This window comes from Lathyrus oleraceus, chromosome 1 (assembly GCF_024323335.1).
Source record: "Lathyrus oleraceus cultivar Zhongwan6 chromosome 1, CAAS_Psat_ZW6_1.0, whole genome shotgun sequence".
In the NCBI taxonomy this organism is placed as follows: domain Eukaryota; kingdom Viridiplantae; phylum Streptophyta; class Magnoliopsida; order Fabales; family Fabaceae; genus Lathyrus; species Lathyrus oleraceus.
In genome coordinates, this window is record NC_066579.1 from 345,222,709 (window position 1) to 345,294,797 (window position 72,089).

The 72,089-nt window shown below is 35.3% G+C and overlaps 3 protein-coding genes and 1 long non-coding RNA gene across 6 annotated transcripts in view; 2 read left to right on the forward strand and 2 right to left on the reverse strand.

Annotated features, from left to right (window-relative positions):
- The window catches only part of LOC127135769 (uncharacterized), a 4,469-nt gene extending 1,475 nt beyond the window's left edge, over positions 1-2,994 (reverse strand). For both annotated transcript variants that reach the window (XR_007808658.1, XM_051062410.1), the window contains exons 1-8: positions 2,583-2,994; positions 2,230-2,488; positions 1,188-1,240; positions 827-863; positions 688-753; positions 454-558; positions 217-370; positions 72-148 (exon numbers count right to left, since the gene is read on the reverse strand). Coding sequence is in view for 1 of the 2 variants with exons in the window: in XM_051062410.1 (XP_050918367.1) it covers positions 72-148; positions 217-370; positions 454-558; positions 688-753; positions 827-863; positions 1,188-1,240; positions 2,230-2,488; positions 2,583-2,680 (849 nt within the window). In the remaining variant the exon portion in view is untranslated. The remainder of the gene's footprint in view (positions 1-71; positions 149-216; positions 371-453; positions 559-687; positions 754-826; positions 864-1,187; positions 1,241-2,229; positions 2,489-2,582) is intronic.
- A 9,039-nt stretch (positions 2,995-12,033) lies between these two features.
- LOC127135779 (uncharacterized) lies at positions 12,034-19,575 on the forward strand. The gene is made up of 15 exons (XM_051062417.1): positions 12,034-12,394; positions 12,491-12,751; positions 13,747-13,871; positions 13,963-14,179; positions 14,462-14,587; positions 14,712-14,968; positions 15,258-15,365; positions 15,720-15,861; positions 15,954-16,119; positions 17,689-17,846; positions 18,109-18,432; positions 18,519-18,593; positions 18,680-18,749; positions 18,876-19,033; positions 19,228-19,575. The coding sequence occupies exons 1-15, from the start codon at positions 12,110-12,112 to the stop codon at positions 19,375-19,377; spliced, it is 2,622 nt and encodes an 873-aa protein (XP_050918374.1). The 5' UTR covers positions 12,034-12,109; the 3' UTR covers positions 19,378-19,575.
- Positions 19,576-21,244: 1,669 nt separating this feature from the next.
- LOC127135786 (uncharacterized) lies at positions 21,245-22,837 on the forward strand. Its single transcript, XR_007808659.1, has 3 exons — positions 21,245-21,557; positions 21,631-22,103; positions 22,324-22,837. It is a non-coding gene; the product is annotated as an uncharacterized LOC127135786 (long non-coding RNA).
- Positions 22,838-29,257: 6,420 nt separating this feature from the next.
- LOC127135787 (protein FIP1) lies at positions 29,258-36,765 on the reverse strand. 2 transcript variants are annotated; one of them, XM_051062422.1, is made up of 14 exons: positions 36,532-36,765; positions 36,329-36,420; positions 35,678-35,782; positions 34,424-34,473; positions 34,091-34,157; positions 33,809-33,881; positions 33,036-33,091; positions 32,449-32,545; positions 31,959-32,040; positions 31,781-31,843; positions 30,714-30,773; positions 29,837-29,929; positions 29,674-29,736; positions 29,258-29,560 (listed from the first exon to the last, which is right to left on the reverse strand). In XM_051062422.1, the coding sequence occupies exons 1-14, from the start codon at positions 36,585-36,587 to the stop codon at positions 29,447-29,449; spliced, it is 1,071 nt and encodes a 356-aa protein (XP_050918379.1). In that variant the 5' UTR covers positions 36,588-36,765; the 3' UTR covers positions 29,258-29,446. The 2 variants fall into 2 exon arrangements, with proteins under 2 accessions (XP_050918379.1, XP_050918384.1); XM_051062427.1 differs by lacking the exon at positions 36,532-36,765 and having other exon boundaries at positions 36,333-36,420.
- Between the last annotated feature and the right edge of the window lie 35,324 nt (positions 36,766-72,089).

Below are 72,089 nucleotides of genomic sequence, written 5' to 3' on the forward strand. Positions count from 1 at the left end.
CATTGATTGCACAAGAAGCAACAATCTGTTGCAGAAATTGGAAATATAGATGAACCAACAAATTACATTACCTCAAAGCCCATCTTTTGGTACAATAATTGTCCAGGCATGTTATTTCTGTCAACATGCACATATACTTGCCTCACACCTGTTAAATGAATCCATGAATATATCGAACATAAACTAGAGTTACTCCAACTTAAATGTTTATACTACCATTAGATTTTGCAGATTCAAAAGCAAAAAACATCATGTTGCTTGCGATTCCTTGTCGGCGAGCCGATTTGGCAACACATAAGTTAGCAATGTAACCGTATCTACTTGGTGGTGTCCTGTTTGTGCTGCAAGAAAAAGGTGTCTTAACTCGTTCCTGCATAAATGATGACTAAATCATGAGAAACATAAACACCATCGGTCTAGACAGAATAGGAGATGAGAAAGAATGTGTAGTACCCCGGGAAAAGTCTCTCCTTGCAGCAAATACCGGATATTTAAATCAAGTGTTCCTACAACACTTTTTATTATCGAGCGCTTAACATTCTTCTGCTCCTTCCTCACCTGATAAACTTGACTCCAAACACCGTTAGTCGAAAATATACTCAAGAGCTCAACAGATAATGTTAAAGTAATACATTTTTCAACCAGGACTTTTCAACTACATCAGAATCTAAGATGAGATTGATTTACCGCGATAATGCAAGCACAGCTATCCCCATTTTGAGCCTTGCACCGCCTTTTTACCGCATTAAATTCCTAAACAATTCATGTTAAAATTTTCAAGACTATATGCAGTGCTCACTGAGGAAATTAATTTGTCAACTCGTACCTGCTCGGCGAATTTCCTTTTGTAGATATCAACATATCTGGAGAAAAAAAAAACATCATGCCAATTATTACCACCAAAATTTAGATCTATTGTGAGTCAAGCCAGATGAATTACACCCACCATTGGCAGGGTCATTCATACTTCTTCCTACATTCTACTGTTAATTAAATCGAAATTTTGACATTATGCATCTTGATCTGGTTCATCGTCTGTTCTCAATACAAGTGTTAAAATCTGCTCAATGCATATTTTGCACAACAATTAAATATGCTTCAATGAAAGGAACAAAGTGTTTCTATCCATTCTTCAGAATCCTTATTTATGAAAGAATATTTTCTTTCAGATATGTGCTGTATCATACCTTTCATATGTTCGATTCTCCCAATGACTTTCTGCCCTTAGCCAGGCTGCTGTCTACCACAGAATTCAAAAACATACAAATAAATAAAAGAAAATGCTATTTTTGTACAATTTAATCTCACAAAAGTACAAATGAATGGTAAAGGATTGGTTGAAGGTACATAAGAGGAGTAAGCACTTATAAAACAATTTTTCCTTTCACTCCAACATTTTGTTAAGCTTTTTTCTTTTCATCCTCAATTACTAAATATGATTACTTATCAATCTACCATTAAAAGACACACCAAGTGAATTGACATTTCAGTTCATGAAATTGTAGAAATGTAGCCATTGAAATTAACAATCAAACATCACATTAGTTCTTTCAGATTGGTCTATTTAATCTCTAATACTACCCTAAGAGAAGAGTAGTCAATCCCGAATAGCAGCATGGAGCGACCGACTCCAAAAATGGAATAGCAGGATAGCATATAGCGGGACGGCCGCTATTTGATCATTTTTTGGACAAATTACATGAATAATAATTATAAACACATGAAATGCACAGGGAAGAACAAAGTGCAAAGAGAGGTGAAGGAACTTGTGATTTTTCTTTGGAAAAGTGCAAAAAGTCGTGAAGTAAGGTTAGGGTTGAGTCTCAACTCAAATTTGATTGAAAAACCCAAAATGACTCTTTAAACGTTTTAAATTTAAGGCGTAGTTTCAGCTTTTTTCGTAAGGGAAAAGGATAGGAGGACAGAAACAGCTTCAGGCCGCGAACCGCTCCGCCCCGTTACCTGCTATTGACCCTATAGCGGCCGCTATGGTGTTATGCACTACTAAGGCTCTTTCCATAGTAGCTGGCCTCCACTCCGCTATAGCTGGATAGCAAGAGTATTAATATGATCGAAAATTTTCAATTTCAAACATCATTTTACTAAAATTTCCTTAATTTCAAGACTAAATTGATTAACCCTACAATTCCAGACACTAAATTATTATTAACTATAAACTAAACACACTCCTAATACTTTTTCATCTCCCCAACAGTTCATAAAACATACCCAATACTCTTCATCAAGCACAGCATCTCTAGCTACAAATTGCCCAAACTCAAACCTATTTTCTCGAATCAATTCATAATCCGACGGCTGCAACCGATCGAATCGAAGACCGTCGGAGTTCAAACTTTCTTCTACTTTAGGAACAGGCGAGATTGAAAGCTGCACCGAGACCGAGAGTTCATCCTTCTTCTTCTTATTCTTCATATCACTATTACTATTCACTGTTGGCGAAAATCTCGAATCCATAGACCTATTATTCCTATCCAATAACAATTAACAAACACAAAATTTCAAAAATTAATAAAAATCATTTAGGAAAAAACAAAAAACTAAGAAATTGAGATGAAACTTACATAGTCCATGAAGCGGTAATTTTGGTGCAATTGAAAATGCAAATACGAAATTCAGGTTTTTGAATTGAAAAAGTTGACATAGGAGACATGAATTTCATCTAGGTTAGTGAAAAATGGAAGAAAAAATAAAATAAAGGTTTAAATAAGGGATTTAATGGTGTTTGGTGAAAGTGAAAAAGTAGCATAAAGTATTGGGAAGAAGAACGTGGTTTTGCTTTAGACGGTGTTGTTATTCGCCGGCGCGGATTTGATGACATCACCGGCGGGGACGGTCAGAAAGTGAGAATTAATGGAATGGATAAATGTGTCTATCCATTTTATTTCAACTATATCTAACCACGTAGGCTTTCTGTTTTCAACACCGTACCTAATTTTTTTGACAATATATGAACCAATTTATTTATATCAAAATTAGGTGAATGGGTTTCTAAATTTGGTTGGATATGTAGATATGATGAATTTATGAATATTTAGTTTATAATAAAATTAATATAAAGATATATAGATATTAAAAATTGGATAAGGAATAGTACATATATAACTAAACTTCAATGAACAATATATGGACAGATATTTATGTTTGGTAAGAAATGGCACATGATAATAGATGAACTTGTTAACCGCGGATAAGATTAATGATTTTTTTTGACAAACTTTTGTAAATTTGATTTAGTAATATAAAATTACAAACATATATTTTTATTTTCTTTTTAATCAAATTTGAATCAATTCAGTCCAAAATAAATTGAGCTAATTTTTTAAAATAAAAATAATTGATTGTATTTCATAAATATATCAAAGAAATAAATAGTATACTAAAGTTCTGTTTTGTAAAAATAGTTGATGTGTGATAATTAATGACAAATAAATTAATTATAGTGTTTGATAAAGTAAGTTATAAGCTTGTGATGAAAATATATTATAAGAATTACACGATGAATGACGTTAAGATATGATAGAGATATAAAAGTTAGTAACACATAAGCTTACTTGATAATTATATATTGTTACATTTTTTTCCATATATATATATATATATATATATATATATATATATATATATATATATATATATATATATATATATATATATATATATATATATATATATATATATATATATATATATATATATATATATATATATATATATATATATATATATATATATATATATATATATATATATATATATATATATATATGGGGTAAAGTTTATAGGCAAACCAAGAATAAGTTGTATTGATATCTTTTTTAAAAGACACAATGAATAATTTTAAAAACTACATTTGTTGTACTATTCCAAATAATCTCATTTTATCTTGAATATAAAGGGAAATTTCGGATACACATACGAGTTAACGAATGACGATATGAAAATATGTCATTTTACTTCTCAATTTTTGAATAATCGATGGATAAAGTGGCAATAGTTATGGGTTCAATCTCCATCAACTGTTTTTTTGGATTTTTAAAATTATACTACTTTTTACCTTGAATTTAAAGAATAATCGAGGTAAAATCCTATTTACAAAATTTTAATTTTAATCTGCAAAATATCAAATTTATTGACAAAATCTATATTTTTCTCATAATCATCAAAACAAAAACAAAACCAATAAAATTCTTAAATATTAAATCTCAACAACAAACAATAACAACAACAACAAAATTTATAGAATCTTTAGACGTTAAATCTCAACCACACAACAACAAATAAACAAAATTAACAGAACCATTAAATATTAAATTTCAACAACAATAACAATATTAAACATTTTGCTTGATACAACTACAACTAACATTAATAAGTTAATTTCATATTTTTCTAACTAACATTAAATATTTTTAACAAGGAATTACTAGAGAGAATATTATATTAAGAAATCAACTTTGAAATATTTTCCTACTCTTGCTTTCATTATCATTGTTTTAACATATTAAGTTTAAATTTCAGCACTTTGCATCCAAAATGGACAGTTGTGAGCCTACAATGATATGTTCTCCATATATCAGGCTCTTCGTTAGCCTATGGTGATATGTTCTCCACATAACGTTCAAATCGTCATAAGTCTTCAGCTCAATATGGTGTATTTCACCCTTCCATCAATATCAATCCATGGTGTACAGAATTCGATCTTACTCACCTTTCTGTTCTCGATGTCGAGCAACATATTATTCAATTTGATCTTAGAAAAGCGAGACATATGGTGTCCTTCGGGAGTCAAAATCAACTGGTGGTTTCACCTTGTTGAAGTAACACATGTCATAACTGAATAGTGACGCATTTCAAGATGTTCATTTTAACAACACATGGTCCCTATTTATACATGTTTGGATTCATTATGGACCACACACAAGTGTAAGTGCCATCACATCCGTACAAAACTGTCGGCAAAGTCTCAACCGTTGAAATTACACTACCTGATTTTTTGCAGTTCCGCTAAAATTTCTTAAATGAATAAGGTTTTTAAAATAATCGGTGATTTAACACTACCATATTTTTTAAGGTTTTCTCAAAAACCCAGTACAACATGGTATTTTTTAAAAATCAGTAGGTTTTTCCACACCAATTTTTTTAAAAAAATCGGCATAAATGCCTACCATACTTTTGACATACACTATCGTTTTTTTTATTTGTACCATATATTTCATTTATTCTACCGGACTTTTCATTTGCGCTTTTTGCTAAAATTTTGTCAAAGGTAATGCGAGTATTATTGAAAAAGAGGGGTATGTCAGGTTAAATTTTTTGGGTGGCAGTAAAAAGGGAAATGCTCTTTCCATCAAACGAGGGGCCTCACACATCTGAAAACCCATAAATTATCTTCTTGTGTCCAGAGATGAATCTATAGACGCACCTAAAACCACACCAGCCCTCGTTATTCAGCCACACACCCAATTTTTGCTAAAATATGTCTCGAGATGCATCTCCGTAAAATTTATGTAGTGTATCCGAAGATGCATATATGGAAACCCCCTTGAATGCTTCCAAGGCAGAAACAATGTCCCAACTTATGTTTCTTAAGACCAACTTATATGTTAGGTCATTTTAGGCCATAAATTAGAAACAAATACAATAATTGATTCAAACATTTTATACATACGTTAAAAAAAGTCACACATTGATTAAAGTAAAATAAAAAATGTACCAACCATGCATAACTTGTTATGAAAATACAAAAAACAATACAACCTAACATAATGTCGTACAACCCCTACGTAGTATGTCTAACCGTCGGCTTATCCGCATGTACTAAGGCAATATGTGCCTCTGCAATAATGCATTCTATAAGGGCCAACTGGGAACTACCTACCTCAAAAAGTCCCACATATATGCCTGATACTGCCATATCCTCAATACACCGACAGATACTGCTTATGTCCTAGGTGTGGTCATCCCTAGCCTCAAGTACATCCTGATTAGATGGTTTATGTGGTATTCTAAGAGTGTATGGTGTCATGATAAGGTGTGAGACCTTATAGAACCATGTCATATAGCCATCAACATAAGCACCGTGTAAAGAAGCTGACACCCTGCGATACTTATCTAGTATCAAATGAATCTTAAAAACCTCAAGTATCGCATCAAGACTATGTGGTTGACTATGGGACGAACAAAGTCTCAGGGGTACCTGCAAATACTTAAATTGACGCATCACTCGCTCATGCATTTACTGATACATTAAACCCGACCTACTCTCAGCCATCCAGGGTAATGAAATGAGGTCCAATTAACGCGTTTGGAGGTGATCGTTATATGGGCAAAAGGAAATGTCATCTGCTACATGACGGTTAAGATACACTCGAAATGGCTCGGTCACCTGATTCTCTTGGAGCGAGGCAGAGTCGACAACATGTGGCCAATCCTCAGTATAGTCAGGCACAGGTTCCCCCGAGATGCAAGGAAAGTGGGAGACAATCCATCCATGAAAATGATTCAGATAAAATATTAACAATAAGTGTAACAAAATAGTTATGAAAATATTAGTACCCAAATTATCATAAGTAGTTTGCAGCTTTCAGACATCTGCTTTGTCTCCTAAGGATAACCCTCGCCCAACTTCGAGTACAAGTATACCAAACAAGTGTCCCCCCTAGTTATACTCATAAATCATCATCAAGTCGATGAAGTATTCGAGGTATACCACATTGAAGTAGGTTTTACTTTTGCCCATAAATACATACGTGCCAACCAGGAACAAGAGGTAACACCTCAATGCACAGTTTTTATGGTACTCAACCAACATATGATCACCCCAAGCATCCAAAGCCATTTGTTGGTGTCTTTATAAAGTTCTTTTTAAATCTAGCATGAGCACCTCTGGTGTCTGCTGTAACACTCGAGGCCGAAGAGGGCGGATAGTGGTTGCATGTAACACCTGAGTGCGAGGTAGTGGTTGTCACTGCATGAGGCATTACAATGAGACACTTCTAGCAGATTTTAGGAAAAAATCAAATTCACATCAGAATGAGAGGGATCCTGAGGTTGTGTAGGTATGAGACTGCATGGTTGAAGGAATACTTATATGAATTAATTGGTACCTATACCAACCACATGCATATTTTTTTGGTAGCCTAACAGATAAGAACTCCATAGTTAAGCGTGCTTGACTTGGGGTAATATTTGGATATGTAACCTTCTGGGAAGTTTTTCGAAAAACATGTGAGTGAGGACAAAGCATGCTGAAAAGGCCTGTGTTGGTTTGTGGGGTCAGTGGGTAATCCTAAAAATTGTTTGGAGTGTTACATCAGCTACCTCATTTGCGATGATAGTTAGGTCCGCCCCTAAATATGTAACCTACACCTCACTGGTTTGCTCTCGATCGAGCTTTCTATGGTTCAATAGTTCCCCCCTAATAAGAAGATACATGAGGGCATGAGAAGTTATCCAAGATGATGGTCATCTCTCAAATAGGAAGGTGGAAATATGACGTCTCTGAATGACATCTCTCTGCAAACATCGTTTGCATGCCATGGTTTATGGTAATGTACGCAACAACACAAAAACCGGAAAGACTAGATTAACATATAACATTCTTGAACCAATCAGCATAAGGTTGTTCCAAATCTAATATCTTCCTTTCGTGGTTTACAAATTTTAAACATAAGCGCTCATGTAAAAAAATCACCATTAGTCGCGATTAAATTAGTTTAAAAAAATATAATTTAGAGGTAAATAAATATACCTCTCCTTCCCATACATGTATAGCAGCATGTTCTCCATATAAATGAAGTAATAATGTGTAAAATGGGCCTCTTGGATAACTACCTACATGGGCATTAACAATAGGTTCCTTTTGGGTTTCAGGGGCTTCATGAGCTGACGACACGTGTTCCCGTGAAGTAGATGCCTGAGATAGACGTCTAAGGGAACTAGAACCAGCTGGTAATGTACCTCTACCTAGTGAACCATCAAACAATGTATCATCGACTTGTGGCCCGTCCATTGGCCCTCTCACACTGTATATACGCGTGTTGGGACACACGACCAAGCATAATTTTATTCTAGTTGTTTTCATTCATTGCACCTGTAATAAAACTATAAATTCACATAAAAAATCAACTAATATGCAGCTAGCACAATTTTGGAGATACATATACGAAAATAGAACAGAGAAAATCTGGAGATGGATCTCTAGATGAACTTGGAATTGTCAGCCATGGCAGAAAACCCATTGTTGCTCTAACCTCCCACCAAATGGCGATGCTTGTCAACATTAACTACCTATTTCAAATTTACTATTATCTAATGCAACTTAAACAACATATGTTACCTAAAATACGAAGTTGCGTGTCCCTAATACATTCAGGGGGAGAACCCCGATACAGTTTTCTTGTTTGTCTTGTCGCTTTCGCTTCGTTTATTATTGTTTATTGAGTCTCCTTCATGATTCCACATCTCTGAATCAAGTTTTAAAGTAATTCGTTTTTAGCATGCATAAATCAATTTTTATATTTGAGTTTGATCATTATGCTTTTAGTCAATTACTTAAGTTAGTGGAACAAGAACCATATATGTTATTGGTTCAAGTTAGGTGGAAAGAAAATCTCAAAGTCTTTCGAAAATTGTGAAAAATTGAGATTTTTTGTACTTGATTTGAATCATGTACATATACCGACTCAAATTAAGTTCAAGAGAGGCAAATCAAAGTTTTTCACACACTCTAACTTGAATTAGACTTTTAACTTGATTTGAATCATGCAACTTTGTGACTCAAATCACAAGATGCAATTGATTCGAATTAGACAGATCTGAGTCACCATTGCTTTGTTTCATTTGAATTAGACTTTACACCTGACTTGAATCAGACATCTCTTTTTCACATTTCCCAATTTGGCTCTGTTTAAATTGACTCAAATTAAGCTTTACACTTAATTCGAAGCAGAAGTCTTTGTGACTCGAATAAGGGTTATAAAATGATTCGAATCAGATGAGAAATGAGTCAAAATCTTTATGCTTTCTTATTCCACTTCACTTGCTCATTTGACTGAAATCGTGAAATGTTCTTTACTCAAATCTAACTTACTTTTTCCATTTATTTCTGTGCTTAATCTCAGGCACATAAATGCGTTTTGTCATCTCATTTAAACAAAAACTTTACAATAATTTCATAATCTACATTATGATTTTCTGAAATCAACACCCTCTCACTTTTGAAAACTAAAAAACTCTTACAACTGAAATTATTTCATATTTAACCTTTAGTTTGAAACTAATCGTTCTTAAAGGTCTGGTAAGGTTTTTCAGGAAACTTGTAAGATTGATGTTGTTGTCATCAATGCTGACAAATTCTAGTGAAAAGAAGGACTTCCTTATCTCCATATTACCTTGGTAGTCACCGTATGGAAGGCTATAAACAAGGTGGAGTTATTCGCAAATCTTCAGACAATTCATCATTAAAGAAATCAGTGGGATCAATGGGTGATTACCACACACGAAGGTTGTGAGCAAATTGGTGAAACTAGAAGATTCAAGAAGCGTGAATCTAATAAAGATTACACATATGAGTTTAGCATCAGGCTATATACAAGTTAAGATCCATATAGGAGATTTAATTTCTCGGCATTGTTGTAGATTAGTGACTGTATAAACTCTTGCAATATTTGTCAAAATAAAAAGGAACAAACTAGATTCCAATGGGAAACCATTGAAGAATGAAGTAAGCAAAGCGAGGACAGATGTCAAACCACTATACATTCCAGTGTATTCTCTCTCTCTCTCTCTCTCTCTCTCTCTCTCTCTCTCTCTCTATATATATATATATATATATATATATATATATATATATATATATATATATATATATATATATATATACACACACACTTTCATTTAATTTTCGTAGGATATTGCATGCTTAGGTTATCAATTCTTATCGTAGTTTATCATTTATTCAATTGGTAGCGATTTATTACGTAAGACTAGGTTTTGTTAGAATTGGTACCTAATTGAGTTTTAATTGTTATTACATTCTAGAAAATTAGTGTTGTTAGAATTCAATCATAATTGAAATATCGTATAGGACACATCCCGTGTGATATACAACCATTCAATTATTCATTGTCGAACAACCAATGAGTTTTGTGAATTGTGTATCTGTCGACGTGATTGAAATCCAATAAAAGTATAAATCTCCATTTTTGCTTTAAGACTTTTGTGCACAATTTTGAAAAACCTTTAATATTCTTTTTGGAAAATCATATATACTTTCGGTAAGGGTTTATTCATCCTCTTTATATTGTTTTTCTTCTCCATATTCTCACCCAACAAAATACCATTCAAAATAAAAATAAATAAATAAATGAGAAACTTATCAAATTTGAGTTGTGGATGAGAAACGTAAATGAAGTGAGTAACTTTAAATAAAATTAAGTTGAATGAAGTGAGTGAACTTAATAAAACTTGCTCAAATGGGACTTGGAAATAGTTTGCAGCAAAAAAGCGTAAACAGAGTTTTTTAAGTGATTTTTTAGAAAATGAAGGAGGAAAAGGGAACGGTCTGGCGGAAGTTTATGCATAAAATGCGTCTGAAGATACATCTTCGTAAAACTCATTGAATTTTTAATTAATGGTTTTTACGGAGATGCAACTCCGCATGTACCCTTATGTTATACAAAGACACAACAAATTAAATTTTCACAAAACAAGACTGACTCATTCATTTACGCTGAATGGTGTGTGAAAAAGGTGCGTCCGGACATGCATCTCCAGACGCTATGGGAATTTGTGAATTTTCACAGTGGCGAATAAGCACCATATGGGTTTAAAGAGCAGCAAAAATTATCAGAGGTTACTCTTTCTATCCTTAAGGGTGTTTCTCCGCCAAAGTGAAAAGTCCCAACTGCCTTTAGCGTCCGAAGATGCATCTCTTGACGCACCTTTTTTAGACACAACTCATTATAAATTGATAATACACCCTATTTTTGTCAAAATTTAATCCGGAGATGCATCTTCGTATGCATACAAGGTTAATTTGAAGATGCATCTTCGTAAAAACCGTTAATTTTAAATTTAAATAATAATCGAAATTATTTTGAGATGCATCTCCAGACGCTTTTATTTAATTTACTTGCGTCAGACCATTCCCTTCCTCTCCCACCTTCATTTTCTACAAAGTACTAAAAACACACCATTTGAGCTCTCACATCCATTCAAGCTTGTACCTTTGAAGCACTTTCTCATCCATTTAAGATTCACATCCATTCAAACTCTTGGAAGACCACGTAGACCTTATAATCAGGAGGTACTAAAGGCCAGAGATGACCACACCGAGGACGTCTCAGTGGTATGTTAGTGTATTGTGGAGGTGGAGAGATCAAACATATAGATATGACTTTTTGAGGAATGCAATCCCTAACTGATCCTCGTAGAAGGCATGATTGTTGAGACACGGAATGCGTTGCAGTACAAGCGGGGGAGAAGGCAGGAGGTTAGACATACCCAACTAGATTTTTGTTTGGTTGTATTATTTTATATTTTCGAAATAACTTGTATATTGTCAATACATTTTGATTATATGACTTTTTTTCTTCATAATTTTATATTGTGTTTGAATTACTTAATCTATTAGTTTTCCTTCTAATTCATCATCTAAAATGACTTAACATATGCTGAACTAAAATGACATAAAATATGTTGGTTTAAAAAATATCAAATCTAGTGAATAAAAACACCATTAAATACATATGATATTTCATAGATGTATCTTCTGATACACCAAATATCACACGGATATGCATCTACAGATAATATTTTGTTCAAAATAGGATAAATATCAAAAAGATGCTAATTTATATGATTTTAGGTGTATCCGAAAATACATTTTAGATTTTTCAAAAATGTGGAGGGCTAGTGGAAAAAACATTTCCCAGATTCTCGAGAAGTCCAATCCAAAAAGGCCCAGCCCAACTAGTTTACTCCACTCCACTGAGCTTCACTTCATTTCACAACCAGCAGTGCGTCACAGTGCATTGCATTGCACACACTGAAAACAAAAACAAAGCAAAGCAAAGCTTACAGAAAAATGGTAGCCATGGCAACCACTAAGAGAATCGAAACCTACGAAGACTTCGCTAAAGTTCATGCAATTTTACTCGCCGCCTCAGGGTTGCCGGAGCCACTTCACCGCAGTCTCTTCCAAAAACTCTCCACCGAGACATTTGACGGCGGCGAACACTTCCAGATCGAACCTTGCGAAGAAAACCGCAAGAGACGCCTCGTGTTAACTTCGGATTCTATGGCCAAAGACTCCAACGTCTTCCTCATTGATCACGCTTGGACTTTCAGACTCCCTGACGCTTACAGACAGGTCCTCACCTCTTTCACATTCTTCTTTTAACTCTAAATTCATCTTTCTAGGGTTTCATTTTGGTGTTTACTTTGTTAATTTGTCTGTTGTTTTTAGCTGCACGAAGTTCCGGGCTTAGCAGAGAGGATGAGTTCTTTGATGTGTGTGGATATCGACTCAAATTTAGATGGTGAAACTGAGGTGGATGACGTTGGTGATGAAGTTTCGAGAGACAAGCTTGATGTTGTGGAGGTAGTTGAGAGTGAGGTTCGAGAGGCAAAAGAGAAAGGTGATGGTACATTGAGATGGTTGGAGCTTGACGGTCTTGACATTGATGATGATACGCTTCTCTCACTGGACTTGCCTGCCAGATTTCCGGTTTGCAACTCTTTATTTTTTTAATTGATTGATATTTGATAGTGATACTTTATATAGGTTCTATCTATGAAGCACATACACCAAACCCAACATATTGACATGGATAATAATTTGAAAAAATGAATTAATTAATTACAAGTATTGCTCATGAACACACCTTTTTCCAAGTGTCGGTGCTACACAGAGTTATTAATTCCGGATAGCGGAGCGGAGTGGGCGACCCCAAAAATGGGATAGCGAATAGCTGGATAACTTTTTGGTTTGGACTAATTATATGAATAATCTACTTATATTATTATTTATCCCAAAATTAATATATTTTAAAAGAAAGAAAAAAAAAACAATGATATGAAAGAAAAAACAACCTGAAAGTGAACAGAAAAACAATGAATAAAGAAGAACAGGATAAAGAACAAAATAGAAAAGGAGAAAACAGAAGAAACACGATGGAGAAAGGTGAAAAAACACGAATGAGAGGAGAAAACACGGACAACTACAATAATTTTTCCAGTTTTAAAACTTTTTAAGTGTTAAAAGGTCTTTTCGCACTCCAAAGAAGCCCTGAAAGCAGAAAACCGCTCCAGGCCGGGAAGCCCTCCACTCCCGCAACCCGCTATCCCAGCTTTCCCGGCCGCTATCCAACAAAACTGTGATGCACGCCGCTCCTCCGTAGCGGCGGGTTGCCGCACCGCGAGAGAATCCCGGGATAGCGCCTGGGGCAGCCGCCATTAATAACTGTGGTGCTACATAAGGTACTATTATCTTGGTAGTGTGACATGATCAAATATAAATCATTTTTGTACCCGAAAAAAAAGAAAAGAAATTGTGCTTACTAAACTTAGGAATGTTATAATATGATATGAATTAAATCGGTAGCAAGATGGCTGGCGGGTATTATTATTATTTGATCATCCCTGGAGTATTTTGGTTTGTGTTATTTGTCATTTGTAATAAATTGAATAATTATGCACTATCCTCGATTTTCTTTGTTTTAGGATTTAGTTGTGCTTAGCCTATATGGAAACAAGCTTACAAGAGCTGACTTGATTGTTAAGGAAGTTATCAAATTTAAACATCTCAAAGGACTCTGGCTGAACAATAATCCGGTTCTTAAAAATCAGTATGTTTTCTCATCTTTTGAAAATTTCTTAAACCACGTAGCTTATTTGCAAGTCCTTTTGTTAAGGAGAACTAAATTACTTTACCTCTAGTGATGGTGAGCTTGCAGATATTATTCTTAAGGAATTATCAGAACTGGAGGTTTATAATTCAACTTTCACGAGCAATTTTGGGGAGTGGGCGTTGGGCTTTTGTGCAGAGATATACGGAAAGGATAGCCCAACAAATGCTGATCAAGCTGACAGTCCACTGCTGAGTGTATCTAATCTTGACCTTTCAGATAGAAACATTCACAATTTGATCAACAAGGTTGAACCTTTTGTTATGCTTATTTTCTATCTATTTAACTAGTGTTTTAAAAGTATTGATATACTAAAACATATTATTTTACTGGAATACATTTTGATTGCTGGAGTTCAAAATTCTGATAATTATGACTGTCTCATTGAGTCTATGCTCAAGAGATGCATAATGGTAAACAAATCATAATCAATAATTTTTTTTAACATAGAACATACCAAATCATTATTTCCAATACCATATCTGCATGTTTTCATCTAAAATATTTTGATGATTCCCTCATTTTGTCAGGAATTTTCACCCATTTGTTTGCCATCCCTTTCGGACTTGAACATTCGTGGAAATCCATTGGAGCAAAACTCAGTTGCCAACTTGTTAGGTCTGCTGAGGGGATTCCCTTGCTTACGTTCATTGGAGGTACTTTGATCTATACTATCACAATTTTTCTAGCCCCAAATTCCCTGTTATTTATTTAATTTTTTTTATGTCCATTCTCTGGTAACCAGTGTTTTGGCCTTTGGGAATTTGAGCAAATTTTTAGGTTGATATTCCTGGTCCTCTTGGAGGAAGTGCCATTGAAATTCTAGAATCTCTTCCAAACATTTCTGAACTAAATGGTATTAGTACATCCAAAATATTGGAATCTAGAAAGCATGTTATTGATTCAGTGCTTCTTCCTCGCCTCCCTGAATGGATCCCTGACGAGCCTATTCATGACCGTATTATAAGTGCAATGTGGCAATATCTAATGACATATAGACTTGCGGATGAAGAAAAGTTAGACGAAACCTCTGTGTGGTATGAAATGCATTTTACTTGTTTTTGCTTTTTTGGTTCTAAGGTAGCACTAGGTTTCTTTTGATCAGTATATGCTTTTAAGTTATGAGTTTTTGCATGTGTTGTTTAATTACACAATTTCGTCAAGGTTGTCTGATTTGTAATTTATTATTGTGATACTACTTGAATCAATGGGTCAATGTTGCACCATTCAAAATTTTGGGTTCAGTACGTTATATGAAACACACGATCAAATTGGATTTTCCCAACAATAAACAAACTAACATCATATTGTTTTGAATATCTTTAGGTATGTGATGGATGAATTCGGTTCTGCTTTGCGGCACAGTGATGAGCCAAATTTTAGAGTGGCGCCTTTTCTTTTTATGCCGGAGGGCAATCTAGCATCAGCCGTGAGGTTTTCTTCTATATTTTTCTTTTCAAATCTGTGCTATGATGTTGAAGTCACATTTTCGTGATCTAAGATTCTTTCTGCTTTACTATATGGTTGAGCTTGCATAATTTGTAATATTTTTCTTGATAATTTTTTATTATAAGTTTTGCTCATCAATTCATGCATGCTCATTAATAAATAACTTAAATGCTCATTAATAAATAACTTAAATACTCGCGTAGCTCATCTTAGTGACATGTAAGTGTGGAACTTTTTCCTGCTTCCTTTTAATGAATTATGTATCTTGTCCCATGACCTCTGGATTTGTGATAATTCAAAATTATGCACTGTACAAGTAATAACTCCCACTTTTCCCAGCTATTCTATTCTATGGCCAACACAGAATGTTTGGAAAGGTGATGAATGCACTCGTGACTTTCTTCTTGGTATTGGTGAAGATAAACAACGCTCTGCAAGACTTACTGCCTGGTTCCATACGCCAGAGAACTATTTTATCCAAGTATTTCTTCTATTACAATAATAGATTATGATAAAAATACATCATACAAAAGTATTAGGGAAGTTTGAAACTAATTAATTTACTACTTTCAGGAGTATGAGAAGCACAATCAGAAATTGCAATCCACAAGTTTATTACCACCCACTGTGCAGTCTTCTGAGAGTAAAAGTATCCGTCCGCATGATGGACGTCTCTTACGGGTTTACACAGATATACCTCACGTGGAGGAGTACTTGACACATCCTGATTTTGCAATCAGTAAGTGGACTGCATGCATCTGATAGATACTTGCTTAAATTATATTGCATATCCTCCTTAAAACTGTTTAAATATTTTATTTCTAACATTGGTTTTCGTGTGTACTTCTGTTTTTTTTACTTAACCCCAATGTCATTGGTTCTTGATCTTCAACCCTTAAACTTTAGTTTCGTCATCCGAATATTTCAGTCCCATATCCATATTGAAGGGTTCTTATCATGATTGGGTTGGAAATGCTGAAGTATCACCTTTCTCATAAGCTTTTCCAGGTTTCCTTAGGATTTAGGATTGCTAACACCCTATCACTTGTACCAACGTAAGGAGTAGAAATGTTCTTCCAGTGCTTCCACAACCATCATTTTATGTGTGTTGAACTGCTGCTCAGAATGGATCATCCACCCATACTCCTTTAAAATCTGCAATCCTTATCTGTTCCTCCTTGAATGCTTCCCATATGCTTGCAAATGTCCTCTGCAAAACTTCTTTAATTTACTTCTTGATCAGTCCACACACTGTTCCCCATTTCTTGGGAGCTTCAATGCTAGGTACTGGTTCAAAATATGGAGGCAAACGCAGAATATTAGGAAATTTTATTATAAATCCTCCACTAACTCCATTCTGGATCAATTGTTATCCAGGTCAAGAAGAGCAGGGTGACATAAAATGATGTCTTCCCTATGTATTTTAGCTGGTCTCTCCCAAGTCCCACAAAAACTAATTAGTCAACTAATCGACTTCCTCTAGCTTCTTTGCCTCTATTAAACACAGCCTAAGCTCTAACAGCTTTCCTATCAGAGACAGTGGTCGGATTTAGGAACCTTTCTTTTGGTATATGGAAAGAAATCACCCAAAACTGGACATAATTGAAGAAACAAGATGATGATTTTAACTAGAATAAAGATTGATCAGCAAAATTAAGATAAAAATAATTCTTTGAATATCTTGTTGCTATCAATTGAATGGGATTACTAGGATTGAAAGAGAAGATACAAAATGTATACAATGAAGATCATAACCCTGCACTAAGGCTCCCCCAACGGAGCACTCTCTAGTCACAATTTAATTACTCAAAGCTATCTTTCCCCTCTACCCATTGAAGGCTATTCAGAGACTTTTTAAGAATAATCAAAATAATTATTCTTAACAACCACCTTGCAAACTTATCAATTTACTTGGTAACTCATAGCTACTCTAATTATCCAACAGTCTATATCCTAACACGAGGTGCTTGGCTAACAGGGTTCCTTGACTTAACTGATGTAAGCTCTCCTACTTGGGTCTGCTCCTAACAGCATGCTTGAACTCTTATATGTTTGTTCTTTCATCAATTCATAGTTAACAATTAAACTATCTTTTAGCTTGGATCACTTTGAATATATGTCAATCTTCAAGTGAAGAGCCTAAATTGATTTTTCCTTCTTTCATTCGAACCTTTTCTCTTTCTGTGCAGAATTGCCATCTGATGTTTGTCATAAAATTCCCTTGGTTTTGATGTTATGGTTGTCTCCACTTTTAAACTTCGACATATTCTGACATTTTCCCTCTCGTTTTGAATGTGTTTGGCTACAGTAAAGGACCCAAAAGATGCAGATATAATATGGACATGTGTGCAGGTAGATGAGGAATTGAAGAAGGCCACAGGATTAACAGATCAGCAGTACATTAATCAATTTCCATTTGAGGCTTGTCTTGTCATGAAACATCATTTAGCAGAGACAATTCAGAAGGTGATATTATAGTTAACATTGTATACTGATGTAGATGAGATTACTGTAAATGTCAGACATGTTTCCATTATCCATTTCTATTGAAATGCCCTCACACCCTCGCAGAAATATGCATTATATTATACATGCTCATCCTAGCGAGATTTTAATTCTTTTTTTCAAGCCAGTTACAAATAAACCTAAGTGTTAGTCTCTCTTTTCTCCTTCGAGGCTTTTTAAATAATGAATCATTTTGGGGTTGGGGTGGCTTTCCTTGCTACAGGCACATGGATCTCCTCAATGGTTGCAGCCTACTTATAATCTTGAAACTCATCTGGGTCAACTTATTGGTGACTATAATGTACGCAAAAGAGAAGGACTAGACAACCTTTGGATCTTAAAACCCTGGAACATGGCCCGAACAATTGATACTACTGTAACTGATAATTTATCGGCCATAATCCGACTAATGGAAACTGGTCCAAAAATATGCCAGAAGTATATTGAACAACCTGCTTTGTTCCAAGGGAAAAAGTTTGATCTCCGTTACGTAGTACTAGTTCGGAGCATGCAGCCTTTGGAGATATTCCTGTCAGATTGTTTCTGGGTATACTGATTCTTCTTTCTTTATTTTATTCCTATGCTCTTAAAAGATTAAATTCTATGGGCAATAAGTTTTATGTTTTACTTCAGGTAAGGATAGCCAACAACCACTATTCTTTGGACAAAAGTAGTCTTTTTGAGTATGAAACTCATTTCACTGTTATGGTATGTTTGATTAAAATATTGAATATTCGAGTGCTTTCCTTTTTCTTATCAAGTTTTAATATACTCAATCAATGCATGGATCTCAGAATTATCGTGGAAGAATAAATCACAAGAATATTAAGGATTTTGTGAGGGAATTTGAGGAAGAACATCAAGGTAATTGGGACTACCACCTGTATATCATCTGCCAATTCTAAAGATGAAGTTTTAGAGGCTTCCAGAGCATATTATACATTTTGATTGAATTTTTTATACAAATTCATGTCCCTGTATCTCTTGCAGTTAAGTGGTTGGATATACATGCAAGAGTAAGGAATATGATTCGTTCAGTGTTTGAGGCAGCTGCGGTTGCACATCCTGAGATGCACAATCCAACATCAAGGGCAATTTACGGCGTAGATGTCATGTTAGACAGCTCTTTCCAACCTAAGTTACTAGAGGTTGGTAACTGAAACAGTGGTTCTCACTCGATGCTCCTTTCAGTATCAACAAGTTTTATATTTTACCCGAACTCCTTGATTTTAGGATACCGGTCTATAAATTGCTATTTGTCTAATGCAGCATTATTTGTTTAGGATGTATTTCTCTGTTCGGATTATTGAATTACATGTATAACTCGTATTTTCTGTTGCAGGTAACTTACTGCCCTGATTGTACGCGAGCTTGCAAATATGATATGGATATCGTAGTTGGAGAAGGAGGGGTTGCCAAAGGTGTTGATTTCTTCAACAACGTGTTCAAGTGTCTCTTTTTGAATGAAATTTCTCAGGTTAGTCAATTGTAATCTAGTCATCATATAGATTTGACACTTTTACCTAAAGCCTTCTTCCTCCGACAACGGCTAGAAGTGCCTTTAGCAATGCCTGCAATTACATGTATAACTTTGATTTCTTTGTAATTTGTATTCTAGTCATCTTGTGTGATGTATTTTTCCTCCTGTGCTGGACGGATGGTGACAGCGAGAATAAACAATTTTGAGCAATGTTTGATTGTTTGGCTGGAAACGATAAAATGGATATACTATCACTTCTATGTTTTTTACACAAAATATACTATCACCTGTTAAATCGTTTCTCCTTAAAATTAGTCCCAGATTTGGTCATAATAAATTTTGATGCATACGTCCCTCCTTGCCTTGCCTCAAGTTCTGTTTCCTTTATTTATTACGTAAATCAACGGTTTCATTTATTTATTGAGTAAATCAGTAAATTAATCCTTGACTCTATAGGATGCATAAGTTCCTCCTTGCTTTGCCTCAAGTTCTGTGTGCTTGCCAAATCAGTCGTTGAGGAAACAAATATTGTAAATATTTTAAGGTTCTATATAAAATTTACATTGCGAGATGTTATGCTAAAATAAGTTTGTGCTGAAGTTGCTAAGTTAGGTTTTGTCATAGAAAGTTAAAACGTGGATATTCAGATTATGTTGGTATCATATGTCTTCAAATGTTTGAAGTCTTTCTATTGTGTGTGATGTATTACTTGAATCAGAAGTTAGGAGGTCATCATCTTGCCATACATTAAAATGTTGAATAGAAGAAACTTGTTGAGATAACAGCGTACATGATTTTATTCAAAAATATTCTCATGATTCGAAAAGAAAGAGGTCCAACATTGTGGCTAATCTAACGCGAGCTTATAATGCGTGCCACATGACAAAGTTATAAGAGATCTAAGGACTGAAATACAATATATGTTAAATTGTTGAATGAACACAAATATATCTTCATATATGTGAAAGTAAACATAGTATTGAATCATTTATTGTTGGCCATAAAAAAACACACTTTTTTGGTATCATGTATGAGTCTAATTGTGCAATAATTGAGAAAGTCTATTAATATGGACGACGTAAAGTTCTGCTTCGGAACAACGTATTATATTGCTTTTGTGCTAGGAAAATTTATTTTCCCACCTCTATTGATTCTTCTAAACCCTTGGTGAAAATTTAAAAATGACATAGAATTACCATATAAAATAAGTGCAAAGGGTTGGGCTTTTGTCGCTTCAAAATTTAATTCAGAAATGTATCTCCGCATGTGTTTTAGAGTTGTTTTAGAGTTTGTCTGTAGAGGTATCTCTGAATTAACCTTTATTTTCAAATTCTGGTGTTTTTTCGGCGATGTAATTCCTAATGCGATTAATTTATATATAGCACGTGTGGGCAGACTCTCTTCTCCTTCATTATTTTAAACTTTTACAAATCTCCATTGAAACTTGTGAGCAACTTTCTTCTGGTCAATTTTTTAAGGAACAATAGTGCATCTATTTGAATAGTATTAATCCTAACTTACTCCATACTACATTTAATGTTTTTCATCCTCATCAACATTTTTTGAGTAAGTTTTTCATTTAATTCTTTTTAATTAGTGTATTAGGTTAAATAGTTAGTTTTAAATGCATTAGATAGTAGTTACATTCGAAATAGGTAGGTGTTATAGACATGCACGGTAGTTTGATTGCATTTTGGATTGTTAGGGCAAGACTTATTTTTCTGTCATTGTTGCAAACACGAGTTTTTTTCGGAGATGCATCTCCAAGTCGTATCCTTGTTAATTTTTAGAGATGTATATATGAAAATGTCCTAGATGCAAACTGATGTCTTTTCTTGTATTTTTTTTAAAAAAATGGCTGCAACAACGACGACAGAATGAGGCTCGGTCGTGAAACCCAACACGCGTTTGTTCGACGTGAGAGAACTAGACTTCAAAATAAGTTAGTCAGAGCTAGGCAGGAAACCGTCCCTATGCCTCTTGATGGAGAAACATCGACTTCTAAGAGCCGTCTGTCACAAGGGTCCTCATCCTAGAGATACGTCTCCTCTACTCACATTGACCGGGGGGAAGCTCCTACTGCACATGATGGTGTCCCTCCACTTGCAGACCCTTATCCAGGAGGACCCTCTGACACCTCCTTACTGATATACTATAGAGATCATGTTGTTGGGCATATATGGGTCGGAGAGGTATATTTGTTAATGGTTGTTATTTATATGTTTTAAACAAATTCTCTACGACTTATATATGTTTTTTAAACAGGAGCGCGAATGTTTGAAGTCTGTTAACCACACTAGAAAGATTTTGAAGCTTTATCAGCCTAAGGATGATTGGTTCCAAAGTGTCATTTGATACTCCGGTCTTGCTGACCTGTGTTCTTATGACGTTTACACTATATGACGTCGTTTTCCTTCTCCACCTTCCCATCCCATAAGGCAAAATTACTTGATCATTCTGGGATCAATCGTGATCAAGCCCATGAGACGATGATCATTTATTTGGAAGTTGACCAAATGGATGCACGATGTAGTGTGAGAGAACCAGAGGTGCTCATGCAAAATTTTCATACTTGCAGAAGCTATATGAAGACAACTTGGAGTTGGCCAATGATGCCGACGATGATGATCTACAAGTTACCTACCACAAGGAGTGTGCTTTGAGGTGTTTCCTCCTATTCTTGATTGGCACGTCTGTATTTGTGGACAAAAGTGCAACCTACGTCGATATGGCATATCGTAAGTACTTCATTGACTTGTCGGTCATTCACGAGTGGAACTAGGGGGCCTCCTGTTAGGTATACCTGTACTCCAAGTTGAGCGAATGTTCTCTTTGGACGACAAAGCAAATGACAGACTCTTGCACCCTACTGACATTAATTTCCATAGCCACTAATAATTTTAAAATCACTTATTTGTTTTCACTTGTTATTAATATTTTTTTCTTATTCATTTTCAGGGATAAATCTTATCCAACTTTTACCGCATACACGAGTTTAATCGTGTGCTAGAGTATACTGAGGATTGATCACATGCTTGTCTATATTGTTCGTACAGAGGAAATGATACTGTGTGGCTGTTTCGTGTGTATATTGACTGGACTCTACATGATAACATCGACTGGACCCCATACACCACTCACCAGGACACAATGGCCTTTGACCCCAACACCGAAGTGATGCATGCGTCAGTTTTGATATGTGCATATCATTCTGAGATCCCCCTTCGAGTCTGCTCTTAACAACATAGTCCGTAGACATCTTGATGACATACTGGCGGATTACGAGAGTCATCTGGTACCAGAGGAGTATCATAGTATATCAGCCACAAGTCAGTGGTTAGGATTAGGAATACGCAATAGGTTGTGTTTTTATTTGTAATTTGGGATGTTTTAGTATTATTTGTCATCCTATGAGAATGATATTTGTAATATTCTAGGCTGTTTTTTTTAATTAATGAGTTACCTTGTTCTATGATGTTCATGTTTATTAATGTTTGAATCAAATTATGACACTGTTAGTCAAATTAAAATGACTTTGGATTAAAAAAAAATACAAATTTAGGATAATTTTTCTGTCCAAGATGCACGCAGGTAAGTTTTTGAAGATGTATATCCGAATTTACTCCAGAAATATTCGTAGGTGCATCTGCAAACTAATTTTTGGCAAAAATGGGATGACTACTTGATTTACGAAGGATGATATGATTTCAGGTGCTTCCGAAGACGTGTCTTCAAAAATATTTGAAAACAATTTTGAGTTTTCGGAGGTGTGAGTCACACCATAAGAGTGAGAAAAGAAATCCCTTATAAGTTTATTAAAATAAAAAAAACATTAATAAAATTCTTTAAAACAAAATGACTTTGGAAATCAAATTGAGAGTTGATTATACATGTTAGCTGTTTAAAACATCCATTAAAAAACAATTACTTATAATTAATTATGCTAGATATGCATAGAGGAATGCATGAAAGCTACAATTTATATTAATTTTTTTTTTTTTGCCTCTTATAATAAAAATATGTGACAATTTTTATTATTTTATAGTCATGAAATATCAGGTAAACATAGGAATATATATACAATGTTAAATTTTTTATTTTACATGTAAAGGAAATGTACAATTCTTAATTTTTGAAGAGGTTTTATTTTGTAAATATGAATGAATTTAAAAAGAAAAAATACAAAGTTTTTCCTTTTATGACCTATACGAATTTAATTCATTACTTAAAGATTTGAGTTTTTTTAACTCTAGACCTAAACCGGTCACAGGAAAGAGACAGTAGTCATAATTGAGAAGGAGAATGTGGTCTCTAATTTAAGTTCAATGCTTATACGCTTATACATTGAGGGAGAGAGTTTAGAAGGAATGCATCAACATGAATTCCAAGGAAGGGAAGTACATAAACTTTACCCGATCAAAGAATCACTGAGGAATGATAGATATAAGTATTGCCACTTTTATAAACGTGAAGACCATAACACAAATTATTGACTTCAACTAAAAGATGCAATCAAAGAATTGATCAAAAAATTCTACGCGTGAGGATGTAAAAACTATTCAAGATATATTTTAGACTCATTCTGATTCAATCTTAGGTGTTGAACAATTTGGTGGAATCAAAATGAGTCTAAAATATAATTTGAATAGTTTTTAAATATCCATTTGTTATTTGATAAAAGATAATCACACAACTTAAAGGAACATTCATATTTTTTTGAACCCATGTCATCTCGTTTGAATTTTCAAAGAGGAGTTCTATACTTCTCACTTCTTTCATATCTCATTGTTACAAATGCAACTCTTATATCTGAACCATTATCGGACCTTTCGATTACAACATCAAACCCCAATTTGGATGCCTCTGTACGAATCCATTGAAGCATATGATCACGAAATTCAAACTAGTCCATTTGTAAATTGGTTGCCATCACCAACCTCTTTCACACCAACACGTTTGACATCCAGAGAGACAATAGATTTGGAAAAAGACATAGGAGTGCACCATGTCTAATGCAAACTATAACATAAAATATTCAAAGATATATTCAAATACAATTTGAAGATGAAAACAAACAGGCTCTGAAAATGCACTTCTGGAGGAGTTCATACAGAATCCAGAAATACATTTTCAGATACAACGTAACTTTTCAGCTACAAAACAATATTAATTTGAGAAATGAGGAACGAAATAAACGTTATTTACCTTGAATTCAAGCTTATCTTACTCATTTTGATATGATAAAACACAATATTTAAGTTTTGGAGTGCAAATTATGATTGAGAAGAGAAGGGTATTTTGTAAGGGTTTTCAGAAAAAATGGTTATGGAGTTTTATCATGCAGGTTATTGTTTTATTAAAAATCACGTTTGATATTTTCGAAAATGCATCTCCAGAAATGACTGAGGTGCAAAGGTGACAGGATTTCAAATTCCCGCTTCACAATTCCAGAAATATACTTTTGAAAAAGTCATTGGGTTGTGAAATTAGATATAAATTGCTAAGGTGAGTCCGAAGATGCATCTTTAAATAAAAAATTTGAAAAAATATGGGATGAGTCACAGTTGGGGCGGGTTTCAGTGAGGCAAATGGTGCGTCCAAAGATGCATTTCTGAAATCATAAGGGCATTTTTCGAATTTTCATAGGATACTTTTCTACCTCTTAGGATGAAATTAGCAATTTCCTTAAATTATAGTAGTTTAAATTCCAAGTTTTTCCAAGTATTTTGGTACGATTCGTAAAAGGTCCGAGCCCATCACGGGATGAAGGTCAAGTAGTTTTGTTGTCTTTCCCTTTGTATCAATCATCATTCATTAGTTGATCATATTTACCATTTCACTATTTAAATTAGGGAATTTATTAATGTACCATATATGTTTCTTACGCACCATGCGAAAATACTAATATGTCTCCCAGTTTTCGGAAATGCATCTTCGGACGCACCTAATACATACTCAGCGTAGGCTATTCTGAGTGATGCCATATAAGATTTTTTTTAATACTCCATCTCCAAGATATTTTAAGAAAATATTCATAAATGATCAACTCAGTGGAAATTCCAGAGATGCAACTTTGAAAGTTTAGGCGGTATTTTGAAATGGTTTATCACCTTTGCATGTCAGATATTTCCGGAGATACATTTTCAGAATAATGCGATAAAACACACAGCTGCATGATTACACAACCATTGTTATTTTTCTTTATAAACACTCACAAAAAATCCTTCCATTCTCAATCCATATTTTCAATCGAAATATCAAATCTTGTGATTCATCACACCAAAGGGAGCAAAAGAAGTTATAATTTTAGTTAAAGATCATTTATTTCAAGTTGCATTGTCACATTAATCTTGTTTTTTATCTGAAAAAACGAGTGTTTTCTCCGGAAATATGGATGCACAGTTAGACTTCGATAGCGCAAAGTATGGGTGAACAATTGTGAAAACATATGGTCTCCCATGTGCTTGTGTTATTGAAAAAAAAGTGAAACTTGGTAGCCCGATAAGATTGGATGGGGTTTGCATTCATTAGAAGAGGCTTAGGTTTGATGATGATGGTGACATGAAAGACTATAAATCAAATATCTCTATCTTGACCGAATGAGAAATGGTACAAGAGATATTTTTGAAAGCCGATGACAACATGAAACTCCACATCAAATAACAATTGAGGAAGATTGATTATCCGGAAGATTGAGGAAGATTTCATTCATTAACGAAATGTCGGTTTTTATGCATAAATACATCGAGCGGGTCATCAATGTTAAGGAGGATGGTAATTGTGGTTATCGAACTGTTTTGGCTTTACTAGGTAAAGGAGAAAATAATCTTACACTTGTTCGCCATCAACTTATCCAAGAATTAAGGACTCATAAAGAAACATACACACGAATGTACGGAAAGAAAGAACACTTCGATGAAGTTTATGAGTCTCTTGTTCCTTGTTTTAGTTGATCGGCGTCAGAGACAAAATAGATACACTTCTCTGAAATGGATCACCTCATAACATGTGTGTATGATATAGTGTGCGTTGATCTTACATGATACAATTTTTTGGAAACCTTTTTCCGATTGTGTACCGCCCTACCTCAAAATCCAAATGACCGTATTATGTATGTTGGGTGGCTCTCAAAATCACGACATTTTGTTCAAGTTTATTTGAAATCGGGATGCTCTATACCAAGACGCTTCAGTGGTATAGGGCATCCCGGTTTCAAATAAACTTGAACGAAATGTCATGATTTTGAAAGCCACCAAACCCACATGATACGATCATTTAGATTTTGAGGTGGACCGGTACACAATGGGAAAAAGGTTTTTGAAATACCGTATCGTATAAGATCAACACACACCTAATCACACGCACATGCTATGAGGTGACCCATTTCAGGGAAGCACATCCATTTTCCTTTGGTGTCAGTCCACTAAGGCAAGGAACAAGAGATTCATAAACTTCATTGAAGTGTCTTTCTTTATGTACAACCGTGTGTATGGTTCTTTATGAGTCCTCAATTCTTGTATAAGTTGATGGCAGACAAGTGTATGATTAATTTATCCTTTACCGAGTAAAGTCGAAACAACTCGATATCCACAGTTACCGTCCCCTTCAACATTGACGATCCACTTTATGTATTTGTGCATAAAAATCGGCATCTCGTCAATGAATAAATCTTTCGTGGAGGCGACGTAGGAGATGTTTTGCTAATGCGAACTCCTTTGGAAACACTTTTTTAGAGATTTTGGAGTTGTTGAGTCTGCAAAAACTTTGTCATCATGTCCAAAATACGAAGGAGACTGCACCGTTGAGTTGTACTCGATGCAGACTTGAGCTTCTTCAGAGCACCTTTTGTTTTTACCGGTTGAGAGGGTGGTTTCAAGTCGATGCTTTTAGGATAAGCAATCTTCCTCAATTGTTCTTTCATATGGAGTTTCATGTTGTCATCGACTTTCAAAAATCTCTCTTGTAACACTTACCATTCAATCAAGATAGAGATATTCGATATACCATCTTTCATGTCACTATCATCATCAAACCTAAGCCTTTTCCAATGAGTGCAAACCTCATCCAATCTTATCGGACTACCAAGTTTCACATTTTTTTACAATAACACAAGCACATGGGAGACCATGTGTTTTCACAATTGTGCATCCCACTTTGCGCTATCGGAGCCTAATTGTGCACCCACACTTTGCGCTATTTGAGCCTAATTGTGCATCCATATTTTAGGGGGAAAATAGGCTCATTTTTCAGACAAAAAAACAGGATTAATGTGAGCAATACAACTTGAAATAAATGACTTTTACCTAAAATTCTAACTTCTTTTGGTCTCTTTGGTGTAATGAACTACAAGATTGGAGATTTTGAGTGAAAATATGGATTGAGAATAGGGGTGGTAAAACGTGTTGTGGGCCCCCGCGTCAGCCCACGCACCCGTCAAAGAAATGCAGGTTGGAATTTTGTACTCGCCTACCTGCTCAGCCCGCCTCGCCTTAAGCCCGCCAAAAAAAGGGGCGGGTTGGCGAGCTGGATATCAAGTACTCAATATTTATTTTATTTGGTTTAAAGTTAACACTTGAACTATAGTTTTTGAATATTTGTTGATGATTCTGTTTTATACATTTATTTATGAATATATGCAATATTTTTTTAAGTAAAATTTGTTAAAAAAATGCTTTATAAAAAATTATTCTGAAAAATAAGTGAAAAATCCAATAAAAATGAGCTTATTAATTAATTTTAAAAAAGAAAAATAAATATATAAAAAATAGACAAGCAAATCCGTCACCCGCCAATCCGCCACCTTTTTTTGGCAGGACGGGCTAGATGTTTAAGTCCAATTTCACTCGCGCTCCGCCCCTTTTCTTGACGGGCTTAAGGTGGGGCGGGGCGGGAGGACGACCCGTTTTGCCACCCCTAATTGAGAATGAAAGGATTTTTGGTTGAGAGTTTGTAAAGAAAAACAATGTCTTTATAATCATGCAGCTGAGTGTTTTATCAGATTATTTCAAAGATGTGTTTCTCGAAATATCTGACATGCAAATGTGACATACCATTTTAAAATCTCACTCAAACTTTCAAAGATGCATCTCTGAAATTTTTACTGAATTGATCATTTATAAATATTTTTTTGAAATATCCCAAAAATGCATCTTTAATATTAAAAAAAAAATCTTATAAGATGTATTCAGAAGGGCATACACGGGATGTGTATTGGATGAATCCAAAGATACATCTTCGAATCTTCAAAAATTAAAAGATATTTCAATATTTTTACATGGTGACTAAAAAATATACCGGATATATTAAAAAATTCCCTAAAATTATTAAGTTATAATTCTAAGACTTGTTGCATCAGTGAAATTTCGATTCAAACATGAGAGCTTCTAAAGAACCATTTATTTAAATTATCTAAAAATTAATTTTAATATAAACAATTAGAAGATTATATTTTAGAGATTTGAAAAAATGTAAATTATTATTGAACATTTAAGTTAAAAATTATACATGTTTTTATAAACACTAAAAATCTATTTATATCTCCCTTCTATTAAAAATGATTTTCTCTTGAGGTAATGTAAAACAAATATTTTATTTTCAACACAAACATCAGTTTTTTAATGATTTTTTTGTGAATAGTCCACCACACCTAAAATATTTAAGACAAGGCTTAAATGCTTTTCGTACCATTCAGTACTTAAAATATTCATATTGACCCATTAAACATAATTTTCTTTAAGTTTGTTATAATCCCAGAAAGAATATTTTAAGTTAAGAACAACTTAAAAACATTTAAGTTTTGTCCAAATATTTATCACTTATGTTATGAAAAAAAACACATTAAGCTGTGATAGATTTTATTTTTTGTATTTAAATTAAAACTGAACACCTATAATAGAAAGAAAAGAAATTAAAAGATGAACATATTTGCCTCAATGACTACAAAAGTTAAACCCTGTTTGAAACTGATATAGTATGTACAATGGATCTCCACACAAGAGCGATGATTCTGCGGATACAAATTCACTGCATGTTTTCAACAGAGAGAACAAAGTGAAATGCTCCACATGAACTAGTTAGTGAATTAACCTCCTTGATCAGTTACTTCTACTGACATATGTGTTTGGCTTCTTAGCATTGAAATCTTCCTTTGTAATTCAATATTTGACATCCGCTCGGTCTCCAGCGCTCGCTCAAGCTTTCAAAATATCATTAATAAATGGTTAGCAAAACATCTTAACCACCATAAAGCTCAAATGATTATTCTAACACTTGTAGATCTTCGTGTTTTACACTTAATATGAATAATACCTTGGCAGCGCGGGTGCTCCATTCTCCTAAAATAGCTCTGAGTCTTTCATTCTCTTCTACATACTGTTATATGATAATAGCCAGAACTCTACTATGAGCATAAATATTGAGGATTAAAAAAAAAATTAACTCCTTTTTAGTATCAGTAAAACCTGCAAGATACCTGATTGTTGGTCATGCGGACACGTTGGGTCTCTGAGTCCCTTTCAGCAATTAAAGACCGTGCAAGCCTTAGTTCAGATTGCATTTGGTTCATCTGTAACATTAATTTCATGCGAGGATACCTTTAGTTTTGAGTAAATAGAGTTGAATATCTGATGACTGATTTCATTTGTTAAATTCTTAGAATTCGGGTTGGACCCAACTCAACCTTACAAAATTGGTTTGTAAGATGATGGATGTCTCCCACTTAATAACACTTTACCATGCTATATCTCATCCAATCTGGAACTCTGCTAATTCATGTAGATATTCAAATAATGAGATGGTGGGGATAAGAGATGTCGTTCGAATCACTGATTTATTGATTCAGTGTTGAACTCAACAATACACCAATTTGTCAGATAAATAAATGTCAATATCTGATTGATCATAATGTTTAAGTATACCGAATTTGATGTAGCAGCAAAAAATCATTTTCTTTGGATGTTAACATAAGTAAAACTAAGTTCTGAAAAAGACTGTGGTGATAAATATCTAGAGCATAATATTTGTAACTAATTGCTCTATTTGCGATTATGGGATCTCATAATTCATAGAATCTTGTGATAAATGGCATCCTTGGAACATTCCAGACTAGCCATCATTTTCAGGTTGGGATCGAAAAAAAGATCACAAGCTGGATTAATCAACTAAACAACTAACTTAGCTTTCATCCCTTAACTGTCCAGCCTACCTTAAGGCTCTACATTTCACTTAATTGTCCAACCCAGTTACTAGAGTTATCTTAATGTTAACACATTGTAACCTAGTCAGGAGAGTAAGCTGGGTACTTGAAGTTGTCTGCAAAAACTTTTAAAATTAAAACAGATAATAGTTACCTCTGCAGAAATTGTACGCAATTCTTGATCACGAGCTGCCAGTAGATGAGCAAGGTCAACCTGAAATATAAGCAATTTATTTCCTCAAAGAAAAATCTGGAGCCACAAATGTTTACGGAAATCAAGAGTTGTTAACAACTATGCATGTATCGAGATTTTCACTGCTTGCTTATGTGATCTGTACGTTTGGTTTGACTAAACTATACAATTCAAATTTAGCTAATTGTAATTTGGCCTACAAGGCTTGAAATTGAACAGAGTTCAAAGCTTGGCTTGGCTCACTAAGCTTGAGTGGCTTATGAGCTCAAGTTCAGAAATTAGGCTCAAATTTTACCAGGTTTATCCTGACATGACATATAAGTCTCTCAAGTGAGTTCAAGATTGGTTCAGTGAGCTTGAGTGGCTTATGAGCTCAAGTTCAGAAATTAGGCTCAAATTTTACCAGGTTTATCCTGACCTGACATATAAGTCTCTAAAGTTTACGCTCTGCTAAACTTGAGACATTGTCATTCCTATGCAAAATAATGTTTCAACTCATCAATGGAGTAGATGACAATAATAGATTTAAAGGTAATTGAAACAAGATTTATGATATCCCTCAACTATAAATATACTCCAAAAGTTCTTAAATAAAATGAGTATGGTCAAAAAGCAATAAACAAGATTTGCTCCCTATTAATGGAAAAATTGGTTGTAGAGATACGGGTATCAATTGAAAACTAGATGCTAACCAATCTTTAAGATCTCAACTGTCAATGTTGAATAAAAAACTGTATTTTAGCAGGAAGGATTTTGAATAGAAATTTAATAAACTTCAATATAGTACTCTGGTTTACATCACAAGATGAATTCAGATTGCAGTGTATCACTACAAATCTAATAATTCAATAGACCTTTTCTATCTCATATTGAATATTCTAGCTGGATAAGCCACAACAACACATGGTCACTGTTAGAGACATAGACATAATGTTATAAAAAAAGACATAACACATAAGAATTTAAAGTTAAGTTGATTTAGTAAAGAAGACTAGAAAGAGAACTAGTTTATCTGTGTCCATTATTACCTGAGGTGTACTCCGATCTTCGGTTCGTTCATATTTACTTAAAGACTCTTGCAAACGAAGAATCTGCAATACAAAATGTTAATTAACTAATTTATGTGCAGTAAAACATCTACACTGTCAGTACGAGTTAAAGTGTATAAAATCAAATAATTAAGGAATGCTTCAAATCCTGAGATACCTCCTCACTCAAAAAATGAAGATTTTCACGCTGATATTGCAACAAAGCCATTTGCTGATCAGAGAGCCTACCATCATGGTACCTGTTGCATCAAGGTATACTAATTACACAGTTTACATTCTTCACGATCCAAGAACCCAGTGTTTCATATGTGTTTGCAAATGTAATTTGGATTTTATTGTGTAACATGAATGGAATGCATAAAAGGTAGATTGGCGTGCATTCAGAAATACTAGGTTTGCCAGACAAAGTTTGTAGTTGTGTGATTCTTCACAATCCAGGAACCCAATGATTGATGTGTTTGAAATTGTGATTTGCATTCGTGCTTTTCCATAACATGAATGGAGTGCATAAAAGGTACTAAATGGACCATGATTCCAGAAATACTACAGTTTTCCAAATAAAATTCTAATTTTGTGGTTTGAGAACTAAACGTGGATACTGAACTATGAAGTTAATTACGAAAGAAACTAAATTACAAAATGTTTGCCTTAGACCCTCCAATGAACTTGCTGGTTGTAGTGGTGAATATAAGGACTTCAGAACATCAGGATGGGAGTTCAATGAATTGTACTGGTGTATGTAACCTGCTTGTACAAAAAATGCACATAGAAAGGATTACATTACATTAAACTATACTATGATAACTACTATAGAAAAATAAGATCTTATAATTATAAAAGGTGAATTTGAACAAAATACATATCATTTAACTCAACCAGTTCGGTAGATGGGTATAATACAATAAATATTTCCAGATTTTTCAGCCAATTGGGGTGTTATCCTCCCCTCCCCAAGACTCGCCCAATACACTACTGTTTTTCAAACAGAACAAATCTTAAAATTGTTTAATATTTCTATATATAATATACTGCATATCAATAAATGTTCCCAGTTTTATCATTCATTGAGCGGCTGTGGCACCCGAAGGCTGAAAGCATTCTTTCAAGTGTTCTTATACATGTTTAACATTTTTTATTTTTTATAAAATCTTTTGGCACCATAAAAGAAGTTGATCTTAATAGGAAATTTCTAGCTAAGACCCTCCAATAAAAATACGAAAGGATTATAGTTTACCAATATAAAGGCTCATAAAACATCCAGCACATAATGCTTCAACTACCATAATAATCCTGCAGAGTTTTCAGGTAAACAAAATAAGACAAACACCTTAGAAGGTAAATGTTGCAGTTGTGAAATTTGTTATAAAATGATAAGAGAAATATAGAGTTTGAATATTATTGATAATATCTTGATTGATATCAACTTCATACAAAAGACTACACTAATCCCTATTTATAGGGATGCATATACTCAATCCTAAATAAATAGGAAAACCAAGAACAGCCAATATTAATCAGAAAAAAAAATCACTGCATGATATGAAAAATCAAATTTCATTTGATTACGGCCAAGTTAAAAGTACAACTGCAAACAAGCCTAAACACGAGGAAGCAAACAATCAAACTCTTGATCCCCTACCAAGTATGTTGCACAGCTAAAAGTTCCAAAAATTGGAATGTAACGAACACCACTATCTACTTGCAAAGCCATCTTACTATAATACTATTATAAGATTAGGTATACTCATTTAATCAAACATGCAAAAAAGCCTCATTGTCTTTGTTGTACTTCATGGCAACATGCACTGTCTCCAACAAAAAAAATTATTTGTAGCATTTAATCATCAAACAAATTTATAAGAAATTTTGAATGATAAGATTCACATTAACCAGTCCTTCATATTTAGAAGCAACATTCTCTTGCTGATATTCCATTTCTTAATTCCATTGAATATATCCCATAGAAAATGTCTTAAATGGACAAGTATGACCAAATGATGATAATACCTCAATATTGCAGAGATTGACAGAAAACCAGTGTAAGGTTTCCAGACTATAACAAGTAGCATTGCAGCAGTACCTGGAATTAAATCAAATTGTTGAGAATACTTGCATTATAATTAAGAACTCATAATGTAAACTATGCATGTTGAAAACATTCATGTGCCTCCAACATTTTAAGCTTTTGGGTTGATTTGGAACTTGACACTTGTCACATATGTATCAATTGACTTCACAAGGTAAGTATCATCTAAAAGTTAAAAAAAGTCCAAACACTGAAATGCGTACCATAAGCTGTAATGGCAAAGGGTATGCGAACAATAAATTTCAACTTCTGGCTGAAACTATAATAGCCCTGAGAAATCACATCAATAATTAAAAACAAAATTAAACAGGAAAACGATAAATATAAAAGAAACCATCAAAGATCTTTGTAGCAAAATTTATTTTGGTAATTTTATTGTTTTATAGATCTAACTGTATTGAACTTTCAGATTCCAGAGTTCAATTCTATCAGTTAATGCTTCCAAGTTAAAGCCTGTGGGCAGCAGACACATGAGAGATAAACAAATTAAGAATACTACTCTGTGACCAAAAAGTACTAGCAATGGAATGAATTACCTGCAACCGTATCTTATGCACTTGATAAACTAGATATTGTTGAAAGATTCCTGAAACAGTAAGGGCACAGCATATGAACCCAATAAAAATATGCTTTATACCTTAACTAGCAGAACTGCAGAAGCTTTTAATGCTTAGTAAAATAACATTTATTAAGCTTATTCAGCTAGATAAATAGTATTAGTTCTACACATTATATTGACAAACACAATAATGTAAACTCCAAAGGGGCTTTTAGTCCATTTAATCCACCCCAAAAAACGTAAGCTCCAAAGCATTATTTGCACTTGAGTTTGTATTCGTAGGGATTTTATTAGGTTTTAGTTTTTTACAAATCTCAAAGTGACAATATTGAATATTTAGATTTATCAAGTAACAGCATGTCAATACATTAAAAAACTTCAGTAGTCTGTAGAGATCTAATTTGGGTTCCCCAAGTTTTAAGGGACTAAAGTGAAATGTGCAGCAAACGGCGGGTGAGAGGGTGAGTGATAGTATAATCTCAGACTTATTTCCTATTTCCTATGTTACCTTCTAAAGAAAGATTCATCAAATTCATTAGGTGCCACTCTTACTTAACCATGGGAGGATATTCACCCTCAGGTTCAATTATTGGACAAAATGGCTATAGTGAAAATCAATCATAAAGTTATATAATTTTTCTCCTTATTACTAGCTTCTCTCTTTCAAAAAATGCAACAAGGGTACAACTAGTCAGTAGCCATATCAATGTATTATGCAATGAATAACAATTACATATTTCTATCAAATTCAAGCTATGAAGAAAGATACAAATATAGTTTTAAAGTTTTGAGGTCAGGGGGTGTATTAGGACTCGGATTTGCTAAACTGCTCCATCACCATCACCATCACCATTCTTTAGTAAGTAAAATACTCTGCAGGAGTTCTTTTATATTTTAGAGTAACAAAATTTAAAATTGGAAAACATTTATTAGTTATCTGAAATTGTGAGAACAAAGTTTGCAGCACGCATTAACAGAAAGAAGGGACACTGTAACAAAGCATTTGGATTCATTGTTCCAAAATGAAACAACTTTTTCAACTTAACGAAAAAAATACTTTACAACGATGGAAATTCTTTCAAGAATAAAAACAGCAACAATGCAGAAAAATATTATCCCATTACCTAAAGAGCTAAGTACATGCAATGCAACATGCCAATCAGAAAACTAGGCACATCCAAAGAAAAGAACTAAGAACAACTAAACACAATAGTTCCAGTTCCAAACGTACCTGTCAACAGCATAAGAAGAACATCACAACTGCATAACACGGGAGAAATCAATCCTTGCACGGGACGAAATATCCATTGAGCTCCTACAGCCAAAGTAGTATAACCTGCCTAAAATGGAAGAAACAATAAGCAAATCATCACACTATTATAGTATTCTTAACAAAACAAACCTATCTAACACAGACACTTCTGAATGAAGGCGTGTGTGATGGTTATATTTAATCAATTTTATTTTCTTAAATTATTATCTATGAAACACGGACACTAGAAACACGACACGTCTGTGTGATGGTTATATTTAATCAATTTTATTTTCTTAAATTATTATCTATGAAACACGGACACTAGAAACACGACACGTCTGTGTGATGGTTATATTTAATCAATTTTATTTTCTTAAATTATTATCTATGAAACACGGACACTAGAAACATAGAAAATTAAGCGTAATCATAAGTATCAGTTTCGGTCACCGACGCTGACACACCTTTTTACAGAGGTGAAGGTGTTCCATAGATTATTATGAGGTCAACCTATCTTGTGTTTGTGTATGTGCTTTCATAGCAACAGATTGTCAAATTCAATAAAAATAAAAATAAAAAACCATCATCAAAGATTATCAAATCAACCATATATAAGAAAATTTCAACTTGCCAATATCACACAATAGAAAACACTTCCAACAATCCTTGCAGGTTTGCGATGAGCAAATAAAGGAGCTTCATGAAGTATATCCAGAAAGCTACATCAATGCAAAACACGAAACATCAAATCAGAGAGCTTGATTATACAAATTGAAAATTGGGAACTAAAGAAAAAACAAAAGAAAAATCGGAGGAGCGTGTTTACTTACAGAGCGTTTTCCTCTTGCGATGTGGCTGGCGGAGAAGAGAATCTCTCCGTTGCCATCGCCGTGATGAGTGAGTGAATCGGTGAATTGAAATCAAGGGTTCGGAAAAAGGAAGGTGGAGTTAAGAAGGTTCTTGTAGATGAATGAACAGAGTAATGTCATTTGTGAATATGGTTAGCGATCTGGATTTTATTATTGCTATGTTAATCTAATAACATCATCATTAAGTAATATCAAAACTCACTTGTAATAGTTTAAATTAAAATATATATATATATATATATATATATATATATATATATATATATATATATATATATATATATATTATTTGTGTACTTTTTTAATGGTAAATGTTTTTTCTTTTGTACAAATGAAAAAATAATAAATAATCTGAAAAATAAAGTTTTATTAGCATCATTTAGCAAATTACCGGTACAACGCATTATTAGCAACTTTATGTTTTGTTAGATAATAATGACAAATATTTTCCTCTCTAGGAGTATGAAATATTTGAACTCGTCATTTTCTAGTGAGATCTCTTTTATGTCGTGGAGAATTGCGGCATGGTGATGTCAAACATTAACTGACTTTGAGATAAGTTTGATAGTGGAGTTAGAATCATAATAACACATCAAGTCTTTGTCAAGCTCTTATGATCACTTGGGGACCACTCTCACATACAGGAAGAAAACAATCACGTTGGATTCTATTTCTTATATCCTTTTGCAACACGCATAACTTCGCCAAAGTGTAGAGGAATATGGAGGAAGTTCAAGTGAAGGTTTGTTTGTGAAGTGAGGTCAAGATTGTGACAGAGGCAAGGGTAAGGCAATGGTTCTAGAAAGAAAAAGAGGTTCAAGTCCAAGGACAGAAAAACTACATAATGTTATGGTTGCAATCAAATTGGTCATTGGATGAGGGAATATCCAAACAAGTCAAGCAACAATAGTTCATCAAATGTAGTTCAAAATGATAGTTACTGCAAGTGAAGAGGATCTACTTTACATTTCATCTGCAAAGTGCACAAATGCATGAATCCTTGATTTTGGGTGCTCCTACCAGGTGATTTTGGTTTTGTCTAATTAAGTGATGATAAAACTTGTACCATCACTAGAAAAGGGAAATTCAATTTGTTTTGGATGATGGTGGCGTGCGCACATTGAGTTAGGTACGTTATGTTCCAGAATTAAGGAAGAATTTTATTTCTTTGAGTACTCTTCAAGCGAATGGTTATTCATTTCGGTCAAATGGAGATAGAGACATCATGAGGGTTAGCAAGGGTGTAATGATAGTGATAAGGGCAAGGAGGATTGTATGCAACATTTATAAGGTGTTATGGGGCATAACTATGAGTGATGTAGCATTTATTGAAACTGATAATGATGCAACCAAATTGTGGCACATGTGCTTGGGTCATCTCAGTGAACATGGGATGATGAAACTACATAAAAGAAATTTACTAAATGGTGTTTGCAGTTGCACAAATGGATTGTGCAAGTATTGTGTTCTTGAGAAGTAGTGTAGAGTTCATTTCAAGACTGGGAAACATAAGACCAAGAGAATCTTAGACTATATCCACTTTGATGTCTGAAGGCCTACAAAAGCGCCCTCTGTTGGAGGTTTCAGGTACTTTGTGACATTCACTGATGATTTTTCTCGTAAGGTCTGGGTTTATTTTATGAAATATAAATATGAGGTCTTTGCCAAGTTCAAACTGTGGAAGGGAGAGGTTGGGAACCATACAAGGAGAAAAATAAATTATTTGCGGTCAGATAATATAATTGAATACACTAACAATAATTTTATGCATTTCTACGAGGAGAATGGAATCCAGAGACACTTTTCTATGAGGAAGACATCACAACATAATGGTGTTGTATAGAGGATGAACATGACTCTGACGGAGAAGGTAAGGTGCCTTCAGCTGAATGATGGGATTTCAAAAGGTTTATGGGCAACAACATTCAATATGGAATTCTATATAATCAATAGATCATCACGAGATTCATTGGATGGAAAATTTGCAAAGGATATGTAGACAGGTAACCCTATTTATCTGAGTAATTTGAGGATTTTTTGGTGTCTAACATATGTGCATATTTCTAGCGTGGATCGATCTAAACTTGACCCAAAGTCAAAACAGTACATCTTTATTGGCTACAATAAAGGTGTGAAGTGTTACACCATGCTTCCCGACTCGACAAATAATTAAATAAAACATAACATCAAGTAGAATGTTACGCAACATACAAACAACTCATATTTGAACCACATTATTTAAAAATTAAAATCATTTGATAAGCAGCAGAGTTATGAAATAGTTGACATAAAAGCCTCAACAATAATATTGGTTTGAAAAGTGGTTCATCATAAAATGAAATCAAAGGAAAAGATATGCAACATAAAGAAATAAAGAACAATGTGTTCCCCTCGTGTTACGTATCAGAACGACTCTAACTACAAGACTCGATCGACAAGCAACTAAAGAGGCACAACGTCATCCTCAACCTCAAGCTCCTACCGAAGTACTTGATTATATGTACTCCAAAGGAGCACAACCATAAAAACATAAAAATAGGGTGAGAATACATTCAAATAATAGACAGTGCACAAAACAATCAGAATAGACTCACATACTACATAGTCATACATGCACCAGATATGCACCTCAAATATCGTGTATTCACATTTAACCCACACCACAGTCAAACTCACACAATCATTCAAGAGTATTCATCAATCCACAAGCATTTCATTTGCATAATCATTATATTATGCAATGCAATAATCAACCCAACTCATGCTCGTCGAGGTCCCCACTCTGAACCAGACTCATAACTCAACTCTATATGCATGCGGTACCGACTCAACATTTGGTTCTTCATACGAACCGGGTTTCAATCAACTACGAACCCTGAACCCCCACTTTAAGCTTGGGACAAGTCACCAGTCCTCACTCTGAACTAGTGAACACGCCTCTTTCACAACAGGACTACACATGATGCATGGCATTTAATCATGCAACGATAACAACACAATCAATGATGACAGACCCACTATGACTGTAACAACCATACAACAACAACATATCAAATATTACAACCCTACCCTAACCATAATCAATCCTTCATTCAATACAATACGAGTAGTTCTCATTCCGGACCACTCACCTCATTAATCATCGACAAGCATGTATAATAATTCACACAATTTATAACATATAATCACACAATGAACATACATCCACACATCAATGATCTCTCAAGGCACTACCATGAGGTAGTTTTGCGTGTTAGCTCTCTAACGCTTCAAATGGTGTCTCATTTGAACTTACGAGACCAAAGTTACAGCCAAAATCGTCGGAGAATAAAACATGGTTCAGTTTCTGAATTTTTCAAAGATAACCCAGCATCGATCGTTTGACATGGGATGTAAATCGATTGACATCAAACTCATTTGCTCACTGCCTTCTCAAAAGTCACTGTGTATATAAAGTTAAACCATAATTCAAACTTTAAATCATCTTAAGTCAGTTAAAAACTCATTTGCTCACTGCCTTCTCAAAACTCATTGTGTAATTAAAATTAAACCATAATTCAAACTTTAAATCATCTTAAGTCGGTTAAAAAATGTGTTTATCGTCCCGTCTATTTATTATTATCTTGTTGTAGAGCCATTTGAAGTATTCAAGAAGAATAGCAGTAGGAGCCATTATCATTATATGTTCTGTCGCATTGAAATATGAATTATTACTCTGACAAAAAGGCAAGAATAACTTTATTTTTCTTTAATAAAAACAAATTTTAAGGGTATTACAAATATCTTTAGGGTCAAAGTGAGCCCTAAAAAAGGCAATAAGATGACTTCTAGTGTCAAAATGGATATGAATCATTATATGACCCCACAAATTAGTCCTAAAAGGCATCTCATTAGTATAGAATGTCAACATAATTGATGAATATATTTTGAGTTCATTACGAGTATGCATTAGTGGAGTATTACAAATAAGATTTGAAAATTTCAAAAGAAAATGAAAAGATTTTCAGCAAAACTCTAGAAATAGCAAATGTAAAAGAGGTAGTGTTTCAAGAACTTGCCTTTCATAAATCACTTTAAAATAATAATAAAAATGTTAGTTTTGGGATTTCTAAAAGGTGCAAGTATTCATCATCCTACTTCGACTATGTGAAACATGCAAGGAAGAACACAATAATTTACTTAAGACAAGTAATCTTCCTACAAACGTGCTTAGTCATCAACCAACACAACTTCTTTTAGTTGTATGTTAAACAACCAAAACATATGGGACATGTGTTATTGGATAAATTTAACTCTTATCAAGGAGGTATACATGTGTGCAGATGGATTTTGGGTGTGGAAAATCTTGGAGACGGGATTTCGCCTAATTCAAAACAATCATTTTATTTTTTCCTATATTTTTTAAAATATATAACTAGGTCTCCTAAATTTTATTTTTAATCGTTAAAATTTAATTTATTAGTCTTTAAAATGAATTAAAAAATACTTATTAATTTATGTCCACTTTATATCACATGTCATTCTTATGAAAACTTCTTGAGTGGAACATATTATTACTTTACATAACCATGTTTTATTTATTTATTGAAATAAATAACAGTAATTATAAAGTGAAATTATAGTTCTTGTCGTCCAAAAATAAAAGTCCTTTTAGCCTGTAAAAAAACAAATGAAAGCTTTGATAAATCTAAATCAAAGTGTTAGAGAAATCATATAATTGAAAATATTTCACCCTTCAAATATAATTAGAAGCTTTAAAAGAAGAGAATTATTTTTCAACTTACCTGTTAAACACAATTACATCCATGTCCATCGCACTTAGGAACATATTTGAATGGAGGAAAACACCATAAAGATTTACAATCAGAGTCTTCAATACATTCTATAAAATAAAAATAAAAAATAAATATTATTAAAACGACTTGAAAAGTTGTATATAATGTTAAGAAAGAAAATAATTAAGTGGTACATAAATTATGATATTAACTTAACTCCAAGTACATTTGCATTTATTCTTATAGCACTCAAGAACATTAGGAGGAATGCACACGTCAAATTTACAATCATCATCAAAAATACACCCTATAAAATAAAAGTAATAAATTAATATTATTAAATGGAGATGAACAATTATATACAAATTAAAAAAGAAAATTACTAAAAAAATTGTTTAAAATTACCTTTTAAAAATACTTTGCTTTTAATATTTATAACTCCATCAAAAACCTTCGAAAATCCGGGTGTTAGAACAAGAAACAAGAAAAAGAAGATGATCATAGCATAAACAATCTTAATAAAATTAACCATATTTTTTATGATATGAATGTTAGAAACTTTAAATTTAATAGATCAGATTATAATTTAAATCCAAAGTTGTCTTAATATCATTTCATTACTTTCTATCTCTTAGTTAGTTACAAGAAATCATTCACAAAATTATAATCATTTGAAATGTCTTTTAAATATATTGAAACCTTGTGTTTGTGCCTTTAGCTTACTCTTTTAATTATTCGACATTACCTTATTAAATGTTTCATGTTTCTCACTAACCTTTCATAATTCTTTACCCAATCATGATAAAGAGAGACTATAACTCCTAAGGATAATTAATAATATTGTACAATGAATTAGTCATAGGAATAACGCAACAATGTAAGTACAATAGTTTTAAAGCTTGCCTCACCCCTTTTAGTGAAAAAATATCCATTTAATTTATAATATAAATATCTTCATTTATTATGAAGACATCAAATCCCAATATGTTTTTCCTTGAGCTTGTAGTTCAATAGGAAAAATTTGTATCAACAAGTTGAGTATATAGAAGAACAAAATATATTCTACATGTACACTCACATGCATAAAAATGTACAAATATAAAGACTACTTAAGGGGTCTTAAATAATAACTTTCCATTCATTCATGTTAGACTTATTACTTTGATCAAACTTAAAAATAAAAATAAAAACAATTTTTAAATTTCATTAATTTGGAAGACTATGTATGGCTAAAAGAATACACAAATACCTTATTAATGTTTCTATTTTTCATTTTAGGATTATTTTACCAATCGCACATGTAATGCATTACATCAACCTCAATATAGTTTTAAAACTTGTCTTACCCCGTAAAATGGAGAAATGAGACATTCCCGTTCATCCTACATACATTATTGCTATAATTTAAGTTTGGGTCATCTCATCTCTTATCTTATTTTGGGAAAAAAATTCTTTTAAGTTACAACTTTGTTCTCTCTAAGTGTCCTCAATGCTACACAACTCAGAACATTCATATAGAAAATATGTGAATTTTATCAAAATAGGCGATGATAGTTTAATAAAGGTTAAAGATGATGTATTTAATCTCCTAGAAGTCTCCTGTCATATCTCAAAATTCACCATACCCCCATACAACTTTTATCTGATCCATGACCCTATTACACATGCATATATTTATTGTTCCATCACCATAATTGCATTAACATTCATAACCAAAGGCATATTACATGGACTCAAGGCATGGTGTTTACGCCTAAGAGAAAACTGGAGTTTTCCGATAAAGCTCTAGAGAGAATGCTTGTAAAAAAAAGTGTAATCGATTACCCTAATAATGATAATCGAGTACACCTGCGAAAATAACAGTAGTAAGTCAGTTTTTTTACACAAAATGACTTTTGTTTCACCCACTTACCCATTTGCTTTCCCTATAAATAAAGGCATTATTTCCCCTCATTTTCTATACTTTCTAGCCTCCAAAAGTTCTGGCGAAACATCATTAACCGTTTTCTCCAAACCTAAATCAAAACAAAAAAAATCTCTCCCAAAAGTCACTCCCCACCAACTTTTTTCACTTCACACTTTTTTCCTCAAAACCTCTCACTCTCTAACACTTAGAACTCAGCCCCTTCATTAAGCCTCTACCATAAACACTTTCATCATAAACCCATTGCTTCACATTCAAGCTCAACATCATTTCAACCTAACTTTTTCACATTTTTTTGGGTAATGATTTTAGCTTTAACTTTTTAATTTTTCTGTTCTGTTTTTGATTGAAAAATGGTTGTTTGTTCTTGGTTGGTCTTTTGAGAGAGTTTAGATTCAAGCCTGCAAAAAAAGATTAACTTTGGTTTACACACTTTTTTTTGAGATTTTTTCTCTTACTACCTTTTTGTTCACCTTTTTGTGGTTGCTTTGTGTTTGTTATCATTTACTTTTATTATTGACCTGTTCTTATATTTGTTTGATTAATGAGGTCTATTAGATCATGGTCATGGTTGTTTAAGGTTGATTAAATCTTCAGTGTTTCAAACCTATTAATGATTAATCAATAGATCATTCATGATACTTTGAGGTATTGATAGGTTGCCTCTATTTCAACCATATTTGGGTCATTTGATACAAAGATGAAATAATTTTCTTTACATTAACTTGTTATTCCATTTGCTTATTGTTATTCTACTAACCACTAACCACTAACTTCTAACGTTTATATTATTGCACTTTATTTCCTTGCAATTTATTTTATTGCTCATTTTATTTCCAAGTACTTTATGTTTATGTTTATTGTTATCTAACTATATCATTTACATTATGCTAACTTATCGGCTCTCTTACTATCTTGCTAAATAAAAAGACTAAAAAACAAAAAAGGAAAGAAAATAAATCATATTGATAGATGGACTTAGGCTTGTATAACTTTCTTTGTTACAAATCTATTGTTAGTTAATTTTCTAATCATCTTCAATACTTTGCATTAATGACATGTTATCCCTTAATGTGCCATATTTTGAGTTTTTGACGTGTGGATGAATAGTCCTCAAGATGTTCATTTTGCACATATTACTAACAATTAATTATACTTCACTAACTTTGTTTATCATTAACCTTTGTTATTATGATTTTGGTACTACTAACTTGTTATTTATTTTAATGTCATTTATATCCACTAACCATTATTATTATGATATTTCATTCTTTATCTTGTAATTTAATTTTATGTTATTATCTTGTAATTTATATTCAAGTACTCATTACCATCATCATTGTACAAACTCATCATGCATGTTTATTTACTTGTTATTTATTTTATTATCACCATACATTAAAAACAACAAAAACATGATAAAATGATAAGACCAAAAACATTCACTCCACTCTTAATCAACTTGGACTTAGAGGATTTCATTTTAGGACCTTTGCTTGGAGGTCTTTTCCTTATCTTTGTGATACTTTATAAACGTTGGATTTTATTTGTAACTTAGATGCATGTTGTAAGAATGGCATCATGGCACCACCTTAGAGGGACATGTTTGTAAGATCATTATCCTTTTTTTAGTTTAGGTCATTTTTGCATACACAAGGCTTTCTCTTGGGCTACCTTACAATGAGACCCTATATTTTTCTTGTTGGTTATTTTGCATTCATGTTGCATAAGCCACATTTCATAATCAAATAAATCAAACCATTGATTCAATGTCAAGTGGCATTTTCATAATCAAATTCAAAAATACAATAAAATTACGATTATTATTGTGCGCCACGAGCCTTAAGTGGTGGAGAATGAGTAAGAATGGAGCATTAATACCCTTACTCTGATTATTTTGGACGCAAGATGCTTGACTTGTTATCTAGAATAATCGCATCCGTTCATAGACTTTAGTACAATATAATCACAAACATTATTTTCATAAAATCCTTATTCAAGGTAAAAACAATACAACTCATCAAACTTATTTTCATAATCAAATAAATCAAACCATTGATTCAATGTCAAGTGGCATTTTCATAATCAAATTCAAAAATACAATAAAATTACGATTATTATTGTGCGCCACGAGCCTTAAGTGGTGGAGAATGAGTAAGAATGGAGCATTCATACTCTTACTCTGATTATTTTGGACGCAAGATGCTTGACTTGTTATCTAGAAAAATCGCATCCGTTCATAGACTTTAGTACAATATAATCACAAACATTATTTTCATAAAATCCTTATTCAAGGTAAAAACAATACTACTCATCAAACTTATTTTTGTGCCTTAGGGCATCATCCCGAAAACCCTTTTCTCAAAGGTAAAATCAACCAACACACAAACATTTTCTACTATGAACTACGGAATTCCGATTCCTCATTCTCGAATGAGTGATACGTAGGCACAAGGGCCTCAATCCTTGGCGAGCACTATAATAATAAAATACCCCATCTTTCACACACACTTCTTTTGAAAATAAAACAATGATAAATAAATCCCCATGTATGTAAAACAACTCAAATGATTCCCATGGAGTACCATGGACGTGAGGGGTGTTAATACCTTCCCCTTGCGTAACCGACTTCTGAACCCAAATCTCGGGTGCAAGACCGATTCCTTATTATCTTTTAGCGCTTCCCGTGCACGTACCTTTTTGAGGGTTTTATCGACTATTTCCCCTCGCCTCTCTGATAGAGGAACACTAAATAAAATTCGGCGGTGACTCTTCTGATTTTGCCTCTCTTTGGCATCTCTTTAGTCCGGTTTCATTATCATGAAATCCTAGTAGCGACTGCTGGGCACCACCAAAATTCCCTAAGCAAGTATAGCCTAGTTTGGGTTGTTTCTCTTTTACGCACATGGAGATTTATCTGTTATCTATTTTTTATATATATATTGCTTTTGTTGCTAACCTATACATATTTTATTTGTTTGAAAAACCTTGTGTGAAAGACTCTCCACCCGAGTTTGAGAGTTTTGCTTGAGATAAGAGAGGTTGAGTAGTATTGGTCCGCGAGGTGGCTTCCTCGTTAGGGTCGTACGAGAACCTCACTTAAGTGGTAGATTCTCTTAAGGGGATTGATGATCGTCATGCTTTCGACGTAAGTATCTTTTCTTTTACTAGAGTCAATGACCCTAAGACCCCTTTTAGAATTTTTAAACTATGGATAGCCTAGATTGATGGTCGCGTAGTATAGGCCACCGGGGTGCCTTCCTCGTAAGGGTTGACACGAAGATCTCACTTATAGTAGATGACTTTGATGGAGCAGTCGCATGGCAAGTAAATTTACATAAGCGAATGACAGTCAAGGAAGTCCATGACTATATGGGCACTGTTTTACACCCAATTTTCCAAAAGCCTTATATCACACAAAGTGAGAACCTTAGTTTACTAAGTAGTCATTATTAACTCCATACTTCGCCACGATGGTCCAAAACTATGAACCCATGCCTAAAAAACTGTGGAAATAATAAACCAATCATTCATTCATACATTCATTCATCATCAGAACAATAAGAAAAACTCTAAAAAAAATCGTTTGTTCGAACGCAAAATTACAAGACTTTTTCCGACACAATCATGGATACTTCAACAAGGAAAAACACATCTACTTTCCGCTTCAAGAGTCCCGACCTCAGTTCATTAAAGGTCGTCTGCTCAAAGGTCGTAGCTCTCAAAGATAACAAGTTTAGAGCTAATTTTAGGACATCATAGATCTTCTAACCGAGAAGGTTGACTATGGTGATATCACTACAATGGCCCAATACTATGACATCCCTTTAATATGCTTCACTTTCCCTTACTTCCAAATCTCTCCAACCATGGAAGACCTCGAGAGAATCCTCAACCGATCAATCAAAGAATACAACCCTTTCTCGAAGTTGGAAGAAGGATTCTGTATGACCAAACTCTCACTCGCCTTGGGTATCAATGCCAACAAGCTAATGGCTAATTAAGGCGTTAAAGGATCTATCAAAGGTTTAACCCAAAAGTTCCTCGAAGCCCATGCTTGGGAAATGATTAAAAAAGGAAGAACTGACTTCTATAGTGCAACATTGGCACTTTTGATTCATGGAATTGTCCTCTTCCCAAATATGGGCAAGTTCGTGGATCATTTAGCAGTTGAAGTCTTTCTAATAAAGAATCTGGTGCCCTTTTTACTTACCGACTTTTACCATACCTTTCATATAAGGCATGAGAAGAAAGAAATTACTTTCCTCTGTTGTGCTCCTATGTTACATCTATGGATGAGGGCCCACATGCCTCAAAGTGGACCTTTTGTTCAAAACAAACTGACATGGCCGCAAAGGTTCACATCTCTCTCTGCGAGCTCAATTCTATGGTACAAGAGGGAATGGGATACGAAAGACGTCATCACAAGATGTGGAGAGTTCTCTATCGTACCCTTAATATGAACACAAGGTTGCATCAACTACAACCCTTTTATACTCAAGAGACAACTAAGGTACGCCATGACGAGTTCTCCCGAGGAAAGAGATTTCATTCCATTCGTCCTCAATATCGTGGATCCGCTTGATTCAAATGTGAAAATAGTGCAAAAATTTTGGACAAGCATAGTCCGTATTGACCAAGAATAGGGTAAGAAAAACATCCTAGCCAAGAAACCCTACTACGTGTGTGTAAACGAGAGGGCTGGGGTTGTTAAGATGTCATTTATGTTTGACCCTTCTTCATTCCCGTTGATGCCCGAGCCCGAGCATATCCTACAAGAGGACATAGACAAACTTACCAGTCAAATCAAAGAGCTTGGGTTGGAAAACACTCAATTATGAGTCTAACTCAATCATGCCAAGGAACGTAACCATATCTTGGAGGATAAGGGTAAGAAAGTTTATGAAAAATTCGAAGATAGCAAGAAGAGGCTCTGATTAGTCGAGGGACAAAGAGTTTAGGTTGATAGAGCTCTACAAGGAGCTAATTCTGAGCTAGACTTCTGCAATGACGAGTGGGATCAAGCGTTTCGAATCATCAAGGACCTTGAGAATACTCTCGAGAGGCCTAATTCCATGAAGAAAGAAGTGAGGGAAGATTATGAGGCTCAGATTCTCGAGCTAAGGACCACTCTAAAGGAGTATAAGGACCTTTTGAATAAGGAACAAGTAGAGAGAGAAAAGATTCACCGAAGCTTCTTTTGTGAGCAATTCAACCTTGGACGAGCTTGCGAGCAAATCAAGAACTTGAAGAGGGGGATCTATGACCAAGCCTATGTAGAGTTTCAAAACAACTGTATACATTGGGAGGAGCGTTTCCATGGATCCAAAGTTGCCATTGCTCAAAGGGATGGAATCATCCACAATCTCCAAGCTCTTTATAACGAGTGGGGGGACAAATACGCCAACATGGTGGTATTAACTAACTATGCCCTTCAAGACTTTCCCGAAAAGTTGAAGGAGGCTGATCTGATCATGTGCCCAGATAATACCCCCGATGAGGTTTATCACTTCGTCAAATTCTGCAAGAAGACGATGGCCGAACTCATCACCGACATTGAGGCTCTCTGCAAGTATTAAGGGTCACTTTTAGGGTAGATATCTAGTTGGTTTATTTGTTTCCATTACTTGTATTTTGAAACTTCCATGTATTGGAATCTATTTTCCCTTCAAAGGATGAATAAAGGCTTTGTAATTTTCTCTATTGTGTTTTCCTTTATCTATGGTTGTGAACGTAAATCGTCAAGTAGTTTTTGCAATGAATAAACACGAATAACTAAAAAGAGTTTTGCTTTAACATAATACACACACAAAAATGGATGCATCATTTGCATCTTTCAAAACATAAAAACATAAAAACTCATCCATCCACCCTTTTTTCTGACCAGAATCACTCTCCAAAGTTGACTTTCTGGTACGATACGTGAGGACGTCGACAAGCTGTCATGAAGCAACTTCAAGAAAATCAAGCTGCCCTTCAGGAAGAAGTATCCCAAGTGCGGTCCCAAATACGGAAAATAATGAAGATTATCCAAGCAATCCCAAGAGGCCAAGAAATTATGGCAAAAATGCAAGAGGATATGAACCAACGTGTCAGTGCTACCAATCCTCCAACCCCTCCAGCGATCGAGACTCTAACTCCCGTTCCTCAAGTTGAGCCTCCAGTTAACATTAGTGCACCCGGTGGTGTTTCAAACAGAAATCCTCCTCCTCATGTTTTTAAAATAGACGACCAACATGATGCATTCTTCAGCCCAAGGGCTACTTCTCAGTATGACGCTTTCGGTTCAGCAACCAACGAGGTGGAGAGGAAGGTAAAGGCTATCGAGGAGAAGCTCAAGGCAATGGGGAACACCGATGTTTTGGGCCTTGATGCGGCAGAAATGTGCCTAGTGCCCGGGGTCATCATTTCGCCCAAGTTCAAAGTCCCGGACTTTGAAAAATATAAGGGAAATAGCGACCCTAAGACTCACATTAGGGCATACTTCCGAAAGATGGCTGCTTATTCCAGTGAGGATCAACTATTAATGAATTTTTTCCAATATTCCTTTAGTAGGGAATCTTTGGATTGGTATATGCAACTTGAGGGCGACCATATTCACACATAGAGGGAAATGGTCGAGGCATTCCTCAAGCATTATTAGTACAACACTGATATGGCACCTAATTGCACGCGGTTGCAAAATCTGGCTCAAAGGTCTGAGGAGTCCTTCAAAGAGTATGCCCAACGGCGGAGGGAATTAGCTGCTAGAGTACAACCCCCATTACTAGAAAGAGAGTTGATAGACATGTTTATTTGGTAACCTCCAAGGCCCATACCTTAACAGAATGATAGGGAGCACCTCTTTGAGCTTTTCTGACCTGGTCTTAGCCGGTTGTTGAAAAGTATTTTTTCGGCAAATATTTTTATATCGTATCCACAGAGATTGGTTGATATTACCGCCGTTCTATAATCCAAATGTTGTAAGTTTAGAAAGTAACAAGGTTGTTTTGGTTGGAAAGTTATCTTGTGAGTAAATGTCACTAAAAATAGTAAAATGGTTTTAATCTAATAATAAAGCTTGGCAAGATTGGAGTTCACTATTTCAAATGCTTATGATTCCTTATGATAAATAAATAGATTCAAGATTATTGATGATGTTCAAGTATCCTCTCAAAGTCATTTATGTCTAAATGATATTGTGATAATCACTATATTTATCCTTAGACGATCTCTCCACCTAACTATCAATATAGCAATCTTTAATGCTTAATACCAAAGAAGAGTAATGAATAAATCTATCTCTACAACTTATTCACTACTTGAAAATCTGTTTTATGTCAAGACTCAAATAATCTCTCTCGACAACTACTCAAATCTGGTTTTCAACTTAGGGCAAAAACAGTATTCAATACATTAACAATCTTTATCATATATATAAATCAAATGGAATACATAAACATATGAGAATAGCTACTACCTCCAATCTTGACAAAAGGGAGTTTAGCTCCTCATCATCATTGTTACAAAGCAGAAAGTTAAAGAAGAAAAACTCTGTTTTCTCTCTTAAAAATCTCTCAATATCAATGTGTGAATAATATTTAATGAATGAATGCCCTAGAATAATGTATTTTTCTTTACAAAAAGGGTTGACATTTCCCTAATTGGTAATTCTCATCCAAAGCAGAAAAGCTATTCCAAGGCAGACACCAAAATGGCAACAACCTTTTTCTGCAAGACAGCACTCTTGACCTTCAGTCAGCTTGCTGGATTCGCAGCCTTCGCGGCGCGAAGGCAGTTTGCGGCGCGAACTGTTGCTTATCCAGCTTCCTTGTTTGGCAAGCTTCATCCAAAATGTGGTGTTGCATTCTAAAGCCTTCTCATCCAAAAATTCTACACAATTAACAAAAATGTGAACTAACTATTCAAAACAAAATAAATTAAACCTAATTGCATTTATACAGAATAGTGAGAACAAAAGTGTGTAATTACATCAAAACTTGGTGAAAGGTACCAATAAAATGATATAAAAAGTAGTATTAATTGGTCCCTAACAACTCTCCCCAACTTAGCATTTTGTTTGTCCCTAAACAAAAGTTTCCACCCTTACAACCAAAGCAATGAAACAAAAGATTGAAACAAGAATTTACCAAGGACATTCAAATGGTTCAAAAGTGTTTGGCAATTTTCTCAATCCACCTATCTCCATTCTAGACAAAACATTAATAAGGAAAATGGTTGAGTGCAAAAATCATTCCAATGGATTCAAAACCATATATGTCAAAATTGAATCAAACTTACACACATCATAATAATGATGAATAACATGAAGGGTTACTTTCACTCCTCCAAGCAATTAAATCAACAACAACTCAAATCATGCAGTTATCACAACAAATACCAAATCATGTGAAAAATGAGAATCAAAAGGTCTTTCAAAGGTTGTAATGTGGCTTAGGTTACAAGAAAGGATATGATTAAGAGAGTTCAACAAAGTTGCTTATCCTAAGGGAGCATTCCCAAACATTCAACTCTACACAATTTCCCTTTCCTTGATCCCTATCTTTTTCTTTTTCTTTTTCTTTTCAACTCCACACAACCATGAGCATTTTCTTTGCTTTTCTTTTTCTAATCTTTTTTCTATGCTCTATGGTTTCAAGGGTATTTTCTTTTTCTTGTTTCTTTTCAAATTTTCACCCTTTCATAAAAATTCACTTTTCCAAGTTTCTAATCAACTTTTCACTTTACTCTCCCCAACTTTAGATTCCAAAACCAAATTTATTCAATAATGCTCCCTACTTAGACATAAGCAAAAGGCAAAAATTTTAACAACTCGATTTAAGGTTTCAATTGACACGAAAGAAATTAGGATTCATTTATTCCACAATTTTCAATTGATTTTTCAATGATCAATAAAATGAATCCTAAATTAAGCTCAAAGGGGTTTAACTAAGGATTATTCCTCACAAGGTTAGTTGATTCAAACTTTTTGGTCAAGTGGTTTTTCTCACAAACAATGTCTCTATCATTTTCAAAAATTTTACACACAAATAGCTTGATGCATGATTTAGCATGATAAGAATGAGTTAAAATAATGCTCGGTTTCCCGCTTTTTAGTGTACAATGGAAAGCCTCCTTACAATTGGTTAAGTCCTATTTTGATTCAAAACTGACATATACTTCAATGAATTTATGACATGGAATTTGCACACACCATCAAACTACTCATGTTAAGTCTAGAAAGCGATAAAGTGTACCTTGAAATGCCGACACTAATTCTTATCATCACCACTCGAAGTGTCCTATGCTTCTTTCTTTGTGATCATTTCTCGGTTGCTTAAAGTTTGACTTAAGAATAAAAACAATTAACAAAAGTGTTGGTAAACCAAAATTTGATTAAAAACACACTTAAATTCTCACATAACATTCATGCAAATATCCAAACAACTAAAAAAAACAAAGTTTTGGTGAACAAGAACCACCCCAAAAGTACATCAATTCAAAGACAAAATTAATACAAAGAACTTAAAATAAAATAACAACAACTTCTCAAAATCACTAACTCCTTAATCCTCCTCCTCTTGATCACCACCTACATTTCCAAGAACATCCTCCATCTCCTCATTTGGGTTTGCACTACCTCCTGCACCCCCCATAAAATCTGGCCTACCCTCAGGCCAAATAGCATAAGCTGCGTATTCCGCCCAAGAAGGAAATGAACGGGCCTGAGGTGCCAGGAAAATATTCTGGAACTACTGCTGCATAGCATCGAAGATAAACGATTGAGACCTCCTGGAGGCCTCAAAGCTCTCGCAACAGTAGTTGGCAAACGCCATCTGATCAAAGCCTGGGGTAGTGTGAGGTTGAGGTCGGGGTCTGGCTCGGGCTCTGGATGAAGAGGTTCCAGGTGCGTCAGTCCTTTCATTTTGGTTTTGTAGAAACCTATTCAGATAGGCGTCATTTATCACACTGGTGATAGAGAAGTGTACTTCCTCAGGGATGGGAACATTTGCCTGACGGCACAGTCCCATGATCAGCCCGGGAAAGACGAGTACACCTGCTTTACCGCCAAAATTGGTTCCACTTAAAACCATTTTTCTTATTTCCTCCGCAATGATGGACGCTACGTCCACTGATTTCCCAACCATGATGCAGTAGAGCAAACACCCTACATCCAGAGGAATTGTAGTGGTATGGCTTCTTGGCCGGATATTACTTAACAGTACCACCAGAAAGGCCCTAGCGTCCAAATTAAAATTTTCTCTTTTCCACAATTTTGGGTGGCCTTGATCATTGAGATCAAAGGATTTTCCACGGATGCAAAGAGTAGCATTCACTGCTTCAAGGTTCCACCTGTTAGCGGACTGCATAGTACGGTACTCACAACACTCACCCTCGCCAAGAGTTAAGGGGTTACCCGGATATGCATTAATATCATCCCTTCCAAAAGAAACAATCTTCCCTTTAACCCTTGATCGGTGGATAAAGGTTGTCCCCTCCTCGCGATGCATATCATTAGCATAAAATTCCCGGACAATGTCAAAGTTTATTGTTGCTTCAGGTTCGCACAATCTCATCCACCTTCGTCGTTCAAAAGTTGCAACCACACTATGATAAGTCCCAGTTGGAGCTAAACGAATAAACCTCTCAGGAAAGATGGTTCTCTTAATTAAGCTCTCGAACCGTGCCTCGTGCTCATCGCTTATGAACCTTCTTATTGAATGGGCTTGAGGGGGCGCGGTGGTCTTGGTTCTTTTTGACATCTGCATCAATTATCAGAACAACCACAAGACAAATATAGAGAATTAGCAATCAATCAACACAAAACAAGGTTCTGGAATTTCCAGTTCGCGGCGCGAACTCTGCGAATCCAGGAAATCCCCCAGAGCTTCCTAGGGTTCCAAAAATGGGAAGTAATCTACTCCCAATCAGTCAAAGTTCTCAAATCTACCCTAATCCTAATCTAAATTAAACATGCATAGTGATTTCAAGAGGTAATCTACAGAAAATTTTTGATTTCTAACCAACCCTAAATGTAAAACCCAAAAGGGATTGGAAAAGAGGAATTGAAGAGTACATACCTTTTGAATCACTAAGTCTTGCTAGCAAATGAAGATTAGGACAATGGGAAATGAAGATTTTTAGTATTTGGTGGGTGTTTGAGAGTGGGGATGAAAGCGCGGCAAAGTTGGTGTTTTGAAAAGTGTTGTAATGAGAAAAGAAATTGACCTAATCAGAATTTAAGTGACTCTGTCATGCACTGTTCGCGGGGCGAACAGTGTTCGCGGCGCGACCTGAAACTCTTCCTTCAGTTCGCGGCGCGAACTGGGGGTCGCGGGGCGAACTGTGAAAAACAGAACCCCCAAAATTCAAAAATTTAACAGAGATGAAAATCACACAACAGAGAAAAATAAAATGCAAACTTACGACGTTGGGTTGCCTCCCAACAAGCGCTCTGTTTAACGTCTTTAAGAGCTCGACGGTACCTCGATTAGCCTGTTCCAGATAAGGAAATAACACACACATCACGGTCTACGTCACCACTATGATAGATTTTTAGTCTTTGACCATTAACAGTCCAGCTCTCTTGTGACTTTGGATCCTCTATCACAATGGCTCCATAATTCCGTACTTCCTTGATAACAAATGGTCCTGACCACTTCGACTTCAACTTACCAGGAAATAACTTCAACCTCGAGTTGAAAAGCAATACCATTTGTCCAACATGAAACTCCTTATGACGGACCTTTCCATCATGGTATGCCTTTACCTTTTCCTTGTACAGCTTATTCGAATGGTATGCATCATTCCTTAGTTCCTCCAATTCATGGAGTTGACCTTTTCTTCTTTCTCCAGCTAAAGTGGAGTCGAAATTCAAGAACTTAAGAGCCCATAGTGCTCTATGCTCCATTTCCACTGGAAGATGACACGTCTTCCCATACAACATTTGAAACGGAGTTAACCCAATAGGTGCTTTGTAGGCAGTGCGATACGCCCACAAAGCTTCATCCAGTTTTAAGGACCAATCTTTTCTTGAATTCGAGACTGTTTTCTCAAGAATCCGTTTGACTTCCCGGTTTGAAACCTCAGTTTGACCATTCACTTGTGGGTGGTAGGGAGTGGTCACCTTGTGCTTTACACCATAATGTTGCAGAACTTTTTCTAAAGGCGTATTGTAAAAGTGTGAGCCTCCATCACTTATCAACACCCTAGGCACACCAAAACGTGAGAATATGTTTTTCTTTAAAAATTTGATCACTGTTTTGGCGTCGGCCTTAGGTGAGGCAATTGCTTCTACCCACTTCGAGACATAGTCAACGGCTACTAGTATGTACTCATTTGAGAAAGAAGAGGGGAATGGGCCAACGAAATCAATACCCCAACAATCAAAAACTTCCACTTCTAGCATGTTGGTTAGAGGCATTTCATCCCGTTTTCCTATTCCTCCACTCCTTTGGCATGTATCACAACTCTTCGCATGTTCATGTGCATCTTTGAATAAGGATGGCCAATAAAAACCCGATTGGAGTACTTTAATGGCTGTTCTCAAACCACTATAGTGACCTCCATACGGAGAGTTGTGACAGTGCCAAAGAATGTCTCTTGACTCCTCAATTGTTACACACCTTCTCAAAATATTGTCAGCTCCTACTTTAAACAGATAAGGGTCATCCCAAACATAATATTTTGCATCTGCCAAGAATTTCCTTCTTTGATTGCAAGTGAGGTCTTCCGGTGTTAAACCGGTTGCTTTGTAGTTAGCAAAATCAGCAAACCAAGGCCTCACTTGAATCGCATAAAGTTTTTCATCTGGAAATTCTTCTCTCACCTCCTCTTCTTTGTTTGTAATGTCTACATTGACCAACCGAGACAAATGATCCGCCACCAAGTTTTCAGAACCTTTTTTATCCCGAATTTCCAAATCAAACTCTTGTAATAAAAGGATTCAACGAATAAGCCTTTGTTTGGAATCCGGCTTGGTAAGCAGATATTTTATCGCCGAGTGGTCAGTGTAGATTACAACTTTTGAACCAATCAAATAAGCTCTAAATTTTTCCAATGCATATACTATGGCTAGTAATTCTTTTTCAGTTGTTGCGTAATTAACTTGTGCTTCATTCAACACCTTACTAGCATAGTGTATGGCATGGAAAATTTTATCGCTTCTTTGTCCTAACACCGCACCAACCGCATAATTGCTAGCGTCACACATGAGTTCGAAATCAAGGTTCCAGTTCGGTGCTACGATTATGGGTGCGGTGACCAACTTTTCTTTCAAATCTAAAAAAGCTTTAAGACATGATTCATCAAAAAGAAAAGGTGTACCTTTGTTGAGCAAACTGCTCAATGGCTTCGCTATCTTTGAAAAATCTTGTATGAATCTCCGGTAGAAACCGGCATGTCCTAGGAAGCTCCTTATCCCTTTAATGTTAGTTGGAGGTGGTAGTTTCTCAATAACCTCCACCTTGGCTTTGTCCACCTCTAGCCCTTCAGAAGAAATCTTGTGACCAAGTACGATACCTTCAGTGACCATAAAATTGCATTTTTCCCAGTTGAGCACTAGGTTGGTCTCCACGCATCTCCCCAAAACTACATCAAGGTGTTTTAAGCACAATTCAAAAGATGATCCATAAACAGAGAAATCATCCATGAACACCTCAATGCATTCTTCTATTAAGTCCGAGAATATAGCTTGCATGCACCGTTGAAATGTGGCCGGTGCATTACATAACCCAAAAGGCATTCTTCGGTAAGCAAAGATGCCAAAAGGGCATGTAAAAGCTGTCTTCTCATGATCCGCAGGATTGACCGAAATTTGGTTGTACCCCGAATATCCATCCAAGAAACAGTAGAAATTTTTGCCGGCTAACCTCTCCAACATTTGGTCCATGAAAGGTAGTGGGAAATGATCTTTCTTTGTAGCTTGGTTCAACCTTCTATAGTCGATACACATCCTCCACCCGGTCACTGTTCTTGTCGGAATCAACTCATTTTTATCATTTTTGATCACCGTCATTCCGCCTTTCTTGGGGACCACTTGTACCGGACTCACCCATGTGCTATCGGAAATAGGATAAATCATTCCGGCTTCCAAGAGTTTGACAACTTCTTTCCGGACTACCTCCTTCATTGATGGATTCAGGCGCCTCTGAGGTTGTGCAACTGGTTTGAAATTTTCCTCCATCATGATCTTATGCATGCAATAGGCTGGACTAATACCCTTTAAGTCGGATAACACCCAACCTATTGCACCTTTGTTCTTTTTCAATACTTGAATCAACTTGTCTTCCTCTTGTGTGGACAATGTGTTGCTTATAATCACCGGTTTGGTAAACTCGTCTCCAAGAAACACATACTTCAAGTGTGACGGAAGCATTTTCAACTCTAGCTTTTGCTCATCCGTTTTCTTCTTCGTATCCAAGTCTTCTGTTATTTCTTCTTGATAGGTCAACTCACCACAAGATTCTAACTCGTGCAACATTGTTTCGATCTCTCGCTCCTCATTGTTGGTCAACACATTGTATGCTCCGATAAGGGACCTTTCTAGAGGATTAGAAATATGAATTTGGTTCGCGACCTCCACTACCTCCTCTTCAATTGCATCGATTCAGAAAGAATCATGCTTGTCGTTTGGATGCTTCATAGCTTCAAAAAGATTAAAGGTCACCTCTTCATCTTGCACTCTCACCTTCATTAATCCATCGTCAATGTCAATCATCATCCGAGCTGTTTTCATAAAAGGTCTTCCAAGAAATAGGGGCACATCACGGTCCTCATCCATTTCTACTATTACAAAGTCCACCAGAAACAAAAATTTGTCCACTTTCACAAGCATGTCTTGAGCGATTCCGTATGGTGAGGTGGTAGACTTGTCGCTAGTTGTAGAGTCATTCTTGTCGATTTAATCTCAACATTCCCCAATCTTTTAACAATGGAGAGAGGGATTAAATTTATACTAGAACCCAAGTCAATCAAACCATTTCCAATGTATGTGCTTCCAATGGTTACCGGTAGAACAACTCGGCCCGGATCGGACTCCTTCCTTGGTAGAGTCTTTTGGATGATGGCACTACACCGTGCATCAAGCAGTATGGTTTCATCTTCCACGTGTCTCCTTTTCTTTGTAAGAATGTCCTTCATAAACTTAGCATACCGTGGCATTTGTTCTAATGCATCAGCAAATGGAATGTTGATTTGAAGTTGCTTGAAGATGTCCATGAATCATGCATAGTGCCTAGCATTGTCCTTCCTTGATGGAGCATATGGATAGGGTAGATGTTGAGTTGGAATGACGCTCACACCTTTCTCTGATTTCTATTTCTTCCTTGGTTCAGCATCCTTTTTCACCTCCAAACCAATCTGCTGCTCCTTTGGCAAAACCTGCTCTTTTCGCGGCGCGAAGGTGGTTCGCGGTGCGAACTGAGCATTTCCAGCAGCCTTCTCCCTTTCACCAACCATGTCTTCTTCTTCCAGCATCCCATCCATATTGTTCTCTTCTATAATCTCTTCACCTCTTTCACTTACCAACTCTTTACCGCTCCTCGTGACAATTGCTTTACAATGCTCCTTTGGATTCGGTTGAGTGTTAGCAGAAAAGGAAGATCCTGCGTTTTGTTCCGAAAGTTGCTTCGCAAGTTGGCCTACTTGATTTTCCAGATTTTTAATAGCTGCTTCGTTACTCTTCTGATTTGCCATGGAAGCTTGCATGAATTGTTGAAGAGTGTCTTCTAGCTTGGAATTTCCTCCTTGCGACTGCTGTCCTTGAGAATTTGGATGTTGGTAAGGACTTTGCTGCTGAAAATTCTGATTGTTGAACCTTGATGGTTGATAGCCTTGATTGTTTCTTGGTTGGTAGCCTTGATTGTTAGGTTGTTGTCTTTGATAGCCCTGATTTTGATTATTCACATAACTCACTTCTTCTTGGGGTGGCGGACAAAAACCAGTAGGGTGATCCCCTTGACATAATTCACAACATGCTACTTGATGTCTACTTTGCGACCCTTGAATCTCTTTCATTTGTTGTGGAAGCTTGGCCATTTGTTGAGTGAGAAGCTCCACTTGTTGAGAGAGTAGCTTGTTTTGAGAAAGGATGGAATCATTGGTATTTAACTCAAGAACTCCCGGCTTGCGTTGTGAAGGGCTACGATCATGTTGACTTTGGTGATCATTAAGTGCCATCCGTTCAATAATGACTTTAGCTTCTTCCGCAGTTTTTGACATCAGCAAACCACCCGCGGTGGCGTCCAGAAGTGTCTTGTGAGTTGATTGGAGTCCATTTAGAAAAATATGGATTTGAGTGAGCTCATCAAAACCATGTCCCTTGCATTTTCTCAACATTGACTTGAATCTTTCCCAAGCTTCATTCAGAGACTCGTTGCCTCCTTGAGTGAATACCGCAATAGCCGTTTTGGCTTCCATGAATCGGGATTGAGGGAAGTATCTCTCTAAGAACTTTTCTTCTAGTAAATTCCAATCCGTCATCACTCTCGGTGCTTGATCAAGGTACCACTCTTTTGCCTTTCCCACTAAGGAGTGTGGGAACATCCTTTTGAATAGTGCCTCTTCACCCGTTTCATCAATTCCCGTAGAACCCGCAATCTCATAAAATTTGATGAGATGGGTATACGGATCTTCATGATCCATTCCGGTGAATGGATTTGCATAGAGAAGTTGGAGGATTCCGGTCTTCATCTCCGTATTTCTTCCTCCACGGGCAAATTGAGCATTCCTTCTTGGACTATTAGCGGACATTTCGGTACGATTATCCTCCGCCATGTTTCCTTCACAAGCCTCTACAACCACTTCTTCGATTGGAGCAAGTATGGAAGTAGATGCTTCCTCTCTCCGGTTCCTCTCTTCGGCTAGTTTCCTTCTTCTTCGTGTTTTGCTATTGAGCTTCCGAAGTGTTCTTTCAATTTCAGGATCGAATTGAAGTTGTTCCTCGGTTGCTTTTCCTCGCATGCACTAGAATCTACAAAACTAACAAACCAAGTGAAACAAAAGAGGAATAGTAATAAATGTAACACAACTTAAAACAAAGAATTATTGCAATGCTTGTAATATCGACACCAATCCCCGGCAACGGCGCCAATTTGTTGAAAAGTATTTTTTCGGCAAATATTTTTATATCGTATCCACAGAGATTGGTTGATATTACCGCCGTTCTATAATCCAAATGTTGTAAGTTTAGAAAGTAACAAGGTTGTTTTGGTTGGAAAGTTATCTTGTGAGTAAATGTCACTAAAAATAGTAAAATGGTTTTAATCTAATAATAAAGCTTGGCAAGATTGGAGTTCACTATTTCAAATGCTTATGATTCCTTATGATAAATAAATAGATTCAAGATTATTGATGATGTTCAAGTATCCTCTCAAAGTCATTTATGTCTAAATGATATTGTGATAATCACTATATTTATCCTTAGACGATCTCTCCACCTAACTATCAATATAGCAATCTTTAATGCTTAATACCAAAGAAGAGTAATGAATAAATCTATCTCTACAACTTATTCACTACTTGAAAATCTGTTTTATGTCAAGACTCAAATAATCTCTCTCGACAACTACTCAAATCTGGTTTTCAACTTAGGGCAAAAACAGTATTCAATACATTAACAATCTTTATCATATATATAAATCAAATGGAATACATAAACATATGAGAATAGCTACTACCTCCAATCTTGACAAAAGGGAGTTTAGCTCCTCATCATCATTGTTACAAAGCAGAAAGTTAAAGAAGAAAAACTCTGTTTTCTCTCTTAAAAATCTCTCAATATCAATGTGTGAATAATATTTAATGAATGAATGCCCTAGAATAATGTATTTTTCTTTACAAAAAGGGTTGACATTTCCCTAATTGGTAATTCTCATCCAAAGCAGAAAAGCTATTCCAAGGCAGACACCAAAATGGCAACAACCTTTTTCTGCAAGACAGCACTCTTGACCTTCAGTCAGCTTGCTGGATTCGCAGCCTTCGCAGCGCGAAGGCAGTTTGCGGCGCGAACTGTTGCTTATCCAGCTTCCTTGTTTGGCAAGCTTCACCCAAAATATGGTGTTGCATTCTAAAGCCTTCTCATCCAAAAATTCTACACAATTAACAAAAATGTGAACTAACTATTCAAAACAAAATAAATTAAAACTTGCATTTATACAGAATAGTGAGAACAAAAGTGTGTAATTACATCAAAACTTGGTGAAAGGGACCAATAAAATGATATAAAAAGTAGTATTAATTGGTCCCTAACACCGGTGAAAGGATAGTGTGACACGGTGGGAGAACTGACTTTAGTTAAATGTTGCGGATAGCAAGAGTCGTCACCGACTTTTATTTTATCCAAAAGGAAAGGACATAAAAGAACAGGAAAGACCTTAAAAAGATTTTGAGTTTGGGGGGTAGGTTATACAAAGGGAAGGTATTAGCACCCTTTATATCCATGGTTATCCATGGGCTCTTAGTTACTTAGCTCACTTTGTTTGTTTGCAAGAGTGTAGTGTGTGATTAGAAAAATTTCTTTAAGTACTTAGTAATGACCCTCGTATGGATGTATACAAAGCCTAGTTTAGAAATTGTGAGGTGTAAAAGTAATTTTGAAAAGTGTGAGCAAGTAACTATGAGATACCTACCCTAGATTAAGTCTTTCGTGTTCTCGTATATTCTTTCAATGGTAAGACTGTCCCTATTATCAAGGAATAGGTAGTCATTACCTTGGATGTGTTTAAGGGACGGGCGTAGAGTCATCGTATGGTCAATGAAGGCAACATAAGGGGTGTCTTTAGCAACTCGTAGGGACTATCATCATATTTACCGAAGGGACAAGATCATTATATCGTAGGCAACCTCGTAGGGACTTGATCTTTTAAGTTTATAGGGACTTGATGATTTTTCTGTTTGAAGGGACTTTGCTTAAGACACCCCTATTTTCGAGGGACTTGACCATTTAAAAAAGGCAACCAAGAGGAATACCCTAGGAAGTACAGATGGCGATCAAAGATCGACTTACGTGTGTGAGTGTTATTTTTCAGATATTTGTCTTGAATTTAATTTTCTAAGTTCAATTATTTACAGTTAGTTTTTTGCACTCCTTAAATTACTAACCACGCAATAAATATTTACAAAAATAAAAGCAAGAAAAATAAATTCCTAAACTATTACATGGCTATGGGACAGATACATAATAATCAGGCGAGAAAGAATAAATTTACAACCTATACATTTGTTCCTAATATTATAAATAAAACAAAATTAAAATAAGGAAAATAATGAAGCAAAAATAGAATAGATAAAAGCAAATAATAATAAAATAATAAATAAACAATGGTAATAAAGCAATAATAAAATAACAATAATAATAAAGTGATAATAAAAAGGTTAGAATTTTAAAAGAAATTATTTTAAGTTAAACAAGTTAGATTTTTTTAGAAGTTATTAGAAAAATATGAGTTTAAAATAAATTAGTAATAATAAAAGAATTTAAAATACATTAATGTACAAATTATAAAATAAAAGAGTTATATGAAAAATATTAAGTTTGTTATTTACAAAATAAATAAAGGTTATAGCAAATATCAAATTATTAGATTAATAGGTTTATTATTATTATTCAATTAGAAAAATGGTCAATTAGATTTTATTTACAAAATATATAAGGATTTATTATTATAAGTAAGTAATAAAAAAAAGTTATTAAAATAGTTAGTATTTATTATTTATTTACAAAAAATATAAAGGTTATAGAAAAATATTAAATAATTAATTTAGTAGGTTTTCACGCCCTACATTACTAAACCACGCAGTTAATATAGGATCAATGGCGGGAATTTAAATGGCAGAAAAATAAATGGCAGAAAAATAAAATGGCAGAAAATCAATGGCAGAAAATAAAATGGCAGAAAAATAAAATGGCAGAAAATAAAACCCTAATTATTACAACGCTTTGGTGCAGTTACATAAAAAAGATGGCGAAAAGTAAAACTGAAAATATTACAAGTTAAAACTTAAAATATTACAAGGGCGAAGCAGTTACAGTGTATGAATAACATAAATATAAGCGAAAATAGGAAATAATAATAAGGTTTGTTAAGGTTTAAGAAAAGGTTTATGGTTTAGAGGAAACAACACGGTTAAAGTTTTAGGTTTGAAATTTAGAGTTTGTGGCGAAATTGTCAGGGTTTAGGAAAAATCAGGGTAGTTAGTTATAAAAAAAAATGTGCAGATCTAAATATATGTATATAAAAAAAATATGAATTAAAAAAAACAACGGCGTTGCTAGCGCAAAATTGCGATCATCGCAACTGGATCGGATAACACAAATGTCACGCCTCATACACGTATATGTGAAAACGGCGTATTGACACGATCCGATCCGAAAACATAATCAAATTATAACATAAAATAGAAATATATCAACAAAATAGATAAAGTATATATCATATATAAACTATTACCAAGCTGTGTGTACGATAATATAGATCAGCCACTCTCAGTTTCTCTTTTTTGTTCTGTCTTTCTGCCTCCCTCTATCAGTCATGCTAGTAAATATATATAGGAACAAATTAGGTTAATGATAATGGGCCTAAGTTTATTTTGAAACCCAATATTAAATTAAAAACTGAATAAAGTTAAATAATTAAAATAGTTAAAATTAAAATAAAAACTAATTAACCTATTTATTTATTCTAGACCCAATATAAAAATAAATAGACTCAAAAAAAAAAAAAGTCGGGCACCAAAATGCTCGAAAAAATAAAATGAACACGTCAAAATAATCAGCGCGAAATAAATGACTCGGAAAAATACAACGTTTGGTCGGATTTTGAAATAAAAATTATGACCGTTTAAACTGCTCAGACTGATCAACATATGACCAAAAATAGTCGTAAAAATATTTTTAGCATGTCAAATTAAACCACGTGAACCACAGATTAATGTTACCGACATTTGCAAACTTAAACTTGACATTTTTTCATTGACTAATTTTAGGCACAGTTAAAAAGTTAATTTGACCAGTCTGTTTGTAAATTCCGAGAAATTATTTCGGCTAATATTAAGACAGAAAAAAATGTTATGCTATGAAGATGATGCAAATGAATGTGAAACAAAAAATTGGTTAGAGTTAAAAATAGAGGGCAAATTTTGGGGTGCAACAGCTGCCCCTGTTCAATTTTCTGAAACCTGAGGAGTTAGATTGGCCTGTGTGCCATTCGTGACTTGGAAGGTTGAAGGGGATTGAACACAAAAGCCCAAAAATTTGCACTCGCCGGTGCGTAAAGTAACACTGATGACTAGTTGTATATGCTTAAGTGGGCTTGAAGATGCCACTTGGAAGAACTGGAGATGGGCTTATAGATGCCATCCATAATATCAGGAGGTGATAATATCTTGATGTTGATACTGGATATCAGTACTAGGTCTTCGTATAAGCCGTCTCTGAATCGTATCTAAGAACATACTTTTAATTTAAGTGTCAGAACCAAATCTTCGTGGCGATTTCTTTCTGAATTAAGTATCAGCACTAGACCTTCGTATAGATCGTCTCTGAACTGTTTTGAATTGTTGAATAAACCAGTAGAAATAAATCTTCGTGATGATTATCTCTTCTGGAAATATCCTGGATTAGGGAATAGATCTTCGTATAGACCGTTTGCCTAATATCCAAGAACAAAAGAGTGTCAGGATGAAATCTCCTGAAAATATCCTGGACTAGGGAATAGATCTTCGTATTAGACCGTTTGCCTACTATCCAAGGACACCTTGAGTAATGATTAAGTATCAGCACTAGATCTTCGTATAGATCGTTTCTGACCTGTTGTGAATTGTTGATAGTATTTTATCTGTATATAACCATCCTGCAAGGAAAAGGTTAGTTTATGCAATATGTATGCATGCATGGCATGGTGCGTCTAAGTAAATGTATTATGCACTTATGGATATGCCATGGTATGATATAAATGATGTATGTATGAATCATGCGGCCTGAAGCGTCCGGATATCTTTGTATAACAACTGCTGGCTAGGGAAAATAAATCCCGATTCGTTGCTGAAGAATATGAGGAACTCATTCCCGTCTTGTTTGATAGTATAGTATTTGTCACTTCCCGTATTCGTTCGTCGTACTTCTATTGAAGGAATAAGTTCCTGAGTATCCCGACTGAGGATAAAAGAGATGGACATAAATTCAAGGGGAGACGTAATTCGAAGCATCTATAAAGATAGATTTGCTCTACTGGGGATTTGTAGTGGGGATGAACCGGCGAAGCTTCGTTGAACTACTACCCTCGTTCGTCCTTAGTAAATACTATTACTGCATTTTATGCATTTCTGGTAGACATCAATTGTATTCAAAAGCATATGTACATTCAAACACAACCAATGGACGTTTTCGCTTATGTAAATAGAGTAAAAGTAAATCTGGATTCAAAGATGAAATTTTATTTATATCACAAAGTTACCTATACATAGGCAAGTTTGTACAAGGAGACAGAAATCCTAGTAAGAGGAATTCGTCGTAAATTTTTTATAGAACAAAGAAAACAGCTATGTGAAAAATGATCCTATTGAGTTTCAATTCTACTATTGCCATTATCTTCAAATATCTCATCTTCTGCTGTTGAGACAGAAACGATTGGATTGATCTTTATCTGTTTGAACTTGATTTAGGTAGCACCATCAGTTGAAGTTACATGAGTGATCCAAACGAGACATAGTCATACGCTTTAATCCCTAACTTTTGCCTGGATTGCCCTTTCAGGTTTTCAATCCACCGGGATACCCTTTTTTGCCCAAGCCGCCTTTTCAGGTTTTCGACTTGCCGGGTGTACATTTTTTTTATATATATCCCTAATTTTTGCCCGAACCCTTTTGGTTTGCCGGGATGCCCTTATTTTTGCCTAGGCCAGTCAACCTAGCGGGTCTCTTTTTATGCGTAGTATTTTTTAACTATGTCTGCGTTTACAGGCTGTGGAAAGTCTTCACCATCCATAGTAGTAAGCATCATGGCACCTCCTGAGAATACTCTTTTGACCACAAATGGTCCTTCATATGTAGGAGTCCACTTGCCCCTAGGATCACCCTGTGGTAGTATGATACGCTTGATTACCAAGTCACCAGCCTGATATACCTTTGGCTTAACCTTCTTATTCAAAGCTTTGATCATCCGTTTCTGGTACATCTGACCATGACAAACAGCTGCCAACTTCTTCTCATCAATCAAATTTATCTGGTCGAGTCGAGTCTGAATCCATTCATCCTCGTCTAAACCTGCCTCTTTCATGATTCTTAGAGAGGGAATCTGAACTTCCATTGGTAACACGACTTCCATTCCATAGACCAAAGAGAAAGGAGTTGCCCCTGTCAAAGTGCGCACTGAAGTGCGATAACCATGAAGAGCAAAGGGTAACATCTCATGCCAGTCTTTGTATGTTACTGTCATCTTTTGTATGATCTTCTTAATATTCTTATTAGCAGCCTCCACGACGTCATTCATCTTTGGCCGGTACGGAGAAGAGTTATGGTGTTTTATTTTGAACTGCGTGCAGAGTTCAGCAATCATCTTGTTGTTCTTCCGGGGAGAGCAGGTTTCTCAGATGTATATTTGATAAGATCCATCTTAGAAATCAATAAAGTGGTATGATTCAACATATACTGTCTTAGTTGGCGAGCAGCCTAAGCCAAAGCATAGCAAGCTTTCTCAAGCTGGGAGTATCTTGTTTCACAGTCGGTACCTTTTGCTAAGGTAGTATATTGCATGCTCTTTTCGACCAGACTCGTCATGTTGCCCCAACACACACCCTATTGAATTTTCTAACATGGTCAAATACATGATTAGAGGTCTTCCTTCAACTGGTGGCATCAGATTTATAGGTTCTTGGAGATACTTCTTGACTTTGTCAAAAGCTTCTTGACATTCATCATTCCATATCATCTCTTGATTTTTCCAGCGAAAACCTCTACATAGTCACGTAACATCCGACTCAATCTTTCTTTGACACTGTTTTCCAAGCCTGCTCCTATTTTGACTTCTTTCTTGTCTACTTCAGTACCCAGATTTACAACCTCAATTGATTCCTCATGCGGCTGTGTAACTTTCTCTTCTTGTTGTAATAACCTAGCAAGCTCTACAGGTACTTCACAATCTTCATCCTTTCCATCTTCAGCTTGATAGATCGGATTCTCGAAATTATAATTGGCAATAGTAGAACTGTTATCAACAGGATCCAGAGTGGATGAGGATCTGCATTTTAGTGATGTGGGTGTGTGTAAGAACACATAGCTGATGAAAATAAAATAAAAGAAAAACAAAGAGCCCAATATTTACGAAAACGAAACGTTCATTGATTTTTATTGAATGAAATATGCAAATGAAATGACATCCCGAAACAAGCATACCATTGTGCCCCGGGTAAGGCACAAGGCTTAAAAGTTTAATGGTTCAAACTTAAAAATAACAACACAGTAATAGTATTTACTCCTGACTAAAGGAGATAGGAATAACGTCTTCAGTCTTCCAATTGTTGAGCCCATCACCCACAGTAGGAAAAATCCAGTTATCCAGATTGTAGTCTTCATTATAGTCACCCACAGCATTGATTTGATCTTTCATGTTCCCTGGATTGGTGATACGAACAGCACGAGCACGACGAACAACCTTCTGGGACTCTGCAGTGAAACCCAAACCAAACTTGTCAGACTTGTAAGGAATGTCGGGAAGCTGACCCCAAATAGTGCAACCACCTTCTTCAACCACAACTCTAGCATCTTTGAGGGAAGCCATTGTAGGAGGTACTCTGGTAACCACAGGAACTCTTTTAACCACAGGAGGAGCTTCAGTAGCGGGAACGACCCAAGGAACTACTTCAAATGTCTAGCAAGGAGTCTCAACATATTCACCTTCCACTTCAACATACTTAAATGTATTCACATGACTGACCATATATTCTTCCTCTCCATAAACAGTTACGATCTTTCCCTTCACTAGATATCTCAACTTCTGATGTAGAGTGGAGGTCACAGCACCTGCCCCGTGGATCCAGGGGCGCCCAAGCAAACAAGAGTACGCAGGACGAATATCCATTACATAGAAGGTAGAATCGAATACTTGAGAGCCTACTTTGATCGGGAGATCTATTTCTCCATGCACCATTCTTCTTGAACCATCAAAGGCTCTCACCACTATATTACTTGATCTTAACACAGCATCTTCAGGACTGAGCTTGTTCAGAACCTCTTTGGGAAGTACATTCAATGAAGAGCCATTGTCTATCAACACATGAGACAAGGTAGTGCCCCTACATTCAATGGAGATATGTAAAGCTCTGTTATGGTTTCTTTTGGCAGGAGTCAAGTCAGCATCAGAAAAACCTAACCCATTATCATAAGTCAGATGTGCAACACAATTTTCAAATTGATCCACAGAAATTTCATTTGGTACATGAGCAGTCCTTAAGAATTTGATCAAGGCTTTAGCATGAGCCTTAGAACACAGCAACAAAGACAACATGGAAATTTTGGAGGGAGTATGCCCCAACTGGTCAACAATATCATAATCACTCTTACGAATGATCTTCAGCACTTCTTCCATCTGTTTAGAGAGATTTTCAGCAGTCGGTACTTCAGCTTGCACAGGTTCAACCACAGGACCTTTGCCTCGAGCATCAGTACTTGGCTCAGAAATGGAGGTAGTAGTCGGAAGAACTGTGTTTTTTGAGGTAGCTGGAGGAGAGAAAATTCTTCCACTTCTGGTGATCTTACTAGATCCAGCAATATTATCAACATCAAGGTTATCATCAGTAACAGGTGTATCAGTCAAAGGTTCCTGCTTAACACCATGGATATAAACATCAGAACTGTAATTCCAGGGTATAGCTTTATCAAAAGTATAAGGAATAGGGCCAGGAGTGGTAATAATCATGGGAGGCACTCTAACTTCAGCAACAGTCTTCACCAGGCCTTCAGCAGTAATTTTGATAGGACCCTTGGAAGTGATCTTGACAGTCTGTTCAAGAGCCATTTCTGCTGAAATAAACAGCGAAAAGATAAGATACCTGTTCATAAGAAACCTGTGATGCAATAATATGGTATGTAGATGCTTATGCAATGTTTTCAAGGACCGTAGGATTTAAATTTGTTTAAACCACCAAAAAGTAAACTTTTATTAGTAATAAACTTGTTTTCCCCTTGGGCTTACAATAAAAATGAAATGAATACAAAAAATGGGGTTTTAAGTCTCCCATGGACGTTTCCTCTTTGTGTTGAGGTATGAGTTGAGATTCCGCTCCTCGTGAAGTTGTTTTGTTAGCTCCAGGATTCTTTCCTGACTTGCCTTGTAATGAGTCTCAAAAGTATCTCTTTGCTCCTTCAACTGGATCCAGGACCTTTGTAACTCTTCCATGTCAGTGGGCATGTCTGGATGAAGAATGATGTAAGAAGTATCTCCTTCAGCAACAGGCTCCATGGTAACTGGCAGGATAGCAGGATATGGCATCATAAGAGTCTGAGCACGAGATCGTACCCATCTGAGATATGGTTCCATAGGAATAGTGTACTTGGGTTCCAGAGTCTTGCTGTCAACCTTGTTCACTTTACCCCATGCTCGTATGAACCTTTGACGGTAACCTTGAAGATCGTTGTCGTAGTCGAACACAATACCCTGAATAAGCATGTCATGAGGACCATCAGTCCGAGCGTAACCAAACTGACGTAGAGCTAAAGAAGGGTTGTAGGTAATGCCCCCTCTTATGCCAAGGAGTGGCACATTAGGGAACTCCCCACAATGGTCAATGATGGTAACATTCTCCATAGATCTAGAGCACCAATGAATATCTGAATGAGAAAGTGACATAATCCTCTTGGACCACCTGAACCCTTGTTCATTCTTCATCAATGATCGAGGAAGGTGAGAAATAAACCACCTAGATAATAGAGGTATGCAACACATCAGAGTTCCTCGTGCCTTCGTAGTACGGGTATGAAGAGAGTGTAAGATGTCTCCAAGTAATGTAGGCACTGGATTGCGAGTCAGAAATATGTTGATGGCGTGTACATCTATGAACTGGTCTGGATTGGGGAACAGTACTAAGCCATAAATCAATAGGGCTAAGATCTCCTCAAAAGCATCATAACTCATAGCCTTCAGGAATACTTGAGCTTTCTCCATCAATACCTTAGCAAGAATACCCTTAACTCCACTCCTTGTTTCTAGGACAATGTCTGATTTCTTTAAATGTAAGGCTGCAGCAATGACTTCAGGTTTAGGCTCTTTTTCCAAGCCTGTGAAGGGTTTCTGATCAAGAATAGGTATACCCAGAAGCTTGGAGAACTCTTCCATTGTAGGAACCAGCTGATAGTCGGGAAATGTGAAGCAATGATGTTTAGGGTCAAAGAACTGAAACAGGACACTTATCATGTCTTCATTGAACCTTGAAGTGACTAGATCCAGTAGGTGACCATGCCTCTTGATGAACTGGGAGTTTTCAGAAACTTGAGAGACCAATTCCTTAAGCTTAGGAGGTATTCCTACAAAGTTGATCCGGATAGTATTCCTACGAGCAGAAGCCATGACCTGCAACAAAGAACAAAGATAAATCCTTTGGTCCTTGAAATGGTTAGTGAAAATGCTATGCTTATGATGCATGATGATGCTATGATGTTATGCTCAATCACAAACATGTGGCACACACAAACAAGTCACACAATAGCCCTAGGTTTGAAGGCTTGCATGAGGTTTAAAGGTAAGTACCCTCCCCTGAAGTTTAGTTGATTCATCCTGTCCTACAAAAGTAACCAGGTTCTAAGGGATCTCAAAATCATTGATCCTTCACAAGGGTGGTTGTTCAGTAGGCAACTTACTTGCCGACCAAAACCCTCAAAGTTTAGGATCTCAATGAGTGTAGTATCGAGTATCAACCAACTTCAATCTTCACCAAAGCCGGTTATCTCACTACTTTCTAAAGGCCAAGATGGGATGACTAGGGTTCTAAAAGTCAGTTAGTGTATTGACAACATATGGCAGCCTCATATTATCCTCAACTTGCTTAAGGAACATAAGCACCAACCAAGAAGTCACACTAACTATGGCCACCAGATCAACCATATCGATATACGCCGTACAGTTTCCTTGGTCTATTACCATTTACCTAAGGTACACTAGATCCGGGTTAGGGTCTTTCACACATAAGAGCACCTAACAGATAAGTATAAAGCAAACAAGGCAAACAATTTTAAAGTGATCTAATTCCTAAGGGTACCCCTCTTTTATTAAGTCCCCAGCAGAGTCGCCAGTTCTGTAACACGGTGGGAGAACTGACTTTAGTTAAATGTTGCGGATAGCAAGAGTCGCCAACGACTTTTATTTTATCCAAAAGGAAAGGACATAAAAGAACAGGAAAGACCTTAAAAAGATTTTGAGTTCGGGGGGTAGGTTATACAAAGGGAAGGTATTAGCACCCTTTATATCCATGGTTATCCATGGGCTCTTAGTTACTTAGCTCACTTTATTTGTTTGCAAGAGTGTAGTGTGTGATTAGAAAATTTTCTTTAAGTACTTAGTAATGACCCTCGTATGGGTGTATACAAAGCCTAGTTTAGAAATTGTGAGGTGTAAAAGTAATTTTGAAAAGTGTGAGCAAGTAACTATGAGATACCTACCCTAGATTAAGTCTTTCGTGTTCTCGTATATTCTTTCAATGGTAAGACTGTCCCTATTATTAAGGAATAGGTAGTCATTACCTTGGATGTGTTTAAGGGACGGGCGTAGGGTCATCGTATGGTCAATGAAGGCAACATAAGGGGTGTCTTTAGCAACTCGTAGGGACTATCATCATATTTACCGAAGGGACAAG

Bases quoted from the DNA above. Each gene is read 5' to 3' on its own strand.
- LOC127135779 (XM_051062417.1), top strand. From the start codon at position 12,110: ATGGTAGCCATGGCAACCACTAAGAGAATCGAAACCTACGAAGACTTC. The intron at 15,366-15,719 runs GTTTTCTTCTAT...CACTTTTCCCAG, and splicing joins AATCTAGCATCAGCCGTGAG to CTATTCTATTCTATGGCCAA. The intron at 18,750-18,875 runs GTAATTGGGACT...TATCTCTTGCAG, and splicing joins ATTTGAGGAAGAACATCAAG to TTAAGTGGTTGGATATACAT.
- LOC127135787 (XM_051062422.1), bottom strand. From the start codon at position 36,587: ATGGCAACGGAGAGATTCTCTTCTCCGCCAGCCACATCGCAAGAGGAA. The intron at 34,158-34,423 runs GTAATTCATTCC...GTGATTTCTCAG, and splicing joins TGCATAAGATACGGTTGCAG to GGCTATTATAGTTTCAGCCA. The intron at 30,774-31,780 runs GTAATAATGGAC...CTTATATTTCAG, and splicing joins AAGATCGGAGTACACCTCAG to GTTGACCTTGCTCATCTACT.